Source organism: Dendrobium catenatum, unplaced genomic scaffold, assembly GCF_001605985.2.
Source record: "Dendrobium catenatum unplaced genomic scaffold, ASM160598v2 fragScaff_scaffold_706, whole genome shotgun sequence".
NCBI lineage: Eukaryota > Viridiplantae > Streptophyta > Magnoliopsida > Asparagales > Orchidaceae > Dendrobium > Dendrobium catenatum.
In genome coordinates, this window is record NW_021319168.1 from 1,235,833 (window position 1) to 1,307,921 (window position 72,089).

The 72,089-nt window shown below is 33.1% G+C and overlaps 4 protein-coding genes and 1 pseudogene across 6 annotated transcripts in view; 3 read left to right on the plus strand and 2 right to left on the minus strand.

Annotated features, from left to right (window-relative positions):
* Positions 1-534: 534 nt before the first annotated feature.
* Positions 535-5,311, plus strand: LOC110107637 (NAC domain-containing protein 7). Its single transcript, XM_020837942.2, has 4 exons — positions 535-894; positions 1,051-1,241; positions 1,316-1,587; positions 4,347-5,311. Exons 2-4 carry the CDS (start codon positions 1,079-1,081, stop codon positions 4,770-4,772), a joined length of 861 nt encoding a protein of 286 aa, XP_020693601.1. The 5' UTR covers positions 535-894; positions 1,051-1,078; the 3' UTR covers positions 4,773-5,311.
* A 2,705-nt stretch (positions 5,312-8,016) lies between these two features.
* Positions 8,017-25,241, minus strand: LOC110107636 (BAG family molecular chaperone regulator 7). 2 transcript variants are annotated; one of them, XM_020837940.2, is made up of 3 exons: positions 24,421-25,232; positions 19,076-19,360; positions 8,017-8,447 (listed from the first exon to the last, which is right to left on the minus strand). In XM_020837940.2, exons 1-3 carry the CDS (start codon positions 25,081-25,083, stop codon positions 8,223-8,225), a joined length of 1,173 nt encoding a protein of 390 aa, XP_020693599.1. In that variant the 5' UTR covers positions 25,084-25,232; the 3' UTR covers positions 8,017-8,222. The 2 variants fall into 2 exon arrangements, with proteins under 2 accessions (XP_020693599.1, XP_020693600.1); XM_020837941.2 differs by lacking the exon at positions 8,017-8,447 and adding an exon at positions 12,626-12,887 and having other exon boundaries at positions 24,421-25,241.
* On the plus strand, positions 25,133-42,260 carry LOC110107651 (annotated as a pseudogene).
* Positions 42,261-48,699: 6,439 nt separating this feature from the next.
* Positions 48,700-57,867, minus strand: LOC110107639 (exosome complex exonuclease RRP44 homolog A-like). Its single transcript, XM_028695911.1, has 18 exons — positions 57,718-57,867; positions 57,250-57,300; positions 56,940-57,161; positions 56,769-56,908; positions 55,799-55,833; positions 54,959-55,084; positions 54,739-54,791; positions 54,527-54,633; positions 54,206-54,260; positions 54,002-54,101; positions 53,808-53,919; positions 53,002-53,122; positions 52,800-52,859; positions 52,618-52,723; positions 51,218-51,313; positions 51,064-51,145; positions 50,918-50,983; positions 48,700-48,895 (listed from the first exon to the last, which is right to left on the minus strand). Exons 1-18 carry the CDS (start codon positions 57,865-57,867, stop codon positions 48,700-48,702), a joined length of 1,878 nt encoding a protein of 625 aa, XP_028551744.1.
* A 6,757-nt stretch (positions 57,868-64,624) lies between these two features.
* Positions 64,625-72,089, plus strand: part of LOC110107624 (vesicle-associated protein 1-3) — a 12,280-nt gene continuing 4,815 nt past the window's right edge. Inside the window, exons 1-6 of one of the 2 annotated variants that reach the window (XM_020837918.2) lie at positions 64,625-64,929; positions 65,329-65,399; positions 65,527-65,608; positions 65,703-65,818; positions 65,903-66,058; positions 66,180-66,224. In XM_020837918.2, coding sequence (XP_020693577.1) covers positions 64,878-64,929; positions 65,329-65,399; positions 65,527-65,608; positions 65,703-65,818; positions 65,903-66,058; positions 66,180-66,224 — 522 coding nt within the window. In that variant the 5' untranslated portion in view covers positions 64,625-64,877. The remainder of the gene's footprint in view (positions 64,930-65,328; positions 65,400-65,526; positions 65,609-65,702; positions 65,819-65,902; positions 66,059-66,179; positions 66,225-72,089) is intronic. The other variant, XM_020837919.2, reaches the window with a different exon arrangement.

Below are 72,089 nucleotides of genomic sequence, written 5' to 3' on the forward strand. Positions count from 1 at the left end.
ATGAATTTAATTTTTTTTATTACAATTTAATGTGATTTCATTAAAATATGCAATTGTGTGTATGATCATGATCATGATCATGGCATGTCAATAACTGATCTGACTTGATAGCCCGATATGAATCTCACCTGAAAAATGTTAAATTTGGGTTGACCCGTTTAATGAACGGGGCTGATTTGTGTTCATAATTTCAACATGTAACCCAATAGTGACTTATTTAATTATTTTCGTTTAGCTTAAATTATTTTACTTGTTACTAGGGGTGTCAATATTTGACCCGATCCGAAAACCCGACCCGAACCCGACTCGAAAATTTCGTGTTAGGGTCAACCCGAACCCGAAACGGGTAGGGTTCGGGTTCAGCATTTTGACCCGTTTCAAAAATCGGGTCGGGTTCGAGTTAACCCTTTGACCCGAAAGTGACCCGATTTTGACCCGAAAACCCGATTTTGACCCGGCAACCCGAGATTAATCTGATTTTGACCCGAAAAGAGGAGATTGACCGTTTTTACTCGAAAATTAGCCATTGCAAGAGAGAATGGAAAAAAGGTTGAAAAGCTTGGTTGGCTTTGAGAGCAAGCTGATGTAATACGTCTCATCCAGATCTTTCTATCTTCTTCCTGATTACAGATATGTACGATTATTTCCATAATAAGATCTATCTGCTCTGTATCTAGCAAACTCTTAAGCTTTGTCTTATTAAAAACAAGACAAAAGGTTACTGCTTGATTCCAACGATTTAGCTAAGCCTTCCACTCTTCGGTTCCCTCTATTCCATCCCTCTCTCTCTCTCAGCATTGTTAAGGAAGAGCCATGGCAAATCTAATAAGCTTATCTTTCTTCAGCAAATTTGATTTATCAAAAGGTATCAGCAGATCTTTACAACTTTGAGAGGTAGGCGCGCAAATCTCCAAAAATAAGTGATTAAGTTCTATATATCATTTACGTTTCATGTTTTCTCTCTCAAGTCTCTAAGAGATTTAATAAAGTTCATTCAAACAACTGATGCAAGAAGTATTTCATTGATGTTATGAACAAATTTTGTTACAGATTCACTGTGTAAGAAGCTTTGGAGAAGATGAATATAGCAAGCAGCAAAGTTCCTCCAGGTTTCAGATTCCATCCTACTGATGAAGAGCTTGTAAATTACTATCTTCGCAAGAAAGTTAGCTCAAAAATAACTGATCAAGACGTTATAAAAGATGTGGATCTTTGTAAGATTGAACCATGGGATCTTCAAGGTAACTTTCTCTCCACAAAAAAATAGAAGATTTGTAAGAAAAAAAGTTTGAACTTTGAACTTCAATCATGGCAGATATTTGTGGTAAAGGAAGAGAAGATGAGCATGAGTGGTATTTCTTCAGTCACAGAGATAAAAAGTACTTAACTGGAAGCAGAACAAACAGGGCAACAAAAACTGGGTTTTGGAAAGCTACTGGTAGAGATAAGCCGATTTATTTAAAGCAGAAGTTGGTTGGTATGAGGAAGACGTTGGTTTTCTATAAGGGAAGAGCTCCAAATGGACAAAAATCAGATTGGATTCTGCATGAATATAGGCTGGAAAGCGATGAATGTGAAGCTTTACAGGTATCTATATATTTTAAAAAAAAATTCATTTGAAGCTAATGAAAGTGAAAAATTATATAGAAAAGTGTAAAAAAGTTGAACTCCTCATTGAATGATAAGAAGTGTGTAAATAAATGATAAAAAAATTAGGCTTTATTTGATAAATTTTTTTATTATTTTTTTAAACTTTTTTTTTTATCAAAAAATTTCTTGAATTAAAAATTTATATGCTAAAATTTTTTAATTTATTCTAATTAAACTAGAATAAATTGTACTTTTTCATGAAAAGATATAAATGATAATAACATTTTTTTTTGTTGAGGGAGTATATTAGTAAAACTGAAGTTAGAGAGGCTTTAAAGAAAATGAAGGGTGGAAAAGCTGTTGGACCTGATGATATCCCAATAGAGGTGTGGAAATGCTTAGGAGATGAAGGAATTTCATGGCTTACTAATAACATTTTTTTTTGGTTGAGGGAGTATATTAATAGATTTTGTGGTACTTAATTATACATTTATTTGTTCTTTTGTTTTTTAGTTAATGCAAATGCAATTTTTAAGAATAAATAAAATAGAAGAATACGTTAAGATTTCATTTGGATAGCTTTCTTACTGCTTTTTAAATCAATTTTTTAGTATTTTTTTTTTACATAAAAATACAATTTATTATAGTTTAATTAATAAAAGTGTCAATCTATTTAATTTATTCTAGATAATTACATTTTACATGGTACTAGGTCTAGCTTAATTAGGCTAATGACCACTAATTGTGCCATATTTAATTACATTCACTACATAAAATGGTAGTGTAGATCCATTATCAAACTGCTTGCTTGATTTGTAAACTGAAGAGTATAAAAATGGAAATAGATTTATTTTGCCTTCCAAAATAAAAAATTTACCTATATGCAACTCATTTTTGTACAATATAAAGCACAACTAAAGAATTGGTCCAAAATCAATCTCCTCTATGAACTCATGATATCAATGTTTGGCAAGCCAAATATTTAGATTACATAGATTTTTCGATTATGTAATTTAGGCTTCGTTTGGGACGACTTTCTTACTGTTTCTTAAAGTAACTTTTTAGTACAAAAATTAAAGTTTTTATATTAAATAGCTGCTTTAAAAGAAATAAGACAGCTGTCCCAAATGAAGCTTTAGAGTCTCTAGGGATTGAAGATTCTCGATAGAATATTGTTCTTAAGATTACTTACATTTGACGTGATGTAAAAAAAACACTCAATTAAGAAATCTTGATTACGTTGTACTATAAATACCGGTTGAAAGATTTCGTTGGAATTTTCGTTGGTAATCAATGATTTTCCTGTAGAATTTTATTTATACACCGGTGACTCATTTCATCTAACAATAAATGAAATAACTTAAAATAAAAATAAGTCAAAATCTAGGAGCATTGAGGCATAGACAAATAGGTAATATTTGATGAATATAAGAATAGACAAATAGGTAATCATATCCTAAGAAAGAGGATGGCTATGGCTATCCTAAGAGAAGGAGAACTATACTAGGAAAAGGGTCTATCCAAGGAAGAGAGGAAGATTATCATAAAGAATGGGCTAACTAAACCTAAAAAAAGATGTTTAGGTCATAGGATTAGGGCTGATCAAGTTAATTAAAGCTTTAAATTTATATTAAACCCATATTTGACTTAGTTTTTAGGTTTGACTAGGCTTTACACCTTTTATAACTAATTGGGTCCAAAGGGATTTAGTTCCTAGGATTAGGTTGGTTGGATCAATTTTTTTTTTTTAATTTAGATTAGATTTTATATAATTTTAAATAAATTTAATTATATTATATTAATTTGAATTATTAATACATGTTCAATTTGAGTATTTTCTTGATTTATATAAAAATTGTAATTTTTTGTGTAAGAATCCACCAAAGTGAAAAATACAAAGATTGTTTAATTAGAATTTTAATGACACTAAAATCATATGATTTCGATAAGAAACGAAAACTTTATGTCGAAAATAGTATAATAAAATTGATTTTTTTTGTATTTAAATTTTTGATTTTGTGAATTTCATATAATTGCAATTTATCGTATCAAAATTGGCCAAAATAAAAACACGAAAGTTGTAGAGAATTTTTTTAGTTTTCCAGCAACACAAAATCATTCCATTAAGGTAAGGAGAAAGTATTACGTGTGGAGTCAACGGGAGAGCTGTCTGGATTCTGTGAGGGCATAAAACTAATACACAACAAAAAATAAAACTATGCATTTGTTGTGTATTTACTGTGTACCATCACAGAATTCCAACATTTCTCCCATCGAGACTCCGCATGTTATAATCTCTCTCAGATAAGAGCAAGGAAGTTATGCCTAGAATAGTGAAATAAAATATTTTGGCATATCTATTACTGATTGAATCCATTTTCACTATGGAACTCTCCATCTATTAAAAATATAGGATATTAATAATCTCACAATCCATAATATCATGTTAATTTCATTTGACATAGCTTTCTAACTGCTTTTGCGGTAGAAAAAAGAACAAAAAAGTCCTTTTTCATGATTGTATCTTGGAATTGCTATACATATCAAGGCTTCGTTTGACACAACTTTCGTACTGCTTTCTAAAACGGCTTTTTCATACAACAAATTCAAATTGAAGAATTTTTTATATTACAAAGCCGTTTTAGAAAACAAGAGAAAAACCGTCCCAAACGAAGCCTCGACAAAATGTTTCAGAAAACAATGAAATGTGAAAATCTTTGCACACCTCCCATATATTTTACAAAATTCTGAACCAGGAAGATGGCTGGGTAGTTTGTCGGGTGTTCAAGAAGAGACCTGCAGTGACCATCAAGGAAGAAAACGAGCTTGAAGAACCTTCATTCTGGTACAACCAAAGCCTCAGATTACTACCACCACTCAAATCTCAGTATCCTCTGGATCATCGCCATCACCTGCAATGCTCCTACAAAGAACAAATTCTGCAAAACTTTCTTCCTTTTATGTCGCCTCATCATCATCTTCATCTCCCACCATTAGAGCTACAGGTAAACGAAGATCAAAGCATTGTTCAAACGAAGGATTGGAGAGTTCTGGAGAAGTTTGTTGCTTCTCAACTTAGTCAGGATGGCTTATCAAAATGTCCAAATTGCTGTAGCAATTCACAAGATCATGGCACTCTTCATGAACAGCTAGCCCAACAGGTACCCTACTACTATATATGAATCATCATTACCTACTACTTAAATTAGAATGTACAAAGTCATGAAGATATGGATTCTTAGGTTCATTTGGAACAGCTTTTTTATTGCTTCTTAAAACGGAGTTTTAATACTAAAGTTCTGTTTTAAGAAGCAGAAAGAAAGTTGTTCCAAACAAAGCCGTAGATACATATATATCACATGAAGCCTAAATTTTTATGTTTTTTTTTTTTTTTTTTTTTTTTTTTTTTACTTTTATATATAGAGGATTGTATTTTGCTTTTAGTTAGGTAAATGTTGGCAATATTTTTGAAGTGGTTGAGAGATTATAGTGTTATATTAGTAAATATAAAGATTTAGGCTTTGTAGATGTGATGATTAAGAGTTATGTAGATATATGTAAATCTCATTAAAGAGATGAGTTTGGTATATATTGTAAATATGACTAAACTTGTGTTGCTTTGAGAGAGAAGTAATACCACTATGCCAAGAGTGAGTGTGGTCTTAACTTGTATTGCTTTGTTTTTTTGGTTTTCAAATAAGATATTTTGAATTGAGTGCAATACTTTCTGTGAGAATGATGACATTTGGGACGGCTTTCTTACTGTTTTATGAAGCAGCTTTTTAGTGCAAAAAGTTCAAATTCAAAAAAAAATTGTACTAAGAAACTGTTTGATAAAGCAGTAAGAAAATTGTCCCAAACGAAGCCTAAATCAAATACTTTATGTACTTCTAGCTCATGTTATGAAAACCAAACTTATCAGGTTAGTGCAATTTGCTTAAAATAAAAAGAAATTTAGTATAAATTATGTACATGTTGCTTAAACAGAACGACAAGACAACAGCAAAGACTATTGTTTTCCTATGAGATAAAATTTAAAGTTCATGTAATTTACACCGAATTAATGTCTTTTATTTTGAATAAATGTCTTCCTATTCTATTAAATATTTATGAGATTAACCTGAAACATTTTTTTCTTTCCTGCATAGGTGTTGACATAATGGTGTACTAATTTTTCTTTTTTTGCATATGAGATTGTTAGATTTGCTTGCTATTTGTTTTGATGCATGAAGGGTATTTTAGATGTGTTATGGTCAGTGTTTTGTATACAAATTTAGGCTTTATTTGGGACGGTTTTTTTATTGTTTCTTGAAGAAATTTTTTAGTATAAAAATAAAAAATTTTGTACTATTAAGCTGCTTCAAGAAGCAGTAAAAAAGCCGTCCCAAGCCAAGCCTTAATCTTCATTTAGGATGCTTTTTTTTTCTGCTTCTTAAAACAATTTTTTAGGACAAATATTAAAATTTTTGTACTAGAAAGCTGCTTTAAGAAGCAGTAAAAAAGTCATTTCAAATGAAGCCTTCGGCTTCTTTTGGAAAAACTTTCTTACTGTTTTCTAGAATAATTTTCTAATACAAAGAATTTCTTATTCAAGAAATATTTTACTAGAAAACTGTTTTAAAAAATAACAAGAAAATTGTCCCAAATAAAGACTTCAATTCTTTTGGAGACAATTTTCTTAATATGTTTTGCTTGCCATCACTTGAAATCCAAACAATTACAATAATTTTATAATAATAGCAAAAGATAAGCAAACCTTTTTAAGATGCTAATGATGTTGATTCTAACATGCTCAATACTTTTTTAGAAGCACTTTAATTTCTTCCATTAATAGAATTGCTCTTCAATGTGGATATTGTGCAAATTTAACAATTTCACCAAAAATGATAATATAGAGATACTCTCTAATATCTCCCAATCTAAATGTTTAAGAGGAGACTTCTAAGCAATTATGATTCTAATTGAGTTAAGCTTGACTCAAGCTCTACATTAAAAATGTCTCATGAGTCGAATTCAATGAGCCAAACTTGACACAACCCTGATTCAACTCGTTAGTTCAAAAAATTGACTAAATTGCGCTTCAAAATTGAGTATTCCAACAAAAATTATTCTGTGCAGTCACTGTTCGGCGAATGAGAACGCGCTACGTCATTTTTTTTGCTGTGTACCGCTTGATACCAAGTGACGTGGCATGTTTTGATTCGCCTCTAAATCGTTCGGTAACCTCACAGAATAATTTCCCCTCCGATAAGGAACTAGCCACAATTATATTACACATATCTCAAAGCAAATATAATGAACATAAAATCTATCAAAAATAAGACTTTATCATTGATATGCCAAGCTTAATTTTTTTTATACAAAATCCCAACACCCCATACTAAATAATAAAAGCAATATTAACTGAAAGGGTCAATTTACAACCAAATTGTACCAAACAGCTATATAACAAGTGGTTATAGATGCAAAACTTGTTTTCTAACATTTAACCTTAAGATAGAGTGCAATATAAATTTGTTTAAGGCTTTAAGTGAATAAATTGTAAATTTAAGTGAGAATAAGTGCTTTAAATGTGAGTCCTCTTGTTGAAATTTATATTACACTCATCTCAAAGCAGATCTAATGATCATAAAACTCATCATAACGAAAACTTTATCAGAATATGCTAATCTTGATTTTTTTCATATAGAACCCCTACACACATACAAAATATTAGAAGCAATTTTAAATGAAGAAGGGTTTTTCTTGCATACCACAAAATTCTTATTTATTTACATATCTAACATCAAAATCTTTTGATTTAATGATGCAATACTCAACTCTCTAAATCACACAATAAATATTATGCATTTTAGCTTATTTAAAGACACTTGTTTATGTATATGCTTTCGCGTTTTTTAAGCACTAAAATAATGTATGAGTAAAAAAAAAAAGTAAGCGTTAGATATGTAAATACATAAAAATTTTGTGGTATATATGTAAGTCCCATTAGCTGAAACGCCTACTTACAACCATAGATTATGGCATAGGCTTCGTTTGGGATGGCTTTCTTAATGCTTCTTAAAGCAACTTTCTAGTACAAAAATTTTAATTTTTACATTAAAAAAAAAAAGCCAATATCCCAAACAAAGCCATATGCAGCTTTATAGTACAAAAGAAATTAATTTTTATAGTAAAAATTACTTTAAAAAACAGTAAAAAAGGCATCCCAAACGAAGCCATAAGCACAAAGCAAACATCAATATGACATAACTCTATGGGGTTAGAGATGCAAAAGCCAATATCCCAAACGAAGCCACAAGCAGCTTTCTAGCACAAAAATTTTAATTTTTATACTAAAAACTACTTTAAAAAGCAGTAAAAAAAGGCATCTCAAACGAAGCCATAAGCACAAAGCAAACAACAATATAACATAACTCTATAAGGTTAGACATGCAAAACAAATTTTCTAGCATTTAAAGGAAATGATCAGTTCAAAATTAAAAAGTAGTCTACAGGTTTCAAACAATAAAAGGAAACAAAATATAGTCTTTTTGATCAATTAGACTAACTTAGAATTCCACCATAAAAGCCTTAACTAAAAACTCACCTTACACATCCAACTCCAGAAAATTCCTAAGCTGCATAGTTAATCAAGCAGAGGCTCCATCTTCTCCATGCTCATCAATCAAATCCACCACCTGAGCCACATTCCTTGCTATCTCCCTCGGAATTAAGACGCCATCCGGCAGGTCGAACTTCCTCCGACGAAGCGAACCGAGCTTCCCGGTCGCCGGCTGCGGGTCCACAACCTCGAGCATTATCTCTAGTTCATCAATAATGGACTTCTTTGCAGCCCGCATCATGTAATCAGGTCCCTGATATGGTTTTGCAAAATTTCATTGTTCAAAGGAAGCATTCAAGAAAATCCTAATAATGCTGGAAAATAAGGATGATAATCATATATCACAAAAAATATTAATTGCATTTGAATATTGTATATGTAACAACAATGAAAAGTATACAAATCATAACTTACATTTGTTGTCAACTTTCTTGTATCTGTTTTCTTATTAAAAATTATTAAATAATTTTATAAAATATTTAAATATAAAATAGTTGAACAAATCTGTCTTTAAAGGAAAAAATAAAAAAAAAATCATTTTAAAAGACTATTGATCACTCAGAATTTTTATGTGTATCTGATAGTGTCATCCAAAAAGGGATTCAACACTTTAATCTTAGATGGTTTATGGAGATAGTGGGACTTAGGGGTGTGAGCCGAGCCGGCTCAAACTCTACATGCTCATAATCTCGCGAGTTGAGCTTATCGAGTTTTGAGTTCGAGATCGAGCCTATAATCAAGTTTGATTACTTAAGGGTTAATTTTTAAACTAAATACTAATTAAAATTTAATTAGCAACATAACCAACAAGAAAAAGAAAATTTAAACTAGTCAAAGTCGCCCATTACACGGGTTGCACTGGCAACTTATTATTGAAGGTAAGTCGCCTGTTTAATGAAATTGATTTAATTAAAATCCATGAGTTGTGTAAAATTTGAGAGCAAAATTAAAATCAGAGAGTAATTTAAATCTGAGAGCTATTACTTAAAATTTGAGCATTTATAAAATAATAAAAAAGCAATAAATAAAAGGGAGGGGGAAGAATGTTTTCAACTAATTGTCATATAGAACACAATCAACACTATTTTCCAGCTCTCAAAAGAAAAATCCCAAAGTCCCAAAACAAAAGCTCTCAACTCTCAACATAAAGAACACAACTCTCAAAACTCTTCATGTACACACTCTACAACGACTCCTTCATCTGTGAACTCATTGAACTAATACAAGTACCGCATACTTGCAAATAAACAAATAAAAGTTAGTACACCACAAATAAAAATCATTGCTAAAAAAAAAAGAAGTAAATCTAGCTACTGCAAGCAAAGTAGTGAAAAAGCTAGTAAAGCAACAATCTAGCTTTGCAGCTGTAGTTCAACGAGTCATGCATCAGTGAACTCATTCCATTAGATTTACTTTTTTTTTCAGCATTGATTTTTATGTGGTGTACTAACTTTTGTTTGTTTGTTTGCAAGTACGCGATATTTGTAACAGTTCAATAAGTTCACAGATGTATGAGTCACTGTATAGTGTGTACATAGGAGAGTCTTGAGAGTTGTGTTGTTTGTGCTGAGAGTTGAGAGCATTTGTTTTGTGACTTGAAATTTTTGTTTTGAGAGTTACAAAACAGTATTGAGTGTGTTATATATGTCAATTAGTGAAAAATATTCTTCCTCCCAAAATTTCCCAAAAAATTTCAGAAGCCTCACAGCATCCCCTCCCCACCGGGGGAAATCGGGATGACATTTGCCGTAATTTCTTCTTACCTGGACCTAAGGTCAATGGCGTAGGGTCTTCTAATTAAGTTCTTCCCGGCCAGATCCAAGATACGACGGCTCGGATCTTCAAATTTAAAACATCTGCCCATATCAGAGATCGACGGCTCGGATCTTCAAATTTAAAACATCTGCCCATATCAGAGATCGACGGCTCGGACGTCAAGTTTTATATCATCCTATCATTATCTAAGATTGACTGCTTGGGGCATTCAAATTAAAATCATCTTGGTAGGACGTAAAGTCGACGACGCGAGGTCTTCAAATTAAAAATCATCTCGCCAAATCAGATATCAATGTCGCGAGGTCTTCAATCCTTTGAATGTTCGTTAATTTACAATCATAAATCTATTTTAATCAACTTTTAAAATAAAGATTTTTTTTCCTTTGGGCAATTGAATGAGAGGCAGAATATCAATTAAGCGTCTTTACTTTTGACACTTTATGTTTTATCTAGTCTTGTTGTATGCATGATGTTTTATTTAGTTTTTTTGTTTTCCATTTTTACCCTTATGGGGAGTATCTTGTCATTGTAGCCCGGAGGGCAAGTTTGTACTTTTCTTTTCATGTTGAGAGGCCTATATATAGTGGCCCTATGTGTTGTAAAATGATGATGAATGTTTAATGAAAATTTCTTGTGTTTCTTCTTCTTCTTATGTGATTACTAAAGGGACGGGAGAGAGCTCGAGGTGAGCAAGTGCAAGAACCACCAGTTGTTGGAAGATTCCACGGCTCGTGGTAATTTATTATGTTCTATTTTAGTTGAGTTTCCCTCATCCTCCTTCCCTTCTCCACCCGCCTCCCTTCTCCACCCGTCGGCTCCTTCCCAAGCCTACCTCCACCGACTGCTTAACCTCTCCCATCCATTTCATCCTCTAGCTCCACCACATCAAGTCCAACCATCATCCAAGCCCACCTCAATCCGACGCCAAATCCCTCTTCCCCTTTGACCGCTGGCAACCTCCTCATTCATCAAGCCGTTATGATGATTTCAATCATCATAATGACTCCCTAACTTATGGCACATTGCTCACAAGAGTTAAAGAGAGGTTGTTGTTCGTGTGGCTTGAATAGGCAGAACAGTGCATGCAATAGATTCAAACATTGAATCTCGCATGCACGGCCGTGGGCTGAAGGCGAACGAAAGCTTGAGCGCGTGGGTGGTGGCCTTGGGTTGGGCAGAGAGAAAGGGGCTCAATCGTGGGCTTCTGCGTCTAGACGAACGAGAGGGCGTCATATGTGAGGAGGCGGGTGTTCGACGGAGGCGAACTCAGCACGACTGAGGGCCTTCGAACTCAGAGGCTTTGTGTGGGGATGGATTGAAGGAGGTAGGGAATAGACAGGATTTTGAGAAATTGAAAGTGTGAGTTCCCCTTTGTTCTATTTTTTCTTCCTTTTATCATTATAATCGTGAAATGGGAGTTGCAATGCAAAGCGATGCGTTGTTTGAGCATAACTGTGTGTGTGGGATCGGACTGGAAGAGGCATCGTAAGAGATGCATCTGTTCGATCATTTTTTTCTCTTTTTTTTCAGTCAACAAACAACATGACAAATAAATAATTGAATCAAATACACAAACAATGTTTACAAATGTGAGATATGATCTTTCTAATATGAATAAATTAACACAATGAGTGTATATATTTTAACCCATATTTTTAAGATTTTATACCGAATCATAAGAGATCACACACTAATTATTCAATTAATTTCATTTTACAAAAATTCACCAAATATTAACTATTGTTATGCTAAGTAATTTGTTGTGAGTGTGAGCATTAATTGATTAAAGATTATGTCATAACTTTAACTTCAATATAAATTGATTTACTCCACACTAAAGCACAAAACAAATATATCATTCATTGCTTAGAAATTTACTACAAATAAATGACAAAATAAATAAATAAATAAAGTTTAAGTAAAGAAAATCTAGTAATAGATTGAAAGACACAAAAATTTCTACATCATTTAGCCAACCCTAAAGTCTATATCTAATCTCAGTCCACTCCACAAAACTAGGATTCCCACTATCTCGATTTTGTCACCACATGACCAACTCCTTAAGAATGGAGAAACTTATAACTCAAACTTTACTTTTAAATAAATACAAGCAAACTAGGATTCCCACTATCTTGATTTTGTCACCAAAAGGCCAACTCCTTAAGAACAGAGAACCTTACACCTCAAACTTTACTTTTGAATAATAGGCTTAGTCAGCCCACTATCAAATCAACATTCTTTTAAGCTTTAGAGGAGACCTAAGGGTTGTCGCCTAAAATTATAATTCAATCGCTAAATAAAGCAAGAGAAAAATATTCAACTGAAAATCAAACTAACTATAATTAGAGATTGAAAAAGGAATTAATTTACTAAAGAACTAAATCCTCAAGAGATGAAGATTTCTTTGATACAGTTGGTATATACTTCTTGAATGACCCACAATGATATTACAATGAAAGCTCTCAAATTTATCTCTCCATTGGATTTAACCTTAGCCATAGGTGAAGTATTCATAGCCCCGAACACACTTAATATATGTGTCAAGACTCGGCCCGACTAGCCCGATAATATCAAGGCGGGATCAGTCGGTCGTACGGAAGAGCATAATACATAACATACTTTCATTTAAAACTTAAGGTCAGAACATAAATATCATCTCAAAATACATGAAAGAGCCACTAAACAACATCAAACTCAAATGTTTCAAACTGTTCAATACATACAATTGCTAAAACTTTTTAATCCATCAACATTACATAAACTCCACTTATTGTTCATTACACAGATACAAACTCAACTCACAAACATCACAGAATTAAATTCAAAGACTCAAACTTAAAACATAAAATGGAACCTTCCATCCTGAGATCCCCTATGACGATACGTGAACGATCGTCGTGCAGCCATCACTTCTCTCCTGAAAAATATTTCCAAAAGTAGGATGAGCCAACACTCAGCAGGTAATTCATATCTTAGCTAATTTCATAAGATGCTTATAACAAAAACTTTTACAATTAGAACTAGTTTATTTCATATCATTTTACAAGTCATAATCTTTAAACTTTTCAATTTTTCTTGTATTTTCTTTTTTTTAATATTTGATTTCTTTCACCTTATTCATATGCTATGCAAAGTATATGCTAAATATATCACCCTTCCTGGAAGTACCCATATTTGTACAGATCAGGTACGCAGTCAAATTTTTTGGTCATTTCCTTTACCATTGGTTCATAAGAACCATCCTTTACAATGGCTCATATGAGCCTCCTTTACCAATGCTCGAAAAAGCTCCTTTATCATTTTTGACACTTCCGGATCAACATACAACATGAAATTGTTATTGCTTTTAAATCATGCTCAATTTTATTTCATATTTATTTCATTTATTCTTATATCTTAATTGCTTTTTAATAATGCATGAAATGAAAGCATGAAACTGTAGGATATTCTTTAAAGCATGAATATCAAAACATTTGACAGTAATAAAATATTTGACATAAAAATAAATACATGAAATTGCATTCAAAGCATAAAATTTAAAGCACTTATAAATTTAACTGAGGTCTGAATACCTACCACAAATTAAGCACAATACGTCGCTTCGACAAACTCTTTTCTACTTAACGTTCACAACCTAAAATGATTCCAAAAGAGACATGTCATTTAACTATTCATTTTTCCTTAACGATTCCCTACGACACTTAATAGATATTTAATTAAATAAACATTAATTTTCGGATTTAATAAATACTAAAATTTTGAAAAATCATAAAACTCCAATTTCATCAAATAATCGCTCTAAATTTAATCCTAAACATATAATTATATTAAAAATTTTAGATTAAATTAATTATGAAAATTAAGAAAATAAAAATTCCGCTAAAACTTAATATTTTTTTCTTTAAAAATATTTCCTAAACCCTTAGAAATAATTTTTGTAAAAGCATCTTGAATTAATTAAATTTTTCGTCAAAAACCCAAATTTATAAATCTCCAAAAATTCCTTCAATTTCTTCGTTTTTACCGTTAATATGTTCTCTTAATCATTCCTTATTAATCCATAAAGAAATTTTAAAAGAAAATTAGGTTTTGAAAAAACCCTAAAAAAATTCTTTTCCAAAAATCTAGAGATCGAGAAAGTTTTGCTGGAAAATAATCATACATGTGTTTCTCTCGTCGTCCTCTTCGATTTGACCTAAAACTTTTGTCAGAAGATCGTTGCCGGAGTGGATCCCGTCGTCCACCCGTCGCCTATACCGTTCTTCCCGTCTCTTTTCCGTTCGGTTCACGCGTGAAATGGAGAGGGAAGGGCTCGGTTGCTAAATTAGGGAGAAAATAGGATTTGCAAATGACCAATTTGTACTTAAGTAATTCCGACAATATTAAAGGTTAGGGGCAAAACCGAGATTTAGAGACTTCTAAAATTTGTTATTCTAAATTTAGGCAAAATTAAGTATATGTTATATATACCAAATCAATTAGAATTTTGCAATGGATTTTCTAAAATTATTTTCGTTAAATTATAACAACTTTGAAAATTTCACTTAAATTTCGTCACGGCGCTTTGAAAAACGTGCGACGATTTATTAACGTCGTTTTTGGGTTTTACAATTCTACCCTCCTAATAAAAATTTCGTTATCAAAATTTAAAGAAAACAATACTAAACAATAAGAGTATACCTTAGCCAAATAAATGAGGGTAGGTCTCCCTCATTTCTGACTATTTCTCCCAAGTGGCATCATTCTCAGAACTGTGCTTCCAAAGCACCTTAACAAAAGAAATTGCTCTGCTCCTCAACTGCTTAACCTCAAAGTCAAGAATCTTATCTGGTTCGTTAACAAATGTCAAGTCAGGTTAAATGTCTACCACATCTGTACTAATCCTCTGAGCCTCATCTGAAATATATTTCTTTAAGGAGGAAATATGAAACACATTATGTATTCTACTCATGTGTGCTGACAGAATCAACCTATAAGCCACCTTTTTAATCCTTTCTGAAATCTCAAATAATCCTACAAATCATGGACTCAGCTTTCCCACTTTGTCAAATCTCTTCACTCCCTTCATTGGACTAACTTTAAGAAACACTCTCCTACATCAAACTCAACTAGTCGGTGCTTGACATCATAGTATTTCTTCTGTCTGTCCTGCATTGCCCTCAATCTATCTCTGATCAATCTAATTTTTTCTGTAGCATCATCAACTAGATCAGCACCAATTATCTTCCTTTCCCCAGTCTGTAAAGAGCCTTTAATTGCCATTCTGTAAGGAGCCTTAGTACTAGGTTCAGCTCCTGCCACTAACTCAATAGAGAAATCTATTTCTCTACTTGGAGGTAAACCAGGTAGATCATCAGAAAACACCTCTGAATTTCCTGAACAATTGAGATGTCCTTCAGCTCTCTTTCCTCCTCTTCCTTAACATAGGCCAAGAAGCATTCATACCCTTTCTTTAACATCTGAAAGACCTTCAAAGATGACACAATCATTGCAGTTATTCCTCTATCCCCTTGAAATTTGAACTTCTCCTCTCCTGACATACAGAACATAACCTCCTTTTTGTTGCAATCTATAGTCACGAAATGACAAGATAACCAATCCATGCCTAAGATTGCATCAAAATTCAGATATAGGTAAGACAATCAGATCTGCTTCCAAGTCCTTATCACAAATCCTCAAATTCACTTGACATTTCTGATTAGCTTCCAAATGATTTCCATTAGGCATCAAAACTAACAGCGACTTCAACATAAATATAGGAAGCAAATTAGTAGATTTAACAAACTCTTCTGAAATAAAGGAATGTGACGCTCCAGTATTAAACAGAATTCTAACGGGTCTATCGCACATTAAGATTGTCCCTAAACATGAAGAGTTACATAACTCATTTACAAATTACTGATAATGAAGCTAATACATTATGCTTAATAAATTAGGCCTAAATTCTTTTTCTTTAATATTAATTTGAGTAGCTTACATATGAATTCATCTATTTTGGTATACTTTTTATTGTTAAGATATTCTTTATGATTTATTTTTAAAAAAATATTAGTTGTTTCATATTTTACTTGAAGGCAAAATGGCTTGTTGAACTAGCAACTGGAGTTTTCTTTTGTGCTAGTTATTAGAAGCTTGTTCTAGGGTGATCTTTTTAGCACTTTTTTAATAAAATTTTAGACATATTGTAAAACTCAAAAATGATGTTAATAGGTCGTCGCACGTTTTTCAAAGCGCCGCGACGAAATTTAAGTGAAAATTTCAAAGTTGTCGGAATTTAACGGAAATAATTTTTGAAAATCCCTTGCAAAATTCTGATCGTTTTGATATATAGAACATATATCTAATTTTGCCTAAATTTGGAATAACAAATTTTAGAAGTCTCTAAATCTCGATTTTGCTCCTAACATTTAGTATTGCCAGAATTACTTAAGGGCAAATTGGTCATTTGCAAATCCTATTCTCCCTAATATAGCAACCAAGCCCTTCCCTCTCCATTTCACGCGTGAACCGAACGGAAAAGAGAAGGGACGGACGGCATAGGCGATGGGTGGGCGACGAGATCCGCTCCAGCGACGATCTTCCGACAAAAGTTTTAGGTCAAATCGAAGAGGACGACGAGAGAAACACTCCGGTATGATTATTTTCCAGCGAAACTTTCTCGGTCTCTAGAATTTTGTAAAAGAATTTTCTAGAGTTTTTCTAAAACTTAATTTTCTTTCAAAATTTCTTTATGGAATTAATAAGGAATAATTAAGAGGACATTTTAACGGTAAAGACGAAGAAATTGGAGGAATTTTTGGAGATTTATAAATTTGAATTTTTGACGAAAATTTTAATTACTTCAAGATGCTTTTACAAAAATTATTCCTAAGGATTTAGGAAATGTTTCTGCCGACCCCACGTAGTGGGATAAAGGCTTGATGTTGTTGTTGTTGTTGTTGTGGATTTAGGAAATGTTTTTAAAGAAAAAAATATTAAGTTTTAGCATAATTTTATTTTCTTAATTTTTATAATTAATTTAATCCGAATATTTTAATATAATTATAATTATATATTTAGGATTAAGTTTCGAGCGATAATTTGATGAAATTAGAGTTTTATGATTTTCCAAAATTTTAGTATTTATTAAATCTGAAAATTAATGTTTATTTAATTAAATATCTATTAAGTGTCATAAGGAATCGTTAAAGAAAAATGAAGGGTTAAATGACATGTCTCTTTTGGAACCATTTTAGGTTGTGAACGTTAAGGAGAAAAGACTTTGTCGAAGCGACGTATTGTGCTTAATTTGAGGTAGGTGTTCAAACCCCAGTTAAATTTATAAGTGTTTTAAATTTTATGTTTTGAATGCAATTTCATGTATTTATTTTAATGTCAATATTTTATTACTGTCAAATGTTTTGATATTCATGTTTTAAAGAATACCCTACAATTTCATGCTTTCATTTCATTTATTATTGAAAAACAATTAAAGTATAAGAATAAATGAAATAAAAATGAAAGAAAATTGAGCATGATTCAAAAATTTAAAAGCAATAATAATTTTATGTTGCATGTTGATCTAGAAGTGCCAAAAATGATAAATGAGCTTTTTCAAGCATTAGTAAAGAAAGCTCATATGAGCTATGGTAAAAGATGGTTCTTATGAACCAATAGTAAAGGAAATGGTAAAAAAATTTGACTACGTACCTGATCAGTACGAATAAGGGTACTTCCGGGACGGATGATACATTTAGCATACACTTTGCATTGCATATGAATAAGGTGAAAGAAATCAAATGTTAAAGAAAGAAAAATGCAAGAAAAATTTAAAAATTTAAAAATTATAACTTGCAAAATGATATGAAATAAATTAGTTCTAATTGTAATTTTTTTTGCTATAAACATCTTATGAAATTAACTGAAATATGAATTACATGCTGAGCGTTGACTCATCCTACTTTTGAAAATATTTTTCAGGAGAGAAGTGATGGTTGCACGACGACCGTTCACGTATCCTCGTAGGGGACCTCGGGATGGAAGGCTTCATTTTATGTTTTAAATTTGAGTTTTTGAATTTAATTATGTGATGTTTGTGAGTTGAATTTGTATCTATGTAATGAACAGTAAGTGGAGTTTATGTAATATTGATGGATTAAAAAGTTATAGCAATTGTATATATTGAACAGTTTGAAACACTTGAATTTGATGTTGTTTAGTTGCTCTTTCATGTATTTTGAGAAGATATTTATGTTCTGACCTTAAGTTTTAAATGAAAGTATGTTATGTATTATGCTCTTCCGTACGACCGACTGATCCCGCCCCGATATTATCGGGCTAACCGGGCCGGGTCGTGACATAATTACTATATAATTTTAGTCAATTCTAAATATATTAAATGAGCTAAAAAAAGTTAATTTTTTCATTTATATATTTTCATAAAAAAAAAGTTGTCCATATGAAAAAAAAATAAGATATAATAAAAATACTGAAGAAAACAAATTAAATAGTGACTAATTTATATTTATATTATTAATAAATAAATTTAGGTTGCAAATATGCTATATTTTATTAATTTTAAATTCTAAATTATTTGTATATCTTAGGTTATGAGATGTTCTTTCTAAGTTAATGACAAGACTATCCTTTTTTAAAGGCAAATAGATGGGAAAGATAACCTGCAGAAGGTATTTGATATTTTGCCAAAACGGTTATGTGATATTTAACAAAGGCTTTGTTTGGAACTGTTTTCTTACTGCTTCTCAAAATAATTTTTTAGTATAAAAATTTTAATTTTTAAACTAAAAAACTATTTTAAAAAGCAATAAAAAAGCCGTCCCAAACAAAGTCTAAATCTCACCAAAGATGAATAATTTTACCTTTTAAAATTGACAAGTTCTAGGCGATTCAAAGAAGCTGGATTTGATTAAGAACCAGGAACCAAATTTGTAGTAAACTGGAATAAAATAACATATCAATGGATTTATATATTTCATGCAGTTCACATGAACAGTATTCATCTACGGTTTCACTCAGAAAAGTACCACATTAATGGAAATGAGTTGCTAATTACCATAGAGAAAGAAAACAATGATTTGCAAATAGAAGACTAGAATAGATATATACCTGAATGGCTTCAACCGTTAGGAGGAGGACAATGATTTTTTCAGTAAATCTCTGTTGTTCCTCTGTGTCCCTCGCTATGCGCCGTCGATAAGAAAAATTATTGAATAGGGATCTGATCTCCTTCAGCTTTGCTTTGGCAACAGCCAATTCTCGAAGACCACGAATAACCTGAGAACGCCTGACCAGATAAGCTCTAAAGTTCACCTGAATTAACACTGCAGCATCTTGAGGTGACAATTCCTTCCTCTTACCCTTGTGACTAACAAGAGCTTTCTTGGCAAAGGCCTTCACAAAAAAGGAAAACAACAATTTAGTTCTAAACTATTCAATCATATAAATCAAGAGCTCCAAATTAACGAAAAAAATAAGATAACTAAAAATAGATTTAAGATGTTTAAGCATATACATTGTACAACCGTCAAAACTTACAAGAGAGGAAAAAAATACTGTCTGAAGATTGAGAAGGGGTAGATCAAAATTTTAAAAAGTGGAAGTTGTTTAAAATAACTTATAAAAAATAGATTTACTATCTCATATAACTCACTAGACGAATGAAGGGAAAATGAAAATGCATAAAACAGGCCCCAAATAACTGCAATTAGGCTAATGAAGATGACGATGCTGAAGATGATATTACAGCGGTAATCTAATAGCTTGTTATACTACCACCAACTTATTCTTGGTTTATGAATTCCTTGAAACTCTGAATTTTAAAATGCAGATTACTATAGTAGCCATTGAACTCTGTAAACCAAATTCGTATGATTTCATGAGCTTCAATGTCTAGTTTGTTATGATTGAATACTTTAGAACTAAAGTACCGTTTTTTCTGCACAAGCAATATAATAGAATGTTGAAAGCACAGGACTCCAATCCCAGCTCATTATATATTAAACAAACATGTGCGTTTTTTCTGCGCAAGCAACAGCATTTATTAAATATTTGGTGAGTTATGGATACCGATTCTAATTGTAAGTTCAGCAGCTTATTTAACACAACAATATTCGAACTTAAAAATGTGGCTGGGTTAAAGCCCTCTTGCAAGTATGCTAGAGATGGTTTTCTATTTAAACAAAAAGTTATTAAGGGTAGGAGAATGAGATGATAAATATTTAATTATGAAATAAGGAAATGAATTGCTTTTTAACTTTAAAAAAATCTTGGTAAATGAGATTTAAAACTTTTTATTAATTTCTTAACAGCTAAAATGGAGATTGGGCTATAGCAGGTTGGGTTGCCTGATTGGGCAAGGCAGAGACAACGGAGCTCAGGTCGCATCAGAGGTTGACACTACAGGTCGGACATCAAGTCGGAGGCGGAGGCGTCGTGCGAGAGAGGGTCTAAAATCAGGACAAGGGCGCGGAGGCAATTGCTGGGCTTGGGCAAGACCGCTGGATTGGATTCGCGTGCGAGAATAGAAGACAGGCTTCAAAGTCACAATTGGACGGCGGACGCACAATCAAGCACGATCCGGTCACGAGGCCGCGGGAGGGTAGCTATCGGAAGCGGATCGAACTGGCCGACTGCATGGCTCACGTATGCTGGAGGTGTGGTTGCGGGCTTGAGTTGATTAGGGGATGATCAGGTAGAGCGAGTCCGATGAGAGCTACTGAGAAGAGAAGCATCGCATGACCTAGGAGGAGGCAAGAAGGTTTAGACGATTCTTCTTGATTGATTCTTGCTTGTGGTTGAACAAATGAACAACAACAGATGGAGGAGAAGCAAGCCATTCGGTGGAGACCTTTCTTGGTTGTTCTTTGTGAATAGTAGGTGGAGGAGAAGCGGCAACCGATGGGGAAAGCATTTCTTGTGCTGATCTTTGTGGGCATGTGGACACCAGGTGTTTTCTCAAGTAGTGACATCAAATTCAGATGAATACCATTCATGAGATGAATGTATTATATATCCAAAACTACTGTGAGGATTACCATTTTTTCTGTTAAAACATTGTAAAATTGGACCAAGGTGGAGATCATTAGTATTTGGTTCAATTTTAACTATTATTTTCTTTGATTTATCTTACCTGCTTGATAATGTTCTAAGTAGAGGATTGGGTTTCCAGTAAAAGGTGGGAAAAAGGAATAAGATCAAGTTATGTTTTTCCTCCAATTTCTATTCCCCTCTCTTTCCTGCTTATCTCTCTCCCTAAGTAGAAGCATTCAAGAAACAGATTCCTCGAAGAAAATCCCAACAAATATCAATGTGTAGTTTATAATCATTAATGTGTTGAACGTTTTGAGAAATTCTTATTTTTTTTTTAAAGAAAAATGTCTAAACTAGTCAATTAATTATTTTACATCTCATAAGCTTTATGTTCATTAAACCAATCAGCTATTATTATTTACCAGACATTTGCTTTTAAATCAATTCAACATTCAATTTCTCAACCACTAAAATTATGTGACTTACGCTTCATTTGGGACGACTTTCTTACTATTTTCTAAAGCAGCTTCATAGTATAAAAATTTCTAGTACAAAAATTTCTATTTTTGAACTAAAAAACCATTTTATTAAGCAATAAGAAAGTTGTCAAAAAAAAAAAGCATTAGTATGGGCATTGATTGCTAACTCAATTGTTGTGCATAATATGGATGTTGTGATTAACCCAGAAATGGCATTCAAAACTGCCAATGGGTGATAGGGAGTCACCCGTATAAACCTTAAAGTCATCCAAAATAATACAAGAGCAACATAAGGCACTAGTGTAACAAGCGTCGGGAGTGTAAGATAGCCAGACTCAAGACACCAGTGCAACTGTGCAAGTCAAATGATATAGCAAATGCCAAAAATATGTTGTGGTCCCTTAGCCCACTACATCGCCTGAAAGAAATATGACTTGTAAGGTAGGAGCCTATATATATAAACGGTGTATGATCAAAGGATTCAATATCAGCCGTCCATTCAACCACTCCCTGTTTGCCCCTGATCTCACATCTATTTACAAGCCATGCCACTCCAGAAAAACTATAAATAGAGCCCTCATTCTTCACAAGAGGAGTCAAGCTAAGAGAGAGAAGAAGAAGAGAAGGAGGAGAATCAGCTCCTCGACCACCGCCGGAGTTCGTCCTGCCGCCCGAACACGCTGGGATTCTGCGTGATATTCAGGAGAAAGCCGGAATTCTACCCAACTTCCACGTGATGCTGAAATTCTTCCCAATTAACAACAGAATTCCCTCCTGACGCTGAAACTCCGCCCAAGTGAAGCCGGAGTTCTCCTCTGCCACCAACAGACGTCGGACTTCTACCCGACGTCGGACCTTCACTCTTCGCCAAGTTTCTAACCGACGCCGGACTTTTACCGGCTATCGGACTTCGCTGGACGTCTATGCGAAGATGGATTTCTTTCCTTTATTGGACTTCTACCTGACGTCGTCCTTCTAATCTTCGTCGTCAGACAACAGTTCTTCTGACCTCCGTCGCCAGCCGACTACAGTCCTCCTGACTTACGTCGCCCGCCGACTACAGTCTTTCCGACATCCGTCGCCCGTCGACTACGATCCTCCTGACTTACGTCGTCCGCCGACTACAATCCTTCCGACCTCCGTCGCCAGTCGACTACGGTCCTCCTGACTTACGTCGCCCACCAACTACAAGCCTTCCAACCTTCGTCGCCGCGTCGACTACGGTCCTTCCAACCAAACGAACATGTCAACAATGACTCTTTGTATTAACATCATGTCCATAAGATGTACATCAAGCTAGGGCCTTCCCTCAAGGAAGGACATCATTTGTAATCAACTACAATACTAGTGGATTCATTCAAACAGGGCTAGGCCTCGTGGTTTTTCCCCCTTTTTAGGGGTTTTCCACGTAAAAATCTTGGTGTCTCATAAATGTTAGACCCTCTCTCTTATTTGATTGTGTGCCGGATTTTCGTACAATGCTAAGACGATAAACTTTATATTTCTCTGCCGCCGCGAATACTCCTGGACGCAACAACAGTATAATTGATTATGTTGGAAATCAGCCATTTATGTTTACTAATCTTTCATTTACAATATAAAATTGACAGTCATTGATGTTTTGGGGAGAAAACTTGATGTTTCCATTAGTGCTAGTTCAAAAGATACATTTGTTATGTACTCTCACCAAAATGGGTGTTCAAGTCACCGTTTCTGAAGCAACAACCAACAACTTTCAAGCTGTTAGATGCGTCTATGCCAGCATTATAATTTCTATGGTTTGTCATTACTATAGGACAGATAATTTTCTACAAGTTTCACAAATAAAGAAGCACGATTTTTACTGTCCTGATATTCTGCTAAAAAAATATTTTTGCACTACACTAAACAGCAAGGGAAGCAATGTCTTTAGCCTCATGTAGATCTCTAGATTTGTCTGAAAGAAGGGTCACAAGTGTGGGTATTTATAAGCAAGTGCTCCTAACTTTAAACCCATATTAAGGCTTCATTTGAGACGATTTTTTTTTTCTTAAATCAGCTTTAACTACAAAAATTAAAACTTTTATACTAGAAACCTGCTTTAAGAAGCAGTAAGAAAAACGAAGCCTAAAGCTCATAAGATTAGTGGTTGAGGAATTTAATGTTGAATTAACTTAAAGCAAAGGCTGAGCTGAAAAGAATGATGGCTGATTGATTTAATGAACATAAAATTGATAAGAAGTACATGAATTGATTGATCAGGTTGGATATTTCTACTGCAAAACTAAAAAAAAAGTTCTCAAACCCTTCAACGCATTAATGATCATCCATCAAAAACTTATATTAATCAATGTTGAGGTAAACTATCATTAATATATTGATGAATCCATAAATGTTACAGTTAATAAAACCAAAATTTGACAAACAATTAATGATATCTCATGGAAAAAAAGACCAACAAACTGATGATAATCACAGCAATGCCTATTTTCTTATGGATTAATAGTTAAATTATTTATTTTAAATCATTTTTTATAAAATTCACTATTTAAATCTTATAATTTAAATGTTTTTATATTAAAAATATAATTATCTTGCTCATATCAATGCAATGAGCAATATCCCATGTCCCCACAAACCCATGACTCCTCGCTTAACCTACTTAATATTTATATAAGTTTTTTTTTTTTTGGATAAAAAATTCTGAGAGAAATAGCTGACAAAAAATATTTTTCAATAAAAGACACCAAAAATTCCAAAAAAATAAAAATAAAAAGAAGATAAACTCAACAACCTAAACAAATCCAAGCCACATTAACTCCGGAACAAAAAGGTGCCTAATTTCAGGCATCCATCTAGAATATTCCAGATGAACAACCCATCCGTCAAAATCTCTAAAGTAATACCGTCAAAATATCCAAACGGACAGTTCAAACTTCTAAGAAAGCATTCGAGATCACAAACCTTCCTGATAACGATCTCTCCAGGGTTCGGCTCCTCGTCGATCACCACCAGTCTTGCAGACGACTCTGTCCCCTTCTTCTTTATCTTCTCCCCCTTCTTGTCCTTCTCATTCTCTTTCTTTGACCTAGCAGCAGCGGCAGGCGCTGTTGACGCCTCAAACGTGTAGCTACCCTTCCCTTTCACATCCGTCGTCCACTTCACGCTCCTCTCCCCGCCTGTTTTTGCTTCCGCCACTAACCTATACTTTCGATCCAACTCCCCCTCCTTCTGCCCCTTTATCTCCGCCGTCCACTTAAACTTCCGGTCCCTCGCTTCGGTCTTCGCCCCAATCGCACGATCAAACCCCACCTCCAGTGCGGCGATGCGGTTGCTCAGGCTCTGCAGCTGGATCTCAGTCTCCGCACGGCGAACAGCGGCGGCAAAAGGATGAAACGATATCGAGGCCAGATCCGAGGCCCACGTGTCGAAGAAGCACGAATGGACGGGCGATAGGTCGAAGAAGCTGGACTTAGAACTGAGGCTCGGGCTCAGCACGTCGAGGGCAAAGCCTACCTGCTCATCCCACTCCACTTCCACCATCTCCAGCGGAGAGGGGAAGAGAAAAGAGGGCTTCGTACCGCGGGTGTGGGACTCGAACAGATCGAATCGTCTCGAGAAGCTCATCTCCAAAAGAAGAAATCGATCGCAAGGGTTTCAGAGAGTGAGACTCGTGATGGAGACGAGAGGAGTGTTGAGCTCACTTAAGGAAAATAAAGTGAAAAACAGGGGTAGAATGGTAATTACGAAACAAGCCCATGCTCTCGAGAAAACTTTTATTTTATAATACTAATGATTTAAATTTAATTATTATAAAATTTATTTTGTGAATTTAAAATATTTGATTACTTCATTGAAAAAAAGTTAAAAACAGGGCTTTTGAAATAGTTGGATTTTAAATTTTTAGATATTAAATAAATGGAAAATAAACGCATTGTATTTTATTGAAGATTTTAGAATGTAATTATTAAAAAATATATATTTTTTAATTTAAATTTATCCAAATTAGATAAAATTAATTCACAATGTACAATCCTAAAACTAAGTAAAACTCAATCATTACAAACCTACTATTGTTATGAACTCTCTTGTATTATGACGATCTCGGCATTGGCTGATTGACTATGCTACAACCATAATCTTGTCGCCTCTGTACTTATGTGTATTGTCGTCATATGTTAGAGTATGTGGAATCTGATTGTGTCAATCAATTGGGCTATATTGTTGCATTGGATCTCAAGTCAATTTTTCATGCTCATTGGGGGGAGGTTCCAAGCGCCCGACATCGTGTACCCTAGCGCCTTGGTGTTGTGAAGTTAGTTAGGATAAAAGATTGAGAGTAGAGCGCCACAACGCTATCAATCAGTCCTACAATGCAGTCTGTTGGGTTGGAGGTACAGTGTTAAGCGTCGTAGTGCTCCAAACCGCAATGCCTCAAGGCCGGCTAGACCGTTTTTTTTATCATTTTTTCAATGGTAGTATCCATTGCATAAAGTTTTTTTTTGTGAGTTAAAATTGTGTTAAGAGAGAAGGGAAGCAAGAATAGAATGAGAGAGAATAAAGATTTGTACTGTGACTCGATGTTTTTTTTTTCGATATCAAGTTGGTTCACTTTAAATTTTGGTGTCTTTTATTTTTTGTTTTATTTTTTTTCTTATTCTTTTGTTGCGTAGTTTACTTTCACACATATAGATTATGATCTTACATGCTGCCTACCAATCACACCATTGCATCTCCCCCATCTCGCTCATTTTTGTGATCTCGCACAATTCATGTCGTACGAAACATTGTTGTCTTTGCTTAATGATTTTAGGAACTTATTTTCTATCAATTAAATATAAATTAGAATTTGTGGATTTATTTTATAATAAACTAATAAAATTAAAAATTTTAAATGCACTATTTTATTTGTATATAAAATATATTTATAATTTAAATACTGAAATACAAAGAGTCTTTAAATAATTAATTATATTTTATTACCAATTTTTTCCCGCGAAAAGGCTCGCCGCGTTTCTTTTACGCTGAATTGTCAGAAAGGGGATTACGATATATATATATATATTATTTTTATTAATTCTTATGAAATATTTATGTTATAGGAAGTAATGAACTTTTTTCGACCTTCATATCAAAATAATTTAGATATGTGAGAACTATAAATCTAACATATCATAGTCGAATATTTGAGCTAACAAAAAAAAATAAAAAAAAAATATTGCCCCCAACAAGACTATAGTAATATTGATATCTTAGTTGATAAGGACTTTGGCCTATACCATATGCTCTTTGGGCTCTTAAATTAGTTTATATTTTTTATATATTTAGATGAACATAGATCATGTACTTTTAAAACTAATGCCTCTTGAGATTTTTAAATAAATAAAAACCACGTGTCTTTTGAGGCTTAAGCCTTTTGAGATTATTAAATACAACAACAACCTCATCAAACCCTTGTCTCACTATGTGGGGTCGGCTACATGAATCCTTTTTTGCCATTGTGATTGGTTAAAAGTAAAATTCTCATTTAAATTTAATAAAGAAATATCATTTCTAATATTTTCTAACCAAGTTTTTTTAGGTCTACCCCTACCTTTCTTAACATAAGTCAAATCAAATACCTCAATTTTTCTAACAGGGTCATCGGAAGGCCTCCATTTAATGTTACCAAACCATCTAAGGAGACTCTCTCTAATCTTATCTTCCACTGGAGCTACTCCAACCTTTTCACGTATATGCTCATTTCGTATTCTATCTCCAAGGGTCAAGCCACTCATCCAGCTAAACATCCTCATCTATGCAACACTTAACTTAGTATTATGCTTCTCTTTTAATGGCCAACATTCGACACCATAAAGCATTGCAGGTCTCACTACCATTTTATAGAATTTTCCCTTAAGAAATAAATGTTAATATATTATTGATATAAATAAATAGTGTATATCCACATGATCAAATTTAGAAGAATTTTCTATTTTAACCTCTAATTAAAATATCAAAGCTACTAATAATCTATCAATATAATTCATTCTAGTAGAAGTAACTAATAATTGTATACATCAAAATATATAACTTTGATCATCTATTAGAATTCATGTACAATAATCAGGAGTTCTATAAATACATCAATCAAATTTTCTTTCTACTCTTAATTATAAAAGAATAAATTAAAATATATAAATAGAAGAAAAATCTAAATCTCGATCAGCCTTTCTCTATTCAATACTGACCCCTTCCCTGACCTAAAATCAATAACATCTATATAAGCATGCCTTCCACATGTTTAAAGTGAAAAGCCTGTATTCATTCCACCCCATGAGATATTTTTAAATATAAATGTAAAATGTAATATTATTTATAAAAAAACATACTTGAAAATAGCACATCTCTTGCTACCTCTAATAGATAAAGAAAATATCTTGATATTTCTAAAATTTATAATAGTGAGTTGAGTAACTCAATTTCTTTAAGTTGCTTTAATGATAGAATCTTCATGTTAGATCGATCAAATATATATTACACTTCGAAATACAATGCAATGGCTTATATCAATCGCGGTAAAGACTCCTAAAAGTAAGGTTCTAAGTAGATTGATTCATATTTTTAAGTTGCTTTAATGATAGAAAATTCATAATGTGTGCATGTGTGTGTATGTGTGTGTGTGTGTGTGTGTGTGTGTGAGAGAGAGAGAGAGAGAGAGAGAGAGAGAGTTATTTTAGCTTTATATGAAGATTCAATACATACAATACATACACATAAAATAAGGTTATAAGACGACTGTAGTTTCTATGAAAAAAATCAATAATAGGAAAAAAAAAATTATAGGGCATAACATAGTTAAAATGATTCTATAATTAGTATATGATAAATGTTATAAATGAGGCCCTTCGCTGTGATTGGGAAAGACATTGATATAATGTAGTAAACACGAACTCTGGAGGATGAATTCTATGATTGAATTTTTAAGACTATTGATGCATTAAAATTATCTTCAAAATAATATTTTTGACTTATTCAATTGTTCTACTCCAGAGGGAGGAGACCAAAAATGAAGAAGTCCAATTTAATATCAGTATTGACAAAGAAAATTAGAGTTGATGTCAACATTTAGTATTTATTAGTATTAATTATGAAATTCATTTTAATTTTTTAATAAAATATTTCTCTTTTTAGTTGAGTCATATGTAAGATCTCTTTAGCAGCCCAATTTTCCGGACTTGGTTGCCATCCCAACATCTCTAGCCATTTTAAAGGGAGAATTCAATAATCTAAGGCTATCAAAGCGGGAACTCATCTACCCAGATATTACTTATGGCCTTCTCCATGGACATTACTTCTTCTTCAGATATTACTTATGGCCTTCTCCATGGATTTTACCATCAAGGAATAGAGCTTTCAATGGAGATATTGTTGCTGTGGAAGTATTGGCCTCATTGCCAGCAGACGGAGGAGAAGTCCTTCATTGTTGAGAATGTTAATGGTGCGTTTATTTATGCTTAATATTAGTTTTTAGATGAAGATGATGAAGATGACGTTCATATTGTTCCAGGTAATGTTGATGAAGCTCCAAGGAATGCAAAAGCTTGTGCTGGATCAACAGCTGCTGTTTCAAGTCGCTCATTCGGCCGTGTCGTTGGTATTATAGAGAGAAATTGGAGCCGGTAAGTTGAAAAAAAAATCTAGTACTCGACTATATATTCAAATTTATCTTCCATTGAATTGTTAAATATTTTGTTGTTTTGGTAGATGTAGGACTTTTCTTTTTTATTTAATAAATATTAATATTATCTTTTACTATAATTCATGATTTTGGCTCTTTATTCATGCATTAATATTTGGTTTAATTATCTTTCATGCAGTTATTGTGAGTCCTTGAAACCATCGTCATTGTCTATAGAAAATGGCGGCACACCCCAAGCTTTCTTTATCTCAACAGATTGTAGAATTCCCATGATCTGCATTCAGGGTGGGCATCTTCAGAAACTTTTAAATAAAAGAATCATTGTTGAAGTTGATTCTTGGGATTGCTCATCAAAGTATCCATGTGGGCATCATGTTGAAACTATTGGAGAGATTGGTGAAAGAGAGGTTGAAAATGAGGTAAGTTCAAAATAATTTGAAGTTTATGTACTGCGATGTTTTGGTGATCTTTGAACATTTTTGTTATGTCTAAAGATGTTACTTTCACTCAATGGATCATTGGATCATGCTTTTAAAATTTATTACAATTGTCACAAAGTTGTAATACCATTTTGGATGAAACAGGTAATTTTGATTGAAAATGATATAAATTCAACAAAATTTTCATTGCAAGCGCTTGCTTGCTTGCCACCTTATCCATGGTCATTATCACATGAAGAATTGGCTAACCCTCATCGAGAGGATTTGCGGCATTTGAGGGTGTTTAGTGTCGACCAACATGGTAATTTAACTTGTTATCTCTATACATTTTTTTATGCAAGTTCTTTATTATATTGCTTTCCTCAGGGTGCAAGGACATTGATGATGCATTGCGCTGTTCTCTTTTACCAAATGGAAATTTTGAAGTTGGAGTTCGTATCCTACATCTATTTTGCACAATATATTTGTGTCTTACGTTATCTTAACTACAGAGCCTGATTGTTCTCCTTATTTTGGATTGATATAATTCTAAATTTTGAACTTCATTCATCCTATAATTTTATGGAAAAGATGTTTGATATATTGCCTTATTTGTAGGATGACTTTCCTTGATGATATATGGTCGGATAGTAGTGAAAATTTTAGGTGTTCAGATGGATACATTTAACGACAAGATTTTTCGCATCAATTAAAATTTTTATTTTGCATAAAAACCTATTTTCTAATCCTACTGCAATAGCCTTTGTGCATTTTTTTAAAACACCAACATTGCAATTTATGCTATTCTATAAACTTAAGTTTTTTATTTAAAAGAACAAATCCTCAAAAGTTTCTCAATCCGTATGGCTAATGGAATAATCTTGATGAATACTAAAAAATTTTCCCTAAGTTTATTTTGCATATTTGTTTAAGGTTAATTAGTGTAATATTAGTGTGGTTAATCTCTGAAAGATGAAATATCATATTCATATGACATTTGATAGGTTTAGGCTCCATTTGGGATGACTTTTTACTGCTCCTTAAAGCTACTTTCTAATACAAAAATTAAAAATTTTTGTACTAAAAAATTGTTTTAAGAAGCAGTAAGAAATCCGTCCCTAACGAAGCCTTAGTATACAAACTTACTTTTTTTATATCATACGTTAGGATTCCAACACCCCACTAACGCTTACTTGAATCTAACCTAGCAATGTTTTCTTACCACAGTCTACCAGATAACATACCATTTTATTGTTGTTAAGATGACAAGAAATTACATCAAATAAGATAAAACCAAAAGTCCCTAGTGAGCGTAGACAACTTCATATTGATTACCACCTTGTCTACCCTTAATCATATTCTATCAGATATTGCTGATGTAACAAATTTTGTTCATCCTGGAACTCCACTTGACAAGGAGGCTATGCAGAGAGGCACATCTGTGTATCTTGTTGATAAGAAAATTGACATGCTTCCAAAAATATTAATTGAAGGTATCTATATAATTCTTATTGGGAAGGTCCTCAATTTATACTTTAGAGTGATTTTTTTTTATATATAATAAAACCATCTTAAGTGATATAATTCTATCATTTTTACCATCCAAGTATTGCAACAAGAAGATATAATTTTCCACCAATTTTTACCTTCCATTTTTTACAGGCATATGTTCTCTTCAGCCCTGTGTAGAAAGATTCACATTTTCCTTTATTTTGGTATACATTTCTTACTTCTTTTATAATAGTCTAAACTACTTTGAGTTGGAAGTATCAGCTGTTGTAGTGTTTAAAGATATTTGATTAATTTTTTATGAATTGCAGACATTGACACCTGATGCAAATATAGTTTCTACAAGATTCACAAAGAGCACGATCAAATCTTGTGCTGCATTATCTTATGTCGAAGCTCAAGCCCTAATGGACGATAGGTGCATTTTCATGTCTCTTTTGGTTTGCTAGTTATACTACTTAGGACCTTATTTGCACTGATGAGCATGATAATGACTATTTTCTTTGAGATCTTTTTATTGTGTATAGTTTCTTTAATATTTTTACTTATTTATGGTTCTAAATCACAAAGGAAGGACTGCAAAGTTGAAGACTTTTAGTATTTTAATTTTCTGGTCTATGTTTTGCCACAATATGCTTAATTTTTGTGGTGTTAATATATATATTTTTTTTGTGTTTTCTGATAGTCGCAAGATTGATCCATTAATTACTGACCTACGAAATTTGAATTCATTAGCAAAGGTAAGCTCAGCTTCTTTGACTCCGTTTTTATTTCTACTAGTTTTTAGATTTCAAGATGACAATTAAGATTTTTCTTTGATATATATTTATTATCAAAAACATAGCTTATGAGGCAACGACGATTTGATGGAGGAGCTTTCACATTTAATTCAACAGAAGTTAAATTTCAGATGGATACAGAAACTTGTGATCCTTTGGATATTGGTATGCAATTTTTTATTAGAAACACTAACTAAATATTACTATTTACTTCAAATTTGAGCTTAGATTTAATTCTTTTTGGCAGGAAATTATCCAATTATAGAGGTCAGTCAGATGATTGAAGAATTTATGTTGGCTTGCAATTTCTTTGTTGCAAAAAAGATATTGAAGCATTTTCCATCGTGTTCCTTATTGAGGTGTGCCAATGGATCCAATCTCCTCTAGCCTCATATACTCATTTTACAATCTAGGCTTCCTTTGGGATGATTCTTACTGCTTCTTAAAACAACTTTTATCGGTCTTTTGGGACGGCTTTCTTATTGCTTCGTATAAAACAGTGTTCTAGTACAAAAATTTTGTAATAGAAAACTGCCCTAAGAACTAGTAAGAAAGCCATTCCAAACGAAACATTACTAAAAACTATTTTATGAAGTAGTAAAAAAACAATCCACAATGAAGCCTTAGTTAATCTGATCTTGCCTTTAATGAACATTTATTTGGTCATTTTTTATTCAAAAAGAAAATCAAGTAATTTATCTGGGCTAATGTTTCTATTGTAGGGTATGCTCTTTGTTGGGAAACTTTGTTTTGGTAACATACCACAAAAGATGATATACTTCAATAATTTGAAAACTATTATAAATGAAAAATTGATATTGAACTAGCTAATAATATTTTAATGTTATCAAGTTGTTTGAACATTCTTATTAGAATTTATAAAGATAATGATAAAAAAGGTTCCCTACTCTAATGAATGACCAAAATAATCTTGATTGTTTAAATGTTTTATTTTAATCCATTAACTTTTTAAATAGGAACCTAAATAATCTCATGGAAGGACTAGTTTGATCTCTATTTAAGGAGTGAATAGACCAACCTGCTCCAACCAAAGAGATGCTCGTAATAATATATAAATTAATGTGACTTGTAATGTGCATGTAGACACCAACCTGCTCCAACCAAAGAGATGTTGGAACCATTACATCGCATGGCAACAGCTGTTGGCCTTGACTTGGACATTTCATCGCCAAAAGCATTGATGGATTCAATTGATCATTTCGTCGTAAGGATTACTCCCAATGATTCTTATTTTTGATGCATTTCATCTTGTTTACTTGTATTATTATGCTTCAAGACTGCATTTTATGCTTACCCTTCTACACTGAATTGAATTTAGTTGATGATAAAAAACTTGCTGCAGGGTGTTGATCAAAACTGCAAAAAGCAAATGAAGATTTTGGCTACTAGGTGCATGACAAAGGTGCATAACTGAATCTAGAAATATAAATGATGTTCATACTGCAACATCTAATTATATTTTTTGAAATGCATACAGGTTATTTACTCATGGAGTGGAGATATGAAGCCTACTGAGTTTCACCAGTTTGGACTTGTAGCACCTTTGTATACTCATTTCACTTCTCCCATGCGGAGATATGCAGGTTAGTTGGTTATATTTTGTTAATTTTCCCATCACAAGGGTTTAGCAAATGTATATAAGCTGACATAATGATAGCTAAAATGTGGTCATTAGAGCTAAGCGATGAGCATTATTTTACAATTTGGAAACTAAAGTTATCAAATCATCCCTAACAAGAAGGTGATTCAGTAAACCTTCAAGATGACCACATTGTTAAGACTTCACTCCAAGGGTTTTATAGCTTGCAATTGAATTGGTGACTTATGAATAAATTTCTTTTAAGGATTATCTCCTCGATATTCTCTATCTTCTCCATTCTATGGTTTTATTTCTCTTTTATAGTTGGTAGGTCCCCTCCCATTCTCTTTTTCATCTTATTTATTATAATAATTGTGCCCTAATTTCTTATTTCTTCTCTGAAGTTCAGATTTCTTTAATTTTCTCATGTCTAAAGTGACTAAAATAAATAGAAGGAATTCAAAGGATAAAGGGAGAACATTAAGAAATTCATCGTCAAATTGGCACCAACTCAATTCTTCTTTCTATATAGTTGGTTTTAAAACTATTTTTAATGGTAATTGTATCTAAACATTGGCTTGAAGTGATGATTTTCTTTCATCAATTACCAAGACTTTAAAATCAATAAAGTTGATGTGTAGGTTGCATTGATTATTACTAGAAGATACCTCATAAACATTTCCTACAAAGTTAAAATATTCACATTATTTGCTTTGAAATAATATGAATTTTTGTCATATTTCATCAAATTTGGCAATGTTATCTTGGATATAGCTTAGATGTGGGTGGGTTATATGACATTATGATCTTATTTGATTATATATTTCAAACATCTTTTGTATTACTTAGTGATATTTATTAGTAGAGAATGACTTATGATAGGTACGTAGGAATATTGTGTAAAATTACTTGATCAAGATCATATTGTCAGTGTCAATTCATTAGTAATATTCATCATGCATATCAATTTTGTAAAATTTTTAAATAACCAGCAAGACATACCTATTTTGTCTCATTTTATTGCTTTTAATTTTTATATAATGATCAAATATTTTTTTGAAGAATATGAGTGTCTTCAATATAAATCTTACGATGGTTTTTTATGTGACAATCATGTCCATTCAAATCCAAAATCATCTAATCATTTTGATAGGGTCTTATTATAGATCAACTTCACAAGCTCTAAGGATTTCTATCAATTTCAAAAGTTCAGACAACTATGATACCGTCATTAGTAAAAAAAATCACAAAATTTAACATTTAAAAGGTGGCTGAGCTAAGATTTATTTATTTATTTTTGTAGATATCATTGTTCACAGATTGCTTGCAGCTGCTCTAGAAATATCAAAACTTTCATAAATTTTTCTAGTTAGTTCGCGACGTACAGAGATTGTATATTAATAGTAAGAATTCACAATTCACTTATTTTTTGTTATAATTTATTTACTAAATTAGGGGTAAATGTACATCCAGATTTGAATAATCGACAAATAAATGCTAAGATGGCTAACCGAGCTTCAAATTACCTGCAGAAGGTTGTATACTTCAAGAAATGGTAATATTACATTTAATTATAAAGATTGCATCATTATATTATATATTGTTCCTATAATCTTTGCTTTATCTTTTCTTATAGACCTATGGACACAGAAGCCAGAATAATCAAAATAAAACCTTATGGGTTCATAGTCTTTGTGCCCGGGTATATTTATTTTCCTTCTTACTCTATCCTTTTTGTGAATCTTTCTTACAAAATTTAAACACCCATACCCTAATAGTCATTTACTTCATGGATAATAACATTTTATAATATGAGGCATAAGGTGAGACATTTTACATGTTATGAAACATGAGTGTAAGCCCCATGAATTTATATTTTTAATAAAAATTATGTATGAGAAAAAAAATGAAATAAGTTCTAGAATAATAAGTCCACAATCATATGATTTATTTTTTCAGTCCAAAGGCTAATTGACACAAAGAAATAAAGTAAAACAAAATGAGCCATCACAATGTAATGATTAGAGGCAATTTGACATTGGCCTTCAGTGAGATAAATGAAGAGCAACAAAGGAATCTTGATGAAGAGAGGGTGAGCAATTTAGGGCTAACGGCTTCAATATTTTTGTTGAAATGCAAGAGAAAAATTAGGTTAATAGGATGTAACTCTAACAACACTAATTTTTTTAATATAATTTTATTTAAATAGGTCATTGTAAGGAAAGAAATTTTACATGTTTATCATCATAGAATTGATGCCTATAAGCAAATACAAATAACAAAATAAAAAGGAAATATTAGAAAAAAAAAATGATAGTATATTTTTAATTAAGACAACATATTACGTAGAAATGATTTTAATAATGACATAATATTCTCATTAGTCATTTTTCAATTTTGTGTAATAATATTTAGAAAATCCTACTTGTTGTAAAGATTGGAGAAGCAAAGTGGCCCAAGATGTTTGTAAAGATATATGCTAACTATTTTTTTCAATCTGCCTTATTTCATAGGCAGACTACATAATTGTTTTGTATCCTACTTCATTGCTAGATATAACATCAACAATATGATTTTTACTCCATGAAATATGATTTCTTCTTAGAAAATACACTATTCAAAAGTAAACATTCAATCTTCAACCGATCCATCATAGTTAGCATTAGCATCAGAGTAGGCTTCAACATGTAAGTGGTTGTGTTTCTCATATGCTAGCAATTCCCATGGATATTTCTTAATATATCTTATAATCCTTAAGATTACAATCTAATGCTTCTTTTTTGGATTTTTTTTATGTTAACTTATCACACTAACAACATATGAAATATTATATCGAGTGAAAACTAAATATTTTTTTAACCAAGCAACGGTAACAAAGTTTCGGTCACACCCTGAGATCTAATATGAAAGAATTATTTATGTGTGGTCAAGACTAGAAGAAGATATAGTTGAAAGCTTGATAAATTAAAGAGTGCAATAGAGATATTCGGGATAATAAAGTTGGCCATTAATTGGGGTTGAACATATTGTCAAAATGAATGGAGTCCATAAAGGAGCATCACAACAAGAAACTCTTCATTTTATTTTCCAAGTGGTGAGTCCCATTTTATTTTTAAGATGTATAGTAATCTTGAATAGATTTATTGTCCGTTATAAAGAAAGTTTGTTAAAGTAAAAAATAGTATGTGAAATGAAGAAAATTCTAAATTCCTTTTACAAATTTTTTGGAACATAATAATGGAGGAGGGTTATTAAGCATCGATGTGAGAAAAGAAAGTCAGATGCTTTATCATTTGATATATTTGGTGTTCTTCGCTAATTTGAATGTTGGAAAGTTCAAATGGTTAAGTCATCTAATGGAGAAATGAAAAGTTGAACCCAATAGTGTATCACTAAGTTTGATAATGGTGCCAATATGAGATGATGGTTTAATCTGGAAAGGGGAGTAAAAGAAGGTATTAACTAACACTAGACAATGGTGGATGACTGTGGTGGCTGGAGGAGGGTGGAGGCTGTTGGCGATCAAGTGATCTTCCTTGTGGTATAAATCATTGTCATTCAAAATTGGATAAGTTTGATTTACTAAAAAAATGAACTAGAATGATTTACATTACATTTACTTTATTTTGCATTCGTTTTTATCTAGCCGAACATCAAAATTTTCAAAACCTCTGCTGCATTCAGAATATTACTTTAAACCCATTTAAAATTCAACCAAACAACTACTTAAAGGCCATCATTTTCCTTTCTAAATCTTTGATATTAACTTCATCAACAAATTCAACGCTTTATTTTAACTAAAATCTTGAGAATCATTTCTTCTTGTATATTCAATGTTCAATATTCCTTTTTATTTATCTAATATATGTGATAATTTATAAGAGTTTGGATCATTCAAATGTGCATGAAAATGTTGTTCAGTGTTCAATGTTCTATGCCTTCCAGGTTTGACTAGGGGTGTCAATATTTGACACGACACGAAAACCCGACTCGGACCCGACCCGAAAAATCCGGGTTGAACCCGACCCGATTTCAAAACAGGTCGGGTTCGGGTTGATTTTAGATGAGGCACATCAGAGACTGTCAAAGAAAGGCACAAATATTAGTTACTGTGTATTGCAGATGGTTAGGATTCACGTGGAGGTAGTGGAACGTGGGCCATACAGGCCAAAGCTTCAACTTACACTCATATAAACAAGGTGACATTACCGTTCCTTCAACTTATTTTTTAAACATGTTCAAAGTGTTTCTCTATATGGCCAATTTAGTTAGAGATCATTTTTCATCAATTTAGTTCATTGACTATAAAAATGATCCCAATTTATTCGTCGACTGAACAAAATTGATCCAATTTAGGCTTCGTCTGGAACACTTTTTTTATTGCTCTGGAACACTTTTTTTTATTGCTTTATAATGCAGATTTCTAGTACAAAAATTTCTAGATAAATAAAATTTTGTACTAGAAAGCTACTTTAAAAAGCAGTAAGAAAACTGTTCCAAACAAAACCTTAGTTTATGAGTAATTATATGACATAAATTTACTTATTAAAATGACTAAATTAGAAAATTTTGGTATCTAGGATTAAATTGGTTATATATAAATAGTCAGGGAATTATTTTGAGATTTTATCCTTCTATAGATGTTCTATTTATTTAGGCTTTATTTGGGATAGCTTTAGACCACTATTTTAAGAGATTTATGTACTAAAAAACAACTTTACAAAACAGTAAGAAAGTCGTCACAAGTAAAGCCTTATTTATTCATTTTTTTTGTGTATGCATCAATGAGATTATATCCAAAAAACTTTACCTTTTTATTATTAATATTATTTTTCTTTGTTGCATGAACAAGATTTAAAGTAGAAAGTAAGAGAATGTTCCTTGAAAGATGAAAATAGCTAGAATATAAAAAATGATTGGAAGACTTTAAAAGAAGCATAACATTAAACATTTATATCTTAATACAACTTTGTGAAGGCATCAAAACTTCACTTTGTATTTTAACGGAGGCTTCATTTGCGTCAACTTTCTTATTGATTTCTAAAGCAACTTTTTAGCACAAAAATTTAATAAAAGTAGAAAAAACCAATGTCCAAAAGCTGTCCCAAATGAAGCCTAAGCATACTCAACTAACTCTTGGTCTCTTTTTGATATTTTGTTTATCTTTAAATTATTCTATGTAGGTAATTGTGAAGCTAATGCTAGTTCATAAAGTTGATAAAGAGGACTTCTATTAGTCCTTTGCCGATACTCTTCATTATATCCTAGTTAGGGTGCAGAAGAAGGGACTGACCACCACATGTTCTATAAGAGAGTGTGATGTTCACATAGAAGAGAAATTAGCTGAAGAACAATCATTTACCGACCATTCCACGCCCTCTAAAGAGTTTCAGCAGCTTATTTTTGATACATAAGAGTTGAGGAACAATCACCTTTGATAGGAGAATATTCAATTGTGCTTGAAGGAGAAATTGGATGCTTTGAGCAATTTGATCTTGAATTTTATACAATGAGAAGGGAGGAATACTAAGGCTTCGTTTGGGACGGCTTTCTTATTGCTTCTTAAATCAGCTATTTAATATAAAAAATTTATTTGTTGCACTAGAAAGCTGCTTTAGAAGCACTAAGAAAGCCGTCCCAAACAAAGCCTAAGAAGGAGAGCTCAGAGGTCTTTGCAACTGATTTATCCATTCATTTTGTTGAGGTTGGGCATGAGGAAGAGAAGGAGAAGGAGAAGAAGATAGTGGTGAAGTGCCAGCACATATGAGATTCCCAAGTCTTTCATAAGGTTAGCTATTTGAATTTTTTTAAAAAAATTTATATAACACTTTCTCATATATTCTGATAAATGCTATATTTTCTATTTGCAGTGGAGACTATGGAGTATATGTGATATAACATATTATCCACTTGACTTCAAAGATAAATCTTCTAAAAGTTACATATGATCATTTACAGTTCTGCATGAACTTCCTATGTATAGATTTTTTTCACAATAATATAGATATATAAGCCTATTAAGAAAAGATAGAATTATTATGTAATTTTTCTTTTCAATCATTTAATTGTGTGATGTTGTTGTAAACATCCTAGATTGATAATTTGTATTTAGATCTATTTTTTATAGTTATTGGATTGAATTATTTTGTGTTATAGTTGTTGTACTGCTCTCTGCTATGTAATAGACTAATGGTCATTTGATTATATTATGTTATGATGTCATGACTACTGGATTGCTCTCTTTTTTGTCAACATCAAAATATTATATTATATTATAACTATTGTGATTGCACTATGATGTGTCGATCTTATAATATGTTGTGTTAAAATTGTTTGATTGCACTAAGTTGTATCTACGGTGAGATAAACAATGTTATATTTGAATAATGTACTATTTGAATTGTACAAAATTCTAACCTTGTTTTAAAATGATTTGAACTAGATTCAAACATATTAGAACTTCAAAGATAAATCTTCTAAAAATTACTATGATCATTTACAGTTCTGCATGAACTTCCTATGTATAGATTTATTTCACAATAATGTAGATATATAGGTCCATTAAGAAAAGATAGAAGTATGTGACCCCAGAAAATTCTAACTATTTCCTATGTTGTTAAGTTTTTATGTTATTTTAGCTCTTAAAATTTTAAAATTTTGATTACGAGTAGAAAAATATTTTTTATCTTAGAGAGCCTAGCGAAAATAGGCCAAGCAAATGCAATAAATAAACTTAGAAAAAACATGCAATTTCTATTATGTAATTAATGTAAATACTCAACACACAGTAAAGTTCAAAGTCAACGGCAAGTGTCATATAAATATAACCCATGGTTTGTAGAAAAGTAATGGTGGTTAGGCTCCACCGCAACAATATGAATTTTAATCATAATAAATGACACAAGTCTTGAAATTCAGGCATTTCATCTTCGAGTCTCCCTCTTTGGTGGATCGTCCTTCTCCATATCATCTCCCTTTGGATCATCTCCTTCAGGCTCCGTATGGTTCGTCCTCCAAGAGGGTACCCAAATGACTAAGAAATTTCCCAAGAGGGTGTCTTTCTTATTCTCTTTGGATATCGAGTGTTTGAAATGTCTAACTTTTAAAAGACTTTCATAACTCGATACTTATTACCAATTATATTACATTATTAAAAAGAGAATATCTAGACACTCTTGCATGGTTATATTATCCTAATAACAATCAAATCACAAGCAGTTAATATTTTGTGCAGGAAAGTTAAACATGCTTGACAACGCTCTTTTAGTTTTAAAGTGAGGGGCTAAATAGTCTCTGGAGTATCTGTAGAAAACAACATTAGTTTTAAAGCTTTAATGATTATGATGTCACTAAGTTTAAGTTTTTAAAGTTTCAAGTCAATCAAAGAACTATCCTAGCTCCAAGAATTTTTCTAAGTTCACTAGACGGGTCGTTAATTATTGTCTCAGGGTGTCATTACATTGAATGGGTTTAAATCATATGTTCAAGACTAACCCTTATGATAACATGCAGGGAATGCATACAAGAAATAAAAACACCAATTCCTAGGATCTAGGAGGGCCTCAGCTAAGTACTCGTGCGTCCTATACATGCCAAAGATAATAAAAGAAAGAGTAAAGTATGCTTTACGATGAAATTAGTGGATGATTGGAACTCAACCACCCACTAATCCTTCCCCATGAATGATATTCATGTGCATAATCTATATTCAAATTTCTATAAAATGGATCCCCCAAAATTAGGGATTTATATTTACTCTTAAAATATGGCTTAAGTTTTAATAAAATGTTTTAGTATTATTATTATAATGGAACTAATTATTAATTTAAAATATGTGATATTTATTAACAAATATGAATTAAAAGAAATACATAATATTTTAAATTAAAATTAATTTTAAATTAAATAATTATATTTTCTGAAAATAATGATATAAAATATGTATTTTTCTTATTTTAAAATATTTTTTAAATAATTTTTTATGTTTTCTCATTTAAAAAAGCTTTAAAAAACTAATTAAAATTAAATTGGGAGCGGTAGTGAGACACGTGGCGACACGGGAGAAGCCCCGTGATCAACGGTCAATCATTGCTTGGCAGCGCAAATGATCGCGACAATAAAAGCCATGGACGTAGCTTTACTTAGCGACGTCAGCGTGTCCTAGTGACCTTTCAATCCATCGCTATTATGGATCAACGGCTCAAATCAAACCAGACGGGGCCACTAACTGCGGGATCGGATTCGTGGTCGGAACAAGCTGCGGAATGGTGAGATATGTTCTATTGATCGAAAGATCAATGGATTAAATCATATGTAACACGGATGTTACGTAACCCGAACCCTAAAATGATAATTCATTTCATTCTCTCGATCTACGCAATGGTTCTTAATGAAATTTTAAACACAAATAGTACTCATGAAGAGCATCCTTGGGGTATAAAAATCTCATTCTAAAATGTGGTGTGTAAGAAGTTATTTAAATCTAAGTGTTCTACACTAGGGTTTTCAATTTTACCTAATCTACACGGTGGATTCGAGAGATCTTGGGTTTGTTGCACTTGTAGATTGTCCACGCACAATTCTTTAATTAATCTCGAGCTTTTAAATTCTTTCAATCGCATAGAAATAGCCTTGGATTCTACTTGGCCTCGATTTTCCAGAAAGCTCACCGCTGGTGGGGGTTTGGCGGTGGATTTGAGTGGAAGAAGGTGAAGGAGGTTTATGAGGGCTCACACGCGAGAGTTCTCATGTTAGGAGGCTCTAAGGTGAAAGCAAAAGCAAGAGAGCTCCTTAGTTGCCCTAAAGAGTGTATTTAAAGGCTTGGATCTATGATCAACGATCTAATTTTAATCTAGATCAAATTAGGAGGAAGACCAGGCTATTTTGGCTATGGTTTGAATTATGGAGCAAACGAAAAAAAGTTTTAGGCATTAAATATAATCAATTTGACCTAATTAGGTCAAATTTTACCAAGAAAGACTTGGGTTGACCAAGTCAAGGGTTGCCTTGGTCAACCCAGACAATTAGAACCAAGGGATGGGGGTTTTTGCAAGAGAAACGGCTTGGAGTTGATTTAAATCGATTTGGGCTTAAATAGGCTAAGTGGGTCAACCTAGGTTAACCTGGTCAACTAGGTTGACCCAGGGCATAGGATTGGACCCAATGGGTTGGGTCTGACCCACTGGGTCTAAGGGAGGAGAGAATTGAGACAAGGAAGATCTGAATTTGATTTGAAATCAAGTGGAAGGAAATTAGGTCAATTTGGGTCAACCCAGGTTGACCTGGTTAACCGGTTGACCCAGGGCTTGGGTTTGGGCTCAACAGATTTTCTTCGACCCACTGAATTGAATGGGAGGGGTCTTGGGACCTAGCTTGGTCAATTTGACCAAGTCAACCCTTTGACCTAGGGATTTTGAGAAAAACAAGATTAACAATTAAATGCATAGGATAACCTTGCATGAGAGTCTAGAATTTTTATTTTATCAAAAGTAATTTGTGAAATATGTTAAGTGTTGTGAAAGTTGAATTTTGAGTCGAGATACATAGATCCAAAGGGAGGATTCCTAAGAGAAAAGGATACCCCTTAGGGGGATAGCCCTTTTCTATTTGGAAGTCCAAATTTGGATCATCTTTTTCATACTCAAAGTGGAAAGAGTGGCATTCCCCTTAAAGGAAGAGCTCTCTGTTCCATTTGGGTAGCCTACTACGAAGAATCCAAGGAGCCTGAAGGAGAGAAGACTGAAGAATTGAAGACAAAGGGTATCCCACTCAAAGTCACTTGCGACTTTATTAGGACTAGAATCCGGGTTGTTGTCAGTGGCGCCAAGCCACTTTATTTTATGCACTTCTGGGTTATAATAAGTAAGGTAGTTTGCCTATGGATATTCATTAAATATTTGATTATATTCGATTTTTTAATGTGATTGCGTATATAATTACTAACTACTTTTTTTAGTTTTTTTGGCGTTTGTGTACCACTTTTTATTTTAGCCTGGATACGTGAAGCTCGTGAGGGTGTGAAAGTTTTATACTCATAATTTAAATTTTTAAATTTTAGGAGTTAAATAACATAGAAAGATAATGAAACTAGAAAATTAGCTGGGGATCGCCCCTGGGGTCGCATGCAAATTATTGCATCTCTTCTTTCCTTATTTTAGACACTTCCTCGCCTACGGGTAGAGTCCAGATAATCTGACCTATGAGGATGAGGTACAGGACCTGGGGAAGCCCAGTCTTCTTAAAAAAAATTAAGCATTTTTTAAAAATTTCAAGCATATAGGATTTGGATGTGTCGACTAGCATACATTGCATTAGAAATACATTTAAGAGAGTCTAACTTTTAATTGCATTAGTATTTAGTATTTTTACCCAACATAAATCAAAAGAGCCACTTAGGACAATCTCTAAATATCGACCCAGCTCTCCAAAACTTTAATAAAAAAATATCCATACAACTCTTTTATAAAAATAACCAGACTCATGTATTTAAAATCAATTAGGTGGTTAGCTGACTCCCCAATCCAGGTCAGGGTAAGTCCATATTTTTGTACTATATTAGCTAGGTTCGAACTACTGTGGATCAGAGTCCAAATTTAGATTTAAGATCTCGGGCAGATCTTGGATTATATTAACCCAATCTCCAGAAATATAATCCCAAATTTTTAACAAAATATTCAACTTTAACTAAATCTTCTTTTAATCTAAAATGTAAAGCTCAATATTTAGATTAAGTTAGGACACTTTCGGATGGTTCTAGAATCTCAAAGTATCCCCTGCCATTCTTCCTTTGAATCCGTTAATAAGTGCTCAATCTTGATCAATTCCCTTTTTGAAATTCCAAAATTCACTTACTTTGATATCACTCATAGATAATCTTTAACAAAATTTCACCATTATTTTAATTGAGAGTTTTTTGTATGAGACTTTGTCTTCCTACGGTGTAATTAACTACGAGGGCTTGCACTCATAGAAGATTTAGAATCACACACACCTGATTTTCAAAATTTAATTGGATTTGTTTGGAAAAATTAAAAAATATTAACGACCATTATCATCACCCATTCATTCAAAGAATTAACATCGAATGATATTTTCTCCCTTTGGGGGATATACCTTTTGTTGATAAAGCTTTGGATATGGACTTAATTATCATCCTTCTTGATTATCGTAGATGAATATTTAGTTGAACGTCATTTTGGTCCTTCGGAGCCATACAAAATTCTCTTTTAAATCTAGCACAATATTCAAGATGAGATTCACAATTCTAAATCTGAATCTCATCCTGAAATTTTATTTGCACCTTCTAAGGTGGTATACTTTTTCTAATGGGATATTCGATTTTATAATTAGAATTCAACTTGAATTTTAAAATTTCCAAAGAAAACTAAGTTTCTTTAAAAACCTGTTTTTAAAATTCTACCAACACTATGTAGTAAATTAAGCCAACTATTGACTTAGTTTTATACATAAAATGAAAATAACCTCAATCTATGACATCATTAAAAACCTTATTATAATTGAATGTATTAAATAACTCTAAAAAGTTAGTGATAACATAATTTGAGTCTACTGTAGCCAACCCACAAAACTAAGAGCTCTGCATGCATAGTTAACAAATTTATTGAATGTTGTTTATTTAACACAAAGAGAGTTTTGATCATACTACATGATGACCAATCAATTATCATTCATGAAGCATGGGATAAAAATACTCAGCAATAAGAATGAAATACAAAAAATACATATGATTGCATTAAATAAAAATCATAGAAATACTATCGATTGCATCTAACCCCTAGAGGGAATTTAACTATGGATGCTTGACCTAATTTTTATTCAAGTGTGACTTGTTAGTTTCAACTCAGGCTGAATCCGAGCCAAAAATTAATTTATTTTTCAATGTCTAAGACATTTTCAGTCATGCATATCAAATATAAATAAAAATATAAATGCATGCATAAATCTATATTTTATTTATTTATTTTTGTACTAGTAAGTTTGGTTCATTAATGAGCTCATTGATTTTAATCCTAATCAACATTTCATTTGTTTTATTTAGGGCTGTCAATATTTGACACAACCCAAAAATCTGACTTGAACTCGACCCTAAACTTTTGGGTTAGGGTCAACCCATTTATCATACGAGTCAGGTTTGGATTCAACAAATTAACCCGTTTCAAAAATCAGGTCGGATTTGAGTTGACCCAAAAACCCAAACTTAACCCAAACTAACCCAGTTTCCATCCCACGCCACATAATAACCCCATCTCGTCACTTTGAGCTGCACTCACGCTGGACCCTACCTCGCCCGTGCTCAGCGCTTATGCTCTCCTACCTCCCCCGGGCTCGAGCTCGCCTACCTCCCTCGGGCTCGAGCTTTCCTACCTCCCCTATGCATGAGTTTTTCTACCTATCGCGCGCTGGTGCTCACCTGCCTAGGTCACTTGGCTACCTAGCCCCCAGCTGCCTCTCCCGTGACTCACCTGCCTTGCCTGCATAGTCACACTCATACTTGCACCCTATCCTGGCTCACCCACACTCGTGCTCGCACCTTACTAGCGCTCGCGCTCTCTCACATCTTGGTCAACCGTGTCGGGTCAAGTTGACTTGGGTTTTTGGCAAGTCGGGTCTGGGTTGGGATTTCTGATCCATTTAAAAAAAAATGAGTCAGGTTCGAGCCGTGTTAAACATCATTAGGTCAATATTGGGTTCGACCCAAACCTAACATGCAACCCATTATTGACACCCCTAGTTTTGTTCTAAGAGATTAGTTAAAATCCTCTCTTTTCACAACTTAATTATTATATGGTTGTCTTCATATTTTATCTTTTCCCTCTTATAGATTCAACTTTCATCATCTACTATACTTGCAAAAATAATGATCAAAATACGAACATAATATATTATGTTATTGAAATAATACTTATTAGAACTATGAAAATATTCATTGTTATTGAATTTTAATAAAATTTTATTTTATTTTTATTATTTTTTTAAATATATAAAAATTTTACTTTAAATCCAAATATGTCATCTCTTAGAAACATATTACTTAGTAAAATTTGTTGTGAATGACATTGGTTCTAATAAAGTTTGAATCCAGTTCAAATCATTCTTGAACAAGGTTCGAATCTTGTACAATTTAAATAGTACTTTATTCAAATATAACATTGTTTATCTCACCGTAGATACAACTTAGTGAAATCAAATAATTTTAGCACAACATATTGTAAGATTGATACATCACAATGCAGTCATAATAGTTATAATATAATATATTTTGATGTTGAAAAAAAGAGAGCATTCCAATAGTTATAACATCATAACATAGTACAATCAAATGACTATTAGTCTATTACATAGCAGAGAGTAGTACAACACCTATAACACAAAATAATTCAATCCAATAACTATAAAATATAGAACTGAATACAAATTATCAATCTAAGATGTTTACAACAACATCACATAATTAAATGAATGAAAATAAAAATTACATAATAATTCTATCTTACGTAATAATTCTATCTTTTTCTTAATGGACCTATATATCTACATTATTGTGAAATAAATCTATACATAGGAAGTTCATGCAGAACTGTAAATGATCATATGTAATTTTTAGAAGATTTATCTTTGAAGTCAAGTGGATAATATGTTATATCACATATACTCCATAGTCTCCACTGCAAATAGAAAATAGAGCATTTATCAGAATATATGAGAAACTGTTATATAAATTTTTTTAAAAAATTCAAATAGCTAACCTTATGAAAGACTTGGGAATCTCATTATGTGCTGGCACTTCACCACTATCTTCTTCTCCTTCTCCTTCTCTTCCTCATGCCCAACCTCAACAAAATGAATGGATAAATCAGTTGCAAAGACCTCTGAGCTCTCCTTCTTAGTATTCCTCCCTTCTCATTGTATAAAATTCAAGATCAAATTGCTCAAAGCATCCAATTTCTCCTTCAAGCACAATTGAGTATTCTCCTATCGAAGTTGATTGTTCATCAACTCTTGTGTATCAAAAATAAGTTGCTGGAACTCTTTAGAAGGCATGGAATGGTCGATAAATGATTGTTCTTCAGCTAACTTCTCTTCTATGTGAACATCACACTCTCTTCTAGAACATGTGGTGGTTACTCCCTTCTTCTGCACCCTAACTGGGATGTGATGAAGAGTATCAACAATGGACTTATAGAAGTCCTCTTTATCAAACTTTATGAACTAGCATTGGCTTCACAATTACCTACAGAGAATAATTTAAAGAAACTTGATAGTTAATTTATAAAAATAGTTTAAAGAAGATTAAATAAACATCAAAAAGAGAGCAAGAGTTAGTTGGGTATACTTAGGCTTCATTTGGGACAGTTTTTTGCCATTGCTTTTTTGTTGCTTTTATTAAATTTTTGTACTAAAAAGCTGCTTTAGAAAGCAGTAAGAAAGTTGTTGCAAATGAAGCCTTAGTTAAAATACAGAGTGAAGTTTTGATGCCTTCACAAAGTTCTACTAAGATATAAATGTTTAATGTTATGATTCTTTTAAAGTCTTCCAATCATTTTTTATGTACTAGCTATTTTTATCTTTCAAGGAACATTCTCTTACTATCTACTCTAAATCTTGTTCTTGCAACAAAGAAAAATAATCTTAAGAATTAAAAGGTAAAGTTTTTTTGATATAATCTCATTGATGCATACACAAAAAAATGAATAAATAAGGCTTTATTTGTGATGACTTTCTTATTGCTTTGTAACGTTGTTTTTTAGTACATAAATCTCTTAAAATAGTGGTCTAAAGCTGTCCCAAACAAAGCCTAAATAAATAGAACATCTATAGAAGGATAAAATCTCAAAATAATTCCCCGACTATTCATACATAACCAATTTAATCCTAGATATCAAAATTTTCTAATTTAGTCATTTTAATAAGTAAATTTATGTCATATAATTACTCATAAACTAAGATTTTGTTTGGAATAGTTTTCTTACTGCTTTTTAAAGTAGCTTTCTAGTACAAAATTTTATTTAGCTAAAAATTTTTGTACTAGAAATCTGCATTATAAAACAACAAAAAAAATGTTCCAGACGAAGCCTAAATTGGATCAATTTTGTTCAGTCGACGAATAAATTGAGATCAATTTTATAGTCAATGAACTAAATTGATAAAACATGATCTGTAACTAAATTGGCCATATAGAGAAACACTTTGAACATGTTTAGAAAATAAGTGGAAGGAACGGTAATGTCACCTTGTTTATATGAGTGTAAATTGAAGCTTTGGCCTGTATGGCCCACGTTCAACTACCTTCACATGAATCCTAACCATCTGCAATAAACAGTAACTAATATTTGTGCCTTTCTTTGACAGTCTCTGATGTGCCTCATCTAAAATCCACTCTTCCCCTTTACTTCCTCTCGATGTCAAGCAAATGAGCCCTTCAATGTCAAACCTGGAAGGCATAGAACATTGAACACTGAACAACATTTTCATGCACATTTGAATGATCCAAACTCTTATAAATTATCACATATATTAGATAATTAGAAAGGAATATTGAACACTGAATATACATGAACAAATGATTCTCAAGATTTTAGTCAAAATAAATAAGAAAAGAGTTTACATGGGAAATGATGGCTGTTAAGTAGTTGTTTGGTTGAATTTTAAATGGGTTTAAAGTAATATTCTGAATGCAGCAGATGTTTTGAAAATTTTGATGTTCGGCTAGATGAAAAAAGAATGCAAAATAAAGTAAATGTAATGTAAATCATTCTAGCTCTTTTTTTTAGTAAATCAAACTCGTCCAATTTTGAATGAGAATGATTTACACCACAAGGAAGCTCACTTGATCGCCAGCAGCCTCCACCCTCCTCCAGCCACCACCATCACCACAGTCGTCCACCATTGTCTAGTGTTAGTTAATACCTTCTTTTACTCCCCTTTCCAGATTAAACCATCATCTCATATTGGCACCATTATAATCCTTAGTGATACACTATTGGGTTCAATTTTTCACTTCTTCATTAGATGACTTAACAATTTGAACTTTCGAGCATTCAAATTAGCAAAGAACGCAAAATATATCAAATGATAAAGCATCTTATAATTTTTTTCTCATATTGATGCTTAATAATCCTCCATTATTATGTCCCAAAAAAAATTGGTAAAAGGAATTTAGAATTTTCTTCATTTCACATGCCACTTTTTACTTTAACATACTTTCTTTATAGCCAGACAATAAATCTATTCAAGATTACTATACATCTTAAAAATTAAGTGGAACTCACCACTCGAAAATAAAATGATGAGTTTCTTGGTGTGAAGTTCCTTTATGGACACCATTCATCTTTACAATATATTCAACCCCAATTAATGGCCAACTTTATTATCCCCAATATCTCTATTGCTCTCTTTTCAATGTATCAAGCTTTCAACTATATCTTCTTCTAGTCTTGACCACATTTATCTCTTAATAAATTAATTAAGAGATAAAATAGAGAATTCTTTCATATTAGATCTCAGGGTCCCAGAAGCTCTGTTATCGTTGCTTGGTTGAAAAAATAATTTAGTTTTCACTATATATAATATTTTATATGCTGTTAGTGTAATAAGTTAACATAAACAAAATCCAAAAAAGAAGCATTAGATTGTAATCTTAAGGATTATAAGATATATTAAGAAATCTCCGTGGGAATTTCCAGCATATGAGAAACACAACCACTTACATGTTAAAGCCTACTTGATCTGAAGCTAATGCTGACTATGATGGATCGGTTGAAGATTGAATGTTTACTTTTGAATAGATCTAGCATTGAAGTAAGATACAGAACAATTATATAGTATATATGCCTATGAAATAAGGCAGATTAAAAAAAAATTATTGAAGGATTGGTATTTTTCGTTACTTAACCTATGATTTTAAAGTGTGGTAAGCATGAAATCATCCATATTGATAGTTACCCAATGTTTCATAAAGAATAAAACATTTTGATGCAAACTATCACATTTCTTACATACATTACTTCATTAAATTTGAGTTACATCCTCTTAACCTGGCTTTTTATCTTGCATTTTAACAAAAATATTGAAGCCCTAAGTCCCAACTCTCTCTGATCTCCACTCATTTCATCTATCTCTGATCTCCACTCATTTCATCAATATTTCTTTGTCACTCTTCATTTATCTCAATAAAGACCAAATTGCCTCATTTTGTTTGTCTTTATTTGTTTGTGTCAATTAGCCTTTGGACTAACAAAATAAAAAAAATGATTGTGGACTTAATATTTTAGAACTTATTTCATTTTTTCTCATCTATAGTTTTTATTGAAAATATAAATTCATGGGGCATAAAATGTCTCAAATTATAAAATGTTATTATACATGAAGTAAATGACTATTAGGGTACGTGTGTTTAAATTTTGTACGAAAGATAAAAAAAAAAAAGATGGTGTATGAAGGAAAATAAATATACCTGGGCACAAAGACTATGAACCCATAGGGCTTTATTTTGATTATTCTGGCTTCTGCATCCATAGGTCTATAACAAAAGATAAAGCAAAGATTAAAGAACAATATATAATATAAGGTTGCCTTCTTTATAAGTTAATGTAATATTACCGTTTCTTGAAGTATATAACATTGTGTAGGTAAATTGAAGCTCGGCTAGCCATCTTAGCATTTATTTGCTGAAAATTCAAGTCTGGATGTACATTTAACCCTAATTTAGAAATTAAATAATAATAAAAAAATAAATGGAATTTTAAATTCTTACTATTTACAATCTCTGTACGCCGTAAACTATCTAGAAAATTTTCTGGAAGTTCTGATATTTCTAGAGCAGCTGCAAGCAATCTATGAACTATAATATCTACAAAAAAAAAAAAAAAAAAAAAATCTTAGCTCAGCCACATTTTAAATGTTAAATCTTGTGTTTTTTTTTATTAATGATAGTAACATAGATGTTTGAACTTTTGAAATTGATAGAAATCTTTAGAGCTTGTGAAGTTGATGTATAATAAGACCCTATCAAAATCATTAGATAATTTTGGATTTGAATGCAGATGATTTTTACATAAATAACCATCGTAAGATTTATATTGAAGATACACATATTCTTCAAAAAATATTTGGTCATTATGTAAAAATTAAAAGCAATAAAATGAGGCAAAACAGGTATGTCTTGCCAATTATGTACAATTTTTACAAAATTGATATGCATGCTAAATATTACTAATGAATCGACACTAATAATATGATCATGCATGATCTAATAATTTTACACAATATTCCAACCTATCATAATTCATTTTCTACTAATAAATATCACTAAGTAATACAAAACATGTTGAACTATATAATCAAATAAGTCATAATGTCATATAATCCACCCGCAAATAAGCTATATCCAAGATACTACCAAATTTGATGAAAATATGAAAACAAATTCATAATTATTTCAAAGTGAATAATGAAAATTTTGTAACTTTGTAGGAAAATGTTTATGAGGTATCTTCTAGTAATAATCAATGCAACCTACACACATCAACTTTATTGATTTTAAAATCTTGGTACTTGATGAAAGAAAATCATCACTTCAAGCCAATATTTAGATACATTGACCATACAAAAATAGTTTTAAAACCAATTATATAGAAAGAAGAATTGAGTTGATGCCAATTTGATGATGATTTCTTAATGTTCTCCCTTGATCCTTTGAATTCCTTCTATTTATTTTAGTCACTTTAGACATGCGAGAATTAAAGAAATCTGAACTTCAAAGAAGAAATAAGAGATTAGGGCACAATTATTATAATAAACAAGATGAAATAGAGAATGGGAGGGGACCTACCAACTAGAAAAAAGAAAGAAAAGCATAGAATGGAGAAGAGAGAGAATATCGAGGAGAGAATCCTTCAAAGAAATTTATTCATAAGTCACCAATTCAATTGCAAGCTATAAAACCCTTGGAGTGAATTCTTAACAACGTAGTCATCTTGAAGTTTTAGTGAATCACCTTCTTCTTAGGGATGATTTGATAACTTTAATTTCCAAGTTGTAAAATAATGCTCATCGCTTAGCTCTAATGACCACATTTTAGCTATCATTGTGTCAGCTTATATACATTTGCTAAACCCTTGTGATGGGAAAATTAACAATAGATAACCAACTAACCTGCATATCTCCGCATGGGAGAAGTGAAATGAGTATACAAAGGTGCTGCAAGTCCAAAGTGGTGAAACTCAGTAGGCTTCATATCTCCACTCCATGAGTAAATAACCTGTATGCATTTCAAAAAAATATAATTAGATGTTGCAATATGAACACCTTTTATATTTCTAGATTCAGTTATGCACCTTTGTCATGCACCTAGTAGCCAAAATCTTCATTTGTTTTTTGCAGTTTGGATCAACACCCTGCAACAAGTTTTTTATCATCAACTAAATTCAGTTCAGTGTAGAAGGGTAAGCATAAAATGCAGTCATGAAGCATAATAATACAAGTAAACAAGATGAAATGCATCAAAAATAATTAAGAATCATTGGGAGTAATCCTTACAACGACATGATCAATTGAATCCATCAATGCTTTTGGTGATGAAATGTCCAAGTCAAGGCCAACAGCTGTTGCCATGCGATGTAATGGTTCCAACATCTCTTTGGTTGGAGCAGGTTGGTGTCTACATGCACATTACAAGTCACATTAATTTATATATTATTACGAGCATCTCTTTGGTTGGAGCAGGTTGGTCCATTCACTCCTTAAATAGAGATCAAACTAGTCCTTCCATGAGATTATTTAGGTTCCTATTTAAAAAGTTAATGGATTAAAATAAAACATTTAAACAATCAAGATTATTTTGGTCATTCATTAGAGTAGGGAACCTTTTTTATCATTATCTTTATAAATTCTAATAAGAATGTTCAAACAACTTGATAACATTAAAATATTATTAGCTAGTTCAATATCAATTTTTCATTTATAATAGTTTTCAAATTACTGAAGTATATCATCTTTTGCGGTATGTTACCAAAACAAAGTTTCCCAACAAAGAGCATACCCTACAATAGAAACATTAGCCCAGACAAATTACTTGATTTTCATTTTGAATAAAAAATGACCAAATAAATGTTCATTAAAGGCAAGATCAGATTAACTAAGGCTTCATGGTGGATTGTTTTTTTACTACTTCATAAAATAGTTTTTAGTAATGTTTCGTTTGGAATGGCTTTCTTACAGTAATAAAGCCGTCCCAAAAGAATGATAAAAGTTGTTTTAAGAAGCAGTAAGAAAATCATCCCAAAGAAAGCCTAGATTGTAAAATGAGTATATGAGGCTAGAGGAGATTGGATCCATTGGCACACCTCAATAAGGAACACGATGGAAAATGCTTCAATATCTTTTTTGCAACAAAGAAATTGCAAGCCAACATAAATTCTTCAATCATCTGACTGGCCTCTATAATTGGATAATTTCCTGCCAAAAAGAATTAAATCTAAGCTCAAATTTGAAGTAAATAGTAATATTTAGTTAGTGCTTCTAATAAAAAATTGCATACCAATATCCAAAGGATCACGAGTTTCTGTATCCATCTGAAATTTAACTTCTGTTGAATTAAATGTGAAAGCTCCTCCATCAAATCGTCGTTGCCTCATAAGCTATGTTTTTGATAATAAATATATATCAAAGAAAAATCTTAATTGTCATCTTGAAATCTAAAAACTAGTAGAAATAAAAACGGAGTCAAAGAAGCTGAGCTTACCTTTGCTAATGAATTCAAATTTCGTAGGTCAGTAATTAATGGATCAATCTTGCGACTATCAGAAAACACAAAAAAATATATATATTAACACCACAAAAATTAAGCATATTGTGGCAAAACATAGACCAGAAAATTAAAATACTAAAAGTCTTCAACTTTGCAGTCCTTCCTTTGTGATTTAGAACTAGAAATAAGTAAAAATATTAAAGAAAATATACACAATAAAAAGATCTCAAAGAAAATAGTCATTATCATGCTCATCAGTGCAAATAAGGTCCTAAGTTGTATAACTAGCAAACCAAAAGAGACATGAAAATGCACCTATCGTCCATTAGGGCTTGAGCTTCGACATAAGATAATGCAGCACAAGATTTGATCGTGCTCTTTGTGAATCTTGTAGAAACTATATTTGCATCAGGTGTCAATGTCTGCAATTCATAAAAAATTAATCAAATATCTATAAACACTACAACAGCTGATACTTCCAACTCAAAGTAGTTTAGACTATTATAAAAGAAGTAAGAAATGTATACCAAAATAAAGGAAAATGTGAATCTTTCTACACAGGGCTGAAGAGAACATATGCCTGTAAAAAATGGAAGGTAAAAATTGGTGGAAAATTATATCTTCTTGTTGCAATACTTGGATGGTAAAAATGATAGAATTATATCACTTAAGATGGTTTTATTATATAAAAAAAAATCACTCTAAAGTATAAATTGAGGACCTTCCCAATAAGAATTATATAGATACCTTCAATTAATATTTTTGGAAGCATGTCAATTTTCTTATCAACAAGATACACACATGTGCCCCTCTGCGCAGCCTCCTTGTCAAGTGGAGTTCCAGGATGAACAAAATTTGTTACATCGGCAATATCTGATAGAATATGATTAAGGGTAGACAAGGTGGTAATCAATATGAACTTGTCTACGCTCACTAGGGACTTTTGGTTTCATCTTATTTGATGTAATTTCTTGTCATCTTAACAACAATAAAAAGGTATGTTATCTGGCAAACTGTGGTAAGAAAACATTGCTAGGTTAGATTCTAGTAAGCATTAGTGGGGTGCTGGAATACTAACGTATGATATAAAAAACGTAAGTTTGTATACTAAGGCTTCGTTAGGGACGAATTTCTTACTGCTTCTTAAAACAATTTTTTAGTACAAAAATTTTTAATTTTTGTTTTTGAAAGTAGCTTTAAGAAGCAGTAAAAAGTCATCTCAAACAGAGTCTAAACCTATCAAATGTCATATGAATATGATATTTCATCTTTCAGGGATTAACCACACTAATATTACACTAATTAACCTTAAACAAATATGTAAAATAAACATAGTGATTTTTTTTTAGTATTCATCTAGATTATTCCATTAGCCATACGGATTGAGAAACTTTTGAGGATTTATTCTTTTAAATAAAAAAATTAAGTCTATAGAATAGCATAAATTGCAATGTTGGTGTTTTAAAAAAATGCACAAAGGCTATTGCAGTAGGATTAGAAAATAGGTTTTTATGCAAAATAAAAATTTTAATTGATGCGAAAAATCTTGTCGTTAAATGTATCAATCTGAACACCTAAAATTTTCACTAATATCCGACCATATATCATCAAGGAAAACCATCCTACAAATAAGGCAATATATCAAACATCTTTTCCATAAAATTATAGGATGAATGAAGCTCAAAATTTAGAACTATATTAATCCAATAATAGCTTTATAACTTAATTTAATTAAAATTAATAACTTTATAACTTTATAACTGTGCTCCTATATCAAATATGCTTGATTCTTTGATTTGGACTCATTTGGGCGAGGATTGAGTCCAATTTGGCGTCGTTGGGTTCACCTCTTCGAGACGTTCAATTCAATTGTAAGTTTGCTGAAATCGGATTTCAGATGATCTCTGATTTAATTTTTAAAATTTCAAACTTAATTTATCCTCGAGATTTGTGCCCGCTCAAGATAATTTTTTGATGATATAACACTAATTAAATGTATATTTATATTAAGTTATAAACTAATCAATTTATAAATTAATATAATTATTAATCAAAATTAATCACTTTATAACTTATAATTTTTAACTTTATCTAATTATAAATTAAAATTAATAATTTATAAGTTAATTTAAATAAAATCATAACTTTTTAAATATGTTTTATGTATGTTTCTCTCGACCCGCATCTCTCTCTCCCTCTTCGTGTGTCTCTCTCTCCAATCCGGCTTTCTCTCTGTACAACAAAGTGAGAAACACGCTGAAAATTTTGGCATTTTAAAAGAATATGCCAAAATATATGGCATTTTTCACGGAGAACGTCAAATAATTCGGCATATTCTTAATTAATTATGTTTTCTATATAAAACTTCAAATTATTTGACTTTTTTATTGTTTTTAAATTAATTAATAACTACGCTTTGTTTTTTTTTTAATTATGTATTAACTATGCTCATTTTTAAAATTCGTCCATCAATCTATTATTTAATAAACTTTGCTTCAACAAATTTTTAATATAATTGTTTTGCACTCAGTCCATTATATTTTTCTTTTCAACTTACCGGCGCCAATTTCTCTTTATAATACCAACGACACGGCCGAATGAGCGACTTGAAACAGCACAAGCTTTTGCTCCATCAACATTACCTGGAACAATATGAACGCCATCTTCATCATCTTCATCATCTTCATCATCTAAAAGCTGATAAATTATAAAGAAACGCACCATTAACATTCTCCTCCGTCTGCTGGCATTGAGGCAAAAGCTCCACCGCAACAATATCTCCATTGAAAGCCCTATTCATGTTAACTCTATCAAAAATGGCTATCTCTTCACCAATACTTTCGCTTCCAACATAGCCCACAAATGGGAAACTGTAACTATTAACTCTAAACGTTCCTTTATGGTAAAATCCATGGAGAAGGCCAGAAGTAATGTCTGAAGCAGATTTGTGCTGTGTTTAAGAAAGGAAATCCAGGCATATTAGCCATTTTCAGATTAAAGAATGAAATTAATCATTGATTATTGGAATATCATCATACCTCTGGGTAGATTATTTCCCGCTTTGATATTCTTAGATCCTTCATTTCTCCCTTTAAAAATTACTCGTTTCTGAAGAAAAGCCGCATTCAATGGCGTTTTTCGTATTCTATCTGTTGTTATCGGTAATTAGTAATATTTGATTAGTTCTGTGGGTGGCGAGTTCTCATTTTATAGAGCATTTGAACGGATAAATAAGGAATTTGTCCGTTAGAGACTAGTGGACCCCGCGAGCCATAGCGTCCAACATGATTTTATCTGCGGCCAATTTTTTTTTTAAATGCATTGTTTGGTAACGGTGAAGGATATTATGCGGCTGAGTTCTTTTGATGAACAGACGGTGGAACGTACGAAGCTCTTTGTTCTACCCTTCGTCTGTTATTAATACTTTTTTTTTCTTGTTTGACAAAATTGATTTGGATAAAAGAGAAGTGGAGGAAACGAGCTGTGCTAGTAGAAGTAGCGGCTACAAGGGGAAGCTCTCTCTCTGCTCCGGAAGAAGTGGAGGAAACGAGCAGTTGGAGGTCTCTGCGATCTCTGGAGGGATCTCTCTTGTCTGCGTTCTGGAGAAACTTGGGCGGCTCCGGTGGAATCTTGGAAGAACCTTTGTTGGGATCCATGACGGTAGAGGACCAAAGGTGGCTTTTTTGGTATTTAGATGGAGAAAGGATGAACATTTGATGAGTAGATTAGACTGTGTCAGGCGAGAATAGAAGAGGTGAAGGAGATAGAGGATGACCACTTTCACTACTGTTAATTTACTGTTCGGCGTTTAGAAAGGCTGAAGAAGGGAAGAAGAGGAAGCCATGAGTGATGGGTGTTGACTGCCAGCTCCGACCGTCTTCCCTCCTAGCCCGAGTTGGAGACAGACCTTGCTGTTTGCGAACAGGATTCTGGGATGGCATGACGTGTGGAAATCTCCCTAGTAACTTAAAAAGATTGAATAAATTTGATCGATCCAACATAAACATTCTATCATTAAAGTAACTTAAAGAAATTGATGAGTTACTCATCTCACTAGAAATTATATATATAAGATATTTTCTTTATCGATTGGAGGTAGCAAGAGATGTGCTATTTTCAAGTAAGTTTTTTTTATAAATAATATTATATTTTACATTTATATTTAAAAATATCTCATGGGGGTGGATTGAAGACAAGTTTTTCACTTTAAACATGTGGAAGGCACGCTTATAAGAAAGCCTTGATGGAAAGCTAGTGGTAGATATAATCCTCACTTGAAAGAAGTACGAGAGTAAGTGATTAATATGGTCTCTACTCATAAAAAAAACATTAGAAAGCTAAAAACCTCATAAGGTAGAGATTCATAAATAAATAAATAAAACTTATAAAGCATAAACTATTGAAGGTACAGGTTCTCTCTAAAAAAAAGACTAAAATCTTAGAAGATATAGGTTTTATAAGGCTTTTTCAACCCTGACTCGGAGGCTCCTTCGATCCCCTACTAAATCTCGTTCTTTTAAAGATGTCATGTCTGGTTCTATAGGTGATACCTTACATTCTCTTACTCAATCTACCTTTAATGGTGTGCCGGCTGTTTTGATCTCTGATGATGATGTTTTAAAGCTTGCTTCGCCATTTCGTTTCACCTTGGTTGGTAAATTTGGCATCCGTAGGCCAAACCTTGATGCGATTCGTGTTTTTTTCGATAATCTTAAGCTTTCGGATTTTTATTCGGTTTGCCTCTTAGATTTAAAACATGTTGCTATTCAACTATCCAATGATCTGGATTATAGTCGCGTTTTTGCTCGAAGATCTTATTTCATACTTAACTGTCAGATGCGTATTTTGAAATGGACGCCTTTCTTTGATGTCAAAGAAGAATCCCCGATTGTGCCCATTTGGATCTCTTTTTTGAATTTAAGACTTCATTTTTTCAATTCTAAAGTGCTGCATGCTCTTGGTGCGATTTTTGGACGCCCTTTACAAACGGACCAGGCTACTACTTCGAGAACACGACCCTCTGTTGCCCAGGTTTTAGTTGAGGTTGATATTACGAAGAAGCATGCTAAGGAAGTATGGGTTCTAAAGCCTTTGGTTATTTACAAAAAGTTGAATTTGAAAATGTACCTAATTTTTGCAATCACTATAAATCACATGGACACGCGATTTCTAAATGTTTTAAACTTCACCCGGAGCTCAAGAAGGTTTCCAACAACTCCACTGGAAAGGTGGAAATTGCGGTGGCTGCTAATGATGAAACAGAGAACTTGGATCTTTCAAATCCTGTGGCACGGGAACTGAACCTTTCCAATGTTGAGAAGATTGGAAATGTTTCTACTTGTGCTCCTGATAATTTTTTGTTAGTTGACAAACCCCTTAATAGTTCTCCCGAGAAAGATTTGATTATTGAGAATAAATCTGATGATAGTGAAACTATTCCTAATATTTTTATTTATGTTGATTCTATGCTTCATAATGATGCTTCACCGAATTTCTTTCTTAATCTTGAAAATTCTGAAAAGGGAAATGAGGACATGGATGAATGCGAAGAAGGGGAAATTATACCAAAAAAAAAATAGACGATTCCTGAGGAATTTATAGCTGATAAGGGAATTTTGGAATCTCAAATGAATGTTTCATCTCATACTTCCCTTCATAGTGCCTCAAAACCGATTGAGGAGGAGGGTTCTCCCAAGATAAATAAGAAAAAAAAAAGAAAAATGGCAAAGCACCTATACCGGAGACACCACGTTCCACCAGGGCTCAAGCTAATACCAAAAGTTCTAATGATTAAAGCCCTTATTTGGAATGTGAGAGGGATTGGGGGGTCGGATTCTAAAACTCGTGTCAGGAATTTAAGGTGTGTGCACAACATTCATTTGTTGGTTTTGCTTGAACCTTTTATATCTGCTGACAAAATTGTCTCTGCTGCCTCTAATTTGGGTTTTAATAGAAGTTTTGCTAATTGCTCTAACAAATTTGGATTTTGTGGAATAATCAACTCAATGTTAATGTTATTTCTGATTTACAACAAGTTATTCATGTCCAAATTTCTTTTAATAGCTTTAATTTTAATGCATCCATTGTCTATGCGGCTTCTACTAGAATGGGTAGAACTCCTCTTTGGGAGTGTCTATCGAATTTTGCTCAACACTCTACTGGTCCGCGGTGTGTAGGAGGGGATTTTAATATTATTTTGCATGCTGGAGAAAGGAGAGGGGGCAACCCTCATAATGTTAATGCTATGGGTGATTTTAATGATATGATTTCTAATTGTAACTTAAATGACATTGGTTTTTCTGGTAGTAGCTTTACTTGGAGTCAAGCAAAGATGGGCCAAATTTTAGATAAAAGCATACTATTTATTAAAATTAGTTTAAGGAGCATATTTTTAAAAAAATTAAAAAGAAGCAAATGAGCCAATTCATTTGGCGCATTGTGAAAAGTTGGAAAGAGAGAGGAGGAGAGAAAAGTTGGAGAGAGAAGGTACGGTATTGGAAGAATAATATAGAAGAGGGATGGGTGAAGTATTTTATATATATGTAAATATTATATAAATATTATTTTTAATATTAGCAATTTAATTTGTTAAATAATTATTTATAAAAATGTTTTTATTAAACTAAACAAGAATAAACAATATATTTTTAATTAATTTTTTCATTATATTTTCAACGTATTTTTATCAAATTTTTATTAGGATGAAATTTTCTGCGCCAAATGAATTGGCTCATTTGCTTCTTTTTAATTTTTTTTTTTAAATATGCTCCTTAAACTAATTTTAATAAATAGTATGCTTTTCTCTAAAATTTGGCAGCTAAGATGTGGCAAAGGCTTAATAGAATTTTGTTCAATAATGAATGGATTAGCAAATTTCAATTGACTCAAATTCTGCGCTTGAGTATAACCTTATCAGACCATACGCCTCTTCTTTTGAATATTTGTGGTAACAAAATGAAATCCTCTTTGACTTTTAGATTTCAAAATATGTGGATTAATCTCTCTGATTTTCTTAATGTAGTGTCTGCTAATTGGCATGCTAATGTTTTTCCCGATAACAATGTTCATGTTATGTATAGACTTTGGGCTAAGTTGAGCAGACTTAAACAACTTCTAAGATGGTGGAATAAGCATGTTTTCAAAAATATTTTTGATCATATTAAGGAAGCGGAAGAGAAGGTTTTGGTGTTTGACAATTTGTATCAAGAGCATCCCTCTGATACTAATCTTTCTAAACTTGATAATGCTAAATTTCATCTCTTCAAACTGCAAGAACAGGAAGAAATTTTTTGGAAACAAAAGGCTTCTTCTTCTATCCTTTTGGAAGGTGGTAGAAATACTGCTTTTTTCATGCTTTAGCTAATAAAAATAGAATTAAAAGTCATATTAACAGGTTGGTGGATAACCAAGGTGATGTTTATGATACGGATGATTCTATTGTTCTCTCTGGTAATGAGTTTTTTAAAGATATCTACAATATGAACAACATTTCTAGTCCTAGTCCTAACTCTAATGTGATTCCTAAGCTTGTGAATGATAATGATAATTTTTTGCTTACTCAACTTCCTATGGAAGAAGAGATTTGGAATACTATTCATGACATGAATGGGGAGTCGATGGCTGGGAACGATAATAGGGTCGACGCGGCTAGGAGGACAAGGCAGGAGATGGTAAGTTTAGGAGATGATAAGAAAAGGAGGATCAAGAAGTGGCCAGCACGGTGGAAAATACCCAATCGGGCGACGAGAAGGATTCGATGTGGAAGGGCGACGTCGACTTGGAGGGTATCGACGTAGGAGTTTTTTGGAGAAGCTAGAAGGTTGGGAAAAGAGAAAGAGAGGAAATGAGATGGGACAATGCGCTCAAACACCGCAGGGTCGATGCCTTCTACGCACAATGCATTTGACAAGAAAAGAATTATGAAGCTTCAACTACTTGATGATTTCCTTCCCATGAATGAACTGGAAGACGACGCTAGGCGGAATTTTTGACGGGACGTAAACGGAGTGGTAGAATTGAGAAAAAGAGAGGTTTAATGTGATATATTAGTAAATACAATATTTGAATGTTAAATATGTATTTTCAGTAGTTTCAAGTGTTATGTATGTAAAAATCCTTTTTTTCGCTTAAGAAGAAGAGGGAAAATACGAAGGTATATTAAATCTTCTTTGATAGTGTCATATACACCCTGCTCTTCGTTTAATTAGTATTTTAATCACTCACTTATCGCAATGTTTACTGGACTCCAATTGTTTACAATCTATTTTGTTAAAGAAAATCTGTATTTGCTTTTTCATGGTGGAATACTAATTGTAGGGGTGTCAATTCGGGTCAACGGGTCGGGTTCGAGTCGAACCCGGAATTGACCCAGCACTATTCTGATCAACCCGAACCCGACCAGTTTTTAAAAACGGGTTAGGTTTCTGGACCCGAACCCAACCCGATTCGGGTCCAGGTCAACCCGACCCGACACGAACGACCCGGGGTTGACCCAAAATTGCTAGTTTTCGGGTCAAAATAGGGTTTTCGGTTCAATCTCGGATTTTCAAGTCAAAAATGAGTTTTCGTGTCACTTTCGGGTTGTTGGATCAACCCGAACCGACCCGATTTTTAAAACGGGTTGATTAGTTGAACCCGAACCCGACCCGCGCGTTTCGGTTTCGGGTTGACCCGAACCGATATTTTTTAGGATTGGATTTAGGTCGTGTTTCGGGTCGTGTTAAAAATTGACACCACTAACCAATTGTAAGTAGCCGATTGTCTTTTGCCTTGATTTCATTTCCTCAATAATTTATTCCTGAGAGTTGATTTTATTCTATTGCAATAACTCCTCATTAGTCATGTGAGTCACATAAGCTACAGATTATATATTAATTATTCGTAGTTTCATCTTCACTATTCTTCACAACATTTCTTTTTCTTGAATGTTCTAGTCATGAATTCATTATTTAATTAGATATTTAAGTTAAAAAAAAAGATATTTTTACAATTTCAGATATGTTTAATTTTAATAATTAAAAAAAAATTATATAGTGTTATATATATACATATACATATATATATATATATATATATATATATTTTTAAAATAACAAGCTCCCCATTTGTAATCATAAATGACAGTTCATATGACATTAATAAAACTAAACAACTACTCTGTCTTTGTGGACTCCTCCTCAGCTTGAGCTACCTCTTTTCCACTCAACTGCTCCCTCATTTTGCACATTTCATCCAACAACTGATTTGTATTGCTCCTGTATCTGCATCTGTACCTGTGCTGGCAACTGAACTTTCCAATCAGCTTGTGATTTTCTTACTTGTTATAGCTCCGCTTGAAGGGCAGTTATCTGTTGACTATATAAATACTCATATGAACTGGCTGTGAAGCTGGATCCAAAGAGGTCATCCCCTTGTATGCCTGGGCTTGCGAACCTAAACCATAAACCATATCATGTTACATTCCTCCTACAGCTTGTGACCAGATGCGGTACTCAGAATACTCTACATAGCTGTCAGAAGAACCCTCACCTGCTATAGCCTAACTCTCTCGAAGTTGTGTATACTCTTCCCGTGAAAGTAGAATATAAATACTCCTCCTACGGCTTGCGACCAGATGCGGTTCTTGGCCTCCTGCGCAGTTTATCGTCAGATCTGTAGTAACTATCGAAGGCCACATGCCCACATCTTAGTGGAAGTTCAGGGCCCGAAAATTACTTTGTTTGTACTATTAATATCTTTACATACTCTAGTTATGATTTTCACTTTTCAACTTAGGATTATATGGATATTGAGTAGGGATTCATGTTTTCGTAGAAAATTAAGATTACTAAAAATTAAAATTAGACTTTTTTTTTACATTTATTATTTTATTTTTCAATTTCATGGTTTGAATAGAACATAACAAATTTGACAAATAAAGATCAAAGCTAGGATAAAATAATATCAAAATCTTGTGTAATAAACACTTTGCCTTCCTTGGAGAATTTTTTACCTTCTCATCTGAAATATGAAGTGATTGTTTATTTAGTTTCTTATAATGCTATATAAGTTTTCTGATAACTGCAAATACAATCATCTTTAATTTAGTGATTTAATATAAATTATTTTAAACTTAGCTGTACATTAGATAAATTAATTATTTAAAAATTTAGATCGACAAATGTGGCTTATTGAGCTGTATTAGCTCACAGTTATGTTAGGATATGATCTGAGTCTGTATAGGTATTTCTTTCTTTTAACTATTGCACAATCTTGGCTAGTTATTAATATGCTATGTTATATATTCTGGTATGTTATAGAAAAGATAGGGATAAGTGTTAAATGTATTATGGAATATTCACCTTAGCTATAGAAAAAATAATTTCCTATATTGCGTTATTGAAATTGTGATTATATGATAATGGGGGGTGCAAATGCAAAAACGGAGGCCCGGAGGTTGGAGCTAGTGAAATCTTGACAGTAACCCCTCCTTCGTTCTCTCCGCTCGACCTCACCAACTACGCAGACCTTTCCCTCTCTACAGAACAGAAAGATCAAGGACGGGAGAGAGAAAGCTTCAGCAAAAGGAAACCCCTTTCACATTCTTGTAGCTCAGATCCCTTGGTATCGAGTTTCAGCGATCCGAATCCTCATTTCTCATTTTTGTGGAAGATCTATAGTTGCAGCCATGAGTGGCGAAACTTTTCTCGGAATCCAGCCCGCGGAGCTCAAATTCTCATGTAAGATTTCACCTTCCATTTCCGATGCACAGTTCCATTGTCCTTCATACCCATTTTTTCCTATTCGTTTACTTCATGGATTCTTGTTCAAAATTGTGTTTGCCTAAGCCGTTAGATATTCATGTTCTATTCGAGTACATAGGGTTTGGTGGAAACGGCCGGGGTGCCCATTGATTCATCAGGAGACATCCGTGTTCTTCATTTAGGAATAATGATCAACTCACTCGTCTGGATTCAATTTGATCAGGGAAAAATGAATATTTGGCTGGTCTTTCAGATTTTTGTCCAGATTTCAAATTTTTTCGTTATGGTTATTTTTTATTTATGGGGAAAACATCATTAATTATAGTTCTTTTGGTGATTTGGGTGTTATAATATTCTCATTATTTCTCTGTGAAGTTCAATGCAACAAGCAGAGCTCCTGTACAATGCACCTTGCCAACAGGACGGATCAGTATGTTGCTTTCAAGGTAATCGATTTCAATACTCTTTGGCTTCGTTTTCTTACACTAATTATGTTCATAGCTTTGCTTTCTTGCCACCTGCCTTGTTTTCTTTTCAATTTAGATATCCGTCTGTTTTCTTATCTTTTTAAAGGTTAAAACTACCAATCCAAAGAAATATAGTGTGCGCCCAAATACAGGAATTGTTCTTCCAGGATCTACATGTGATGTGTTAGGTTAGTGATGAAGTGTTCTGACATTTGAGTTCTATATTTTAAGTGAATTATCATGCAAAATACTATAATTTTAATATATTTTTAACTATAATAGTTACAATGCAAGCTCAAAAGGAGGCTCCTCCTGACATGCAATGTAAGGATAAATTTCTTGTGCTGAGCGTTATTGCTGCCAGTGGAGCCACAATGAAGGATATAACATCTGAAATGGTACATCGCCATCTATGAGGTTCTTTGTTGTATGTATCTCCTTTATTATAAGTTGATTACTAATAGGCTTTGTTAAATTTGTAGTTTAATAAAGAACCTAATAAGGTTGTTGATGAGCTTAAGCTAAGGGTGGTTTATGTTCCTGGAAGCCCTCCTTCGCCAGTCCCTGAGGAAACAGAGGAAGGATCTTCCCCAAGGTCAATTGAATTAGAGAACGAAATTCGGAATTCATCAAACCCTGTTAGTGCTTGTCACCGTTTGTATAATTTACTACTAATATTAGCACTTCTTTCACCCTCTCTTTGCTTAGAAGTATATGTTCTTTTCCAATTTTTACTGGGTATTTTGGAATCTTTTTTAGACATCCAGATCCCATGATGAACCTCTCAAAGAAAACTCCTCTGAGGTAACCTTTCTTAATGAGATTATTTTGAGGTTTTCTATTTTTTAATTCTTATCACTTTACATTGAAGAAATATGACATTTCTTATTTATAGTTCATAGGTGCTCAACCTTTTTATTTTCACTCCAACGAACAATGAAATTTGTATGCATGAGAATTGTTCATGTTAAACACGATTCTTCACAAAGAGGAGGAATGTCTTTGTTGAAAACAATGGATATCAAAGAAAAATATCTATTGGTGATCTCTCAAAATACGAAGAAATGGCATATCTTCATGAATGTGATATGCCTTGGAAGTAAAAATAAAAACGAGCAAACAAGAGAAAACTTCAGGAATACCCAAAACAGTGGCAGCCTCTCCCACTTGAAGCTGGCCTACTAAAGTCAGAAAGTGCCGACATTGGTACACTGGCCATCGCTTTCTTCAGCTTCTCGAAAGCCTGCGTTGATGCCTCCCCCCACTTGAAACTATCCTTCTTCAACTGCTCAGTCAATGACTATGCTAACATGTCATACCCTCACACAAACTTTCGGTAGTACCCAGTGAGGCCTAAGAACCCTCTCAGCTCCCTCAGGGTCTTAATTAAAGGTCAATCCAACATAGCCTCAATCTTGGATTGGTATGCTGCTACTCTTGCTTTTCTCACCACATGTCTTAGGTACTCCACATATGGTTGTGCAAACTAACATTTCTTCAAGTTGGCATACAGCTGGTGCTCCTCAACATCTCTAGCATCGTCATAACAAAATATCAAAACAATTTTTTTGAGGTAGGGTTGAAAAACCCGATTCACGAGGGACTAAAAAGTGGTTGGGTTGTTGATAAGGCCGAAAGACCACCAAAAATTCGTAGTGACTCTCATGAGTCCTAAAAGTTGTCTTGTGCACATCCCCTGACTTCATTCTGATATGGTGGTACCCTGATTTTATGTCATTCTTTGAGAAGATGACCTCCCCCAAACAGTTCATCCAGCCGCTCGTCTATTTAGCTCAATTTCCTTGTTTAGGGCACTATAATCCACATAAAATCTCCAACTACGTCCCTTTTTAGTTTTTACTAGTAATACTGGGATGGAAAAGGAGCTCACAATGGGCCTGATAATCCTTGCCTTCAACATCTCTCTGATGAGCCTCTCTATCTCATCCTTCTGAATATGTGGGTACCGGTATGGTTGGACATTGATAGGAGAAGCTCTCTCCTTCAAGGTGATAGTGTGCTTGTGCTCCGGGGGACCGGGGGTGGTGGTAATATGCTAGGCTGCTGAAGGAAACTGTTGCAGAAGCTGATGTACGCACTCCCAGACCTTGTATACCTATGAATCTCGGATCTACTCCAAACTCTGCAGCTCTACCAAGTATGTCATGCTCCCTGTATCGCCTTGACCATGATTTTGAGTGAAACCATAGTTTTGCATAAGCTGACATCCTCTCGCAGCTCCACCTTCTTCCTCTCCACATGAATCTCCATGGTTAAGGACTTCCAATCCACCTTAGTCTTCCCGATCATCTGTAACCACCTCATCTCTAAGATCACATCGATGCTTCCCAAATCCAAGGGAAGAAAATCCTCCACTATATGTATACTCTCAAGTGTCATCACCAACCTCCTATAAATCCTCCTACTCCTCTTTATCTCTCTTGTTCCCATCATGACTCTAAAGCTCCTTGTATCCACCAACTTCAATCTCAACTGGTCCATGACCCAATTGGAGATGAAGTTATGAGTAGCCCCTCTATCCACCAAGATCACCACTAGATGCTCCCCGATTTGCCCTCTCACCTTCATGGTGTGATTTGGAGAAATCCCATCAGAATTCAGGGACACTTCAGCTATATTAAGGTGTAGGTGCTCTCTTCCTTCTTCTGCTTCCTCCTCCAGGTCCTCGTTATCAGTCTCTTCCTCCTCACAAACTAGAAAGACATGGAGCGTGCGATCCTTGCACCGATGGCTCGGTGCATATTTCCTATCACTACGAAAGCACAGATCTTTTGCTCTCTTATAGAAGTTGAGTTACTTATATAAGAGCCTCCCGCTACCTCGCTCTTATTGCTTCTCTCCATCTGCCTCTGATCCTCTGCTATATGTGTTAGTTCCATCAGCTTCTTCAACCCCTTTGGCCTCAGCAATCAAAGGTTCACTCTATGTCGGGCTTGAGGCCCTTTATTACACCCCATAATCTAATTTGGACTTGTCGGCGCAATAATCATTTCTGTATAACTCACAATTGTTGCTCTGAAATCATTTTATCATTGTATCGGATAACACGAAACCATAGTATTTAAAGGAAATCATGTTAGTCCACCATCATATACAAGTCAATCAGTCTCCAACCAACGGATAAAACAATCTTTACTTGTATTTCAGACATTCTAATAAAAGCAATATCAACCAACTATTACTCAATAACATTGTCATTTTTATTCTCAAAACTTTTATAATAATATGCTTAAATAGAATACTTACTGGGTCAAATGTACAGTCAAAATGCATAGTTTCAAAATATAACAAAATTATAAATGATTGTATAAAACATCATTTCAAAACTTTAATTGTATTAAAGCACTTTTTTAAAGATTTTTTTCTGTTCAATAAAAATCACACAAATTTTAAAATACCCGGTAGAAAATTTTCAGAAAATACTCAAAATGTTCATAATCTCGATCTCAATAACATATAAAAATGTACGATTTAAAGGTTTTACCAGTACAAAGTTATACGCATTTTTCGCTAGCAGAAATATAAATTTAACTAAGAAATTAAAAAAATATATATCGAATTTTTTAAAACAGAGATAGGTAAAATGACCTTGCTCAGAACAACTTTTCCAACTAGCCTGACGGCTAAAAATGGCCTGAAGCAGCTCAGAATGATTTATCTCTCTCTAAAACCTTCTCTTTCTCTCCCCTCTGTGGCTGGCTTGGCTCTTAAATGATTAGAAGAAATGGATTTTAAAATATACAAAAATTTTCATAATGGCCTAGCGCTACGGCGCTCAATCTGGGCGATGCGGCGCTCAAAAACCTATAGCAATCCGAGATTACGGTGCAACAATGTCACTTTCTGGCTCTTTGGTTGAGTGCAGTGCCGCGGAGCTCGAACATGCGATATTGGAGAGCTCCAAAAGTGACATTATCAAATTTTGCTGAATTTCACACGCAACACTTGGGATTCATTTTAGAGACCCAAGCATTTTAAAGCATTAAGACACTTCATAACACATGCAAATGGGTTCAAACCCAAAATTTCAAATTTTTACTATTTACCTTTTTCGAGTTACACCCTTCGTGAAATTTCCCTCCATGACCGCCTCTGAAATTCCCCTTAGCCATCCTGACAACAACTTGAATTTCTCCCTGTATTCCATGACGGTTCCCTCCTGAGTTGAGGCAAGGAATTGCTCGGAAACGTTCCAACAAGCAATTTTTAAACTCCTCCCACAAGAGGATCAGGCATATATCCTCCCTCCACTAGAGCCAAGCAAGGCTTTTCCCCTCTAGACATAGCCCTGCGGCTATAAGCTTCTTCTCCTCTCTCAAGTCATTTACCACAAAATAACTTTCCACCCGATATACCCATCCATGGGCATCCTCTTCTTCGAACACCAGCATCTTCTTCCTCACCTTCGCTTCTTCATCCCAACTTCCTCTCCCACCAATAGTTCCCCCCATTTCGAGGGTGGGCATCACGGCTTTCTTTCATCAGCCTCCCATGACCCGATCCCCATGGCTTGGCTAATCCACCCCATCTCCAATTGTCCACTCCCTTTGCCCAAACGGGCTCCCATAGTGTTCAATCACCCTACCACCTCCTCCATAAATCCCACCATAAAACTCTCTTTCTGCTGTCCCCACTTCTGAAACCCCCATTCCACCCCTTATTGGAGCCCTAGGAGATGGCTTTTGATGAAAGAAACTTTCCTGGTCGAACTCATCCCTCCAGATCTCTTTTCCCTTCGATTCAGCCACAGGAACCCCACTCAAATTGTGGTGAAGATTTGTAATATGAACTTCCAGTGGGGCTTGGGATTGCATCTCCATGAGCTTCTTTTTCATCTCTTCTATCCCTCTTAATCGGCTCTCCATCGAATTGTTCATAGTTTAAAACCTTGTCTCCATCCTGAAATTAATTTGATCCACTTCCTCTTCCAATGCATCCACCTTCTTTTTTGCAATCTCTCACAAAAATTTCGCTCTGATACCAATTTGATATGCGTTGGAAGTAAAAACAGCGAGCAAACAAGAGAAAAAATGCAGGAATACCCAAAACAGTGGCTGATTTTGTATTATTTCTTCAACACGAAAGCAAGATACAAGTTATGTTATAAGTCTTAAAATGTAAACATTTCCATAGTTTTTTGTTTGAGTAGAAGATTTTATTGTCTTGTTTCAATTGTATTTAAGGAAGTGTTTCCTCATTCAATAAGACAAAAATTCTTTTTATGAGAGGCTGGTGCCAATGAATTGCACAAATTAATTATATTAAAATACGTAAGCTTCATTTGGTTTTTTGCCGATACAGAACTTTCTTTGAAAATCAATTACTTCAACTTCACTCTTTTTTGGTGTGAAATGGAAATTATTGCGTTGAAGGGGGGTTCGTAGAGCTTAAGCAATGTTGATTTTTAATCATATCCAACTAAATTATGGATTTAGCAAATTTCAGTTCTTTTTAAATTTTTTTTATAACTTAAGATATCAATTCACCCCCTTAGAAAAAATAAATAATGTTCCAGAAATTGCTAAAACTTGTATTTGAATAGCTAAAGTCTTTATGGATACATTAGAGCATAGAAACAATTTCTACTAGAATGAGTAACATCAACAATAAAGGGGCTAGCAAATATACTGCCTGAATAAACAAATAGTAACACAAAGTTGATCCTGCTATTTTTTATCTTGTAGCTGTATGTTATTTATTTCCACTTGATTGGGTTTTACATGAAGTTAGAGAGATATTATAGTTTAACTATGATTAATTTGTAATTTAAATACTTAATTAGAATGACTTGCATGTTTTAAAAGTGTGGTAGAGATGGCTAAACATTGCCTTCAATAGGAAAGCACTTGTACTTCACATCAATTGATGTCTTCCCCGTGAATTCAACCCCTAATGAAGTAAGCTAGAAACAAATTAAGTTTTCTCAAGAAAATGACTCAAAAACGATGAATCATTACTCGTCATAGAACATTGTCCTGACACCGCTCAACAAACTTCAAAATCTAGGCTTGAGAGCCACTTTTCGAGGAATAGTACTATTTAGAATTAATTCATGCAATTTGAACTTGACGTCCACAACAAATTGGTTCGTTCGAGAAGTTTTGAGAGCATCATCGTCAAGATGATTCTATATTTAGCTCATCGATCTCTCAGTTAATGTTCTAGGCAAATTAATGTTGCAATGCAATGGGGCTAGAATTGTACTAGATAAACAAAGCTTCAACTGAATTCACTACAACTTTTTTGCTTCTTTTTGTTCTCTTGACTTTGGAAACAACTTTGGGGGTAGTAGTGGTCTTCTTCAAAGATGCAATCTTTGCAAGCATCTCCTCAAGCTTGCCCACCAGGATTGTTGTTCTTGGCTATTCTTCAGTCACTCTCTCCATTGAATCTATTGCCTTAGAATTCCCTCATCACAATACGAGTTTAGGAGGGGGTTCACCTTACTGACAAAATTTGTAGCTCCTAGTAGGGATGTGGATTGGTTGATTCAAATTGAAAAATTGAACCAAATCGACCATATTTGGTTTGTTTGATGGTTTGTTTGGTTCAGTTTATGAAGTCTCAGGATTTTTAGTTTTAGATTAAAGGTTGTATGGATTTCAGTTATTAGTTCAGTTTGAAAAACAAATATGGTTAAACTAAAAG

Coding starts and splice junctions, on each gene's coding strand:
- LOC110107637 (XM_020837942.2), top strand. CDS start 1,079: ATGAATATAGCAAGCAGCAAAGTTCCTCCAGGTTTCAGATTCCATCCT. Junction 1,242..1,315: donor TGAACCATGGGATCTTCAAG/GTAACTTTCTCT, acceptor CAATCATGGCAG/ATATTTGTGGTAAAGGAAGA. Junction 1,588..4,346: donor ATGAATGTGAAGCTTTACAG/GTATCTATATAT, acceptor ATTCTGAACCAG/GAAGATGGCTGGGTAGTTTG.
- LOC110107636 (XM_020837940.2), bottom strand. CDS start 25,083: ATGAGCTTCTCGAGACGATTCGATCTGTTCGAGTCCCACACCCGCGGT. Junction 19,361..24,420: donor GAGAGATCGTTATCAGGAAG/GTTTGTGATCTC, acceptor TTTTTTGTGAAG/GCCTTTGCCAAGAAAGCTCT. Junction 8,448..19,075: donor TAACGGTTGAAGCCATTCAG/GTATATATCTAT, acceptor AAACCATATCAG/GGACCTGATTACATGATGCG.
- LOC110107639 (XM_028695911.1), bottom strand. CDS start 57,867: ATGGATCCCAACAAAGGTTCTTCCAAGATTCCACCGGAGCCGCCCAAG. Junction 54,261..54,526: donor CAAGCCCTAATGGACGATAG/GTGCATTTTCAT, acceptor GTTTTCTGATAG/TCGCAAGATTGATCCATTAA. Junction 53,123..53,807: donor CCATCGTGTTCCTTATTGAG/GTGTGCCAATGG, acceptor ATGTGCATGTAG/ACACCAACCTGCTCCAACCA.